Raw genomic sequence first — 70,627 nt, forward strand, 5'->3', positions numbered from 1 at the left:
ATTAAACAGCCTTTTTTTTCTATAAAAAATCCAATTGTGACTATTGTTTTTTTTTTTTTTACATTATAATCCTGACAGATGTGATGCTGTAGAATTGGGTCTCTCCTTAGTAAAATCAGAGATCTGGCTCTGTAATACTCCAGCTGGAGTACTAATACTACTCACACTTAGAAGCCATGTTCTTATTCTTCATGTGCTAGCTTTATCTGCACATTGGCCACATGTTAGCTATGCAAACATTAATCTATGCATCCAGTGAAAGCCACAGGGTTTGAGACTTTCAGAAATGGAAAAATAACCTCCAGTCTGACATTACAAGGAGCGTTCAGTCTGATGTAATTGCTTGACACAGCTGAGATTAGGATCATCCATATTAATGCATACCAGGCTTCAGCTTCTGCTAAGACAATGGAACACAATTTGAATTGGTGATGCTATCACGAGGATTTGGATTTTGGTCATTTTGTTTAATGATCATGTCTTTGCATTGATTAAAGTTTTAACTTGTGCTAGAATTTCATACTCCAGATTTTGGCCCTTAATGAGCATCATCCTAATGAGCAGGGCAAAAATACTCACTATCACAGGGTATCACACAGTCACCAAATTACTCACCCATTTACATGTAAGGGCAGTTTACAGTAGCCAGTTCAGAAAACCAGCACGAAATGTTGCAGGTGACTAACATATAATGTATCACTGAACGTTTCTATACATGTGCGACTGGAAGACATTTTCTATTACACTTAACATGTTCTTTAATGTAATGAGTAGTGTGGCATCATATGTGGAAATGGGATTGCCAAAAGACTATACAGAACAAAGGTAACTAGACATGTCATCAGACATTCATAATTGTGTGAAATGTGTTTCTACAGAACTCTGCGGGTGGGAGGCAAACATCATATTGTGCAAGAGTGAAACTTAGTGGGTGAAAACATACAAAAAAAAAGTCCAAATCAATTTGACACAGCAACTGGCAAAATACTAGTTTGCTTGTTTGAGCAAAAAAGCCTGAATTACATACCAATTAAAGCAAACCTGAAAAATAGAAAAAAGTTTGGCAGGTTCTCCATGTGAATGAGGGTTTTCCCCAGGTACATTGGCTACACTTTATTTGCCAGAGGGTAAGAGGGACAATAGTAGCCTAGTAGGTAAAGCTTTGGGCTATCGATCAAAAGGTAGTGTGGTCAAAGCACTGTTGGGCCCTTGAGCAAGGCCCTTAACCCTCTTGGCTCCAGGGGCGCCATAGAATGGCTGACCCTGTGGTCTGCCCCCAGTATTCCAAAGAAGCTGGGACAAGCGGAAAAGAAATTTCATTGTAATGTACAAGTGTATACACCAAACAGCCATAACATTAAAACCAACTCCTTGTTTCCACACTCACTGTCCATTTTATCAGCTCCACTTACCATATAGAAGCACTTGCACTGTAGTTCAACAATTACTGACTGTAGTCCATCTGTTTCTCTACATATCTTTTTAGCCTGCTTTCACCCTGTTCTTCAATGGTCAGGACCACCACAGTACCACCACAGAGCAGGTATTATTTAGGTGGTGGATCATTCTCAGCACTGCAGTGACAATGACATGGTGCTGGTGTGTTATTGTGTGTTGTGCTGGTATGAGTGGATCAGACACAGCAGCGCTGCTGGAGTTTTTAAATACAGTGTCCACTCACTGTCCATTCTATTAGACACTCCTACCTAGTTGGTCCACCTTGTAGATGTAAAGTCAGAGATGATCGCTCATCTATTGCTGCTGTCTTCTAGACCTTCATTAGTGGTCACAGGATGCTGCCCATGGGGCGCTGTTGGCTGGATATATTTTTGGTTGGTGGACTATTCTCAGTCCAGCAGTGACAGTGAGGTGTTTAAAAACTCCATCAGCGCTGCTGTGTCTGATCCACTCATACCAGCACAACACACACTTACACACCACCACCATGTCAGTGTCACTGCAGTGCTGAGAATCATCCACCACCCAAATAATAACTACTTTGTGGTGGTCCTGTGGAGGGTCCTGACCATTGAAGAACAGCGTAAGAGGGGACTAACAAAGTATGAAGAGAAACAGATGGACTACAGTCAGTAATTGTAGAACTACATAGTGCTTTTATATGGTAAGTGGAGCTGATAAAATGGACAGTAAGTATAGAAACAAGGAGGTGGTTTTAATGTTATGGCTGATCAGTGTATGTATCTATGACAAATAAAGGCACTCATTCTAATTGTTGCTTTTTGATGGACTGGTGCACTGTTAATTATGTATTTCCACCTTGCCCCCAGCGTTTTTGCATGGTGCCAGACCCACAGCAACCCTGACCAGGTTGAAACATTTAGCGTAAGTGAAAATAAAATTACTGTTATACATCCATTAATACCGAAAAGCTGACAAGCGTGCAGCTTGCAAGCTTGAAGTACATACTGCTAATCAATGCACTGCCAGTGTAAACTGGGACTCCTGTTTGCAGCTCTTGCATGTAAATAGAGTTTAATTCTGGTGGGTGTACGTGTCAAGTCTAATTCTGTATGCCAGTCGAACTGCGTCCCATGTGCAGTGACTCACTCGGCTCTGTTGTATGGCAGAGTGACTCTAGCTTCCACACTGCTGAGGATAAAAACTAAAAAGATCCACGATGACACAAGCATGGCACCATGGCAACCTGAATCTAATGAGCTGAGGAGGATCCCTAATGAGGGATGCGGAGTGCACCCTCTGTACTAGATTACCCAGAACCGAGCAGATGCTGTAGAAAACCAGAGTTGAAATTGTAGCATGTCTACATGTCTTTTTTACTCGGGATAAGACGTGGTGGTACCACTCGTTCTTTTTCTGTAAGTGAAACAAAAGACATTTCACCCTTATTGCAGACAAGACATTTGTTCTCCATTCATAAAATGAAGTTCTGTCATCTCACATAGGACATACTGGTTCTACTGTATATCTATGGGTAAATCCATGTATAAGCTTTATATGTTTACATTTTGTAGAAGAATTTTCAAAAAGACAATGCCCTAGCCACTCATGGTCCAGGATGGCATTGATTTCCCAACTCTCTTCACAAAATGTAGGTTGTTCCTATTAACAAGTGGTAATACATTAAATAATAAAGTAAGAACACCCTCTATGTGAATGTATTTGATCAATAATTAAAGCAGGGACTGGGTCTATGAGGAAGCAAGTGTTAGCCTTCTCTCTTCCAGACTGGTAGCTGTTATGACACTCGACTAGAGGGTGGAAATGGGCAACAATAATGTGCACATATCTTGTGTATGTCCTTTGCTTAAAATCCAACAAGGATTTAGGACCTTTTAAGTGTCCCTGAGTTCCCATATTCTGATGCAAACTATTCAGCTTTGAAGATGTGAATGCCCCCATTTCTGGGTATTAGTGAACCCAGCAAGGAGGGATATTGCTATCTCTGACCATTTGGGTTATTTGTTCTGCCCTGCATATGGCTAATGCTTAGCAGAAGCATTATTACAGGTATTACTGTGGTGTTTAGTCCTTCTGCTACTAGGAGAACAGCACAGAAGGAATCAAAACAGAATGTAAAACTCCATAAGTAACATCTAGGGCCAGTTAAAAATAGACTTATTTTTGTTACAACAATGACAAACATCTTCAAAAGCTGTAATTTTGCATGTTTACTTTCTCTCACTGTTTAAAGCATTCTGTTCTGCCTATTGCGTTCCCATTCTTTAGTGCAAATGTAAATTCCTAATGCATTCCTAATTCCTATCAGATGTAGTGTGTCATTGACATTATTACAGAGGTCATTTGTAATGATGTATGATGATGAGATAAGATGAAGATGACCTTGTACTGTAATGCAATCTCAAACAGTAATGAAATGGTTTGAAGAGATTGCAATGTGCACAATTTTCAGAACCCTTAGATTTAGACCCCTAGACTTTTGCACACTTTCTTGCATTGTGGATTTGATCTTAAATAAATTCAATTGTCATTTTTTACCCATCAATCTGAACTTAATCACCCACAATGACAAAGTAAAACATGCTATTTCAAAATTTTAAAAATAATCAAAAGCTAATTTCCTATTCACAAATGTTTTAGACCCTTATTCAATATTTTGTAGAAGATTATTAGGCAGTAATTACAGCTACAAGTCCTCCAGAATAAGTCCGTATAAGCTTTATGCACCTGGATATGGGCAGTTTATCCCATTCTTCATAGCAGATCCTCACAAGCAATAGATCAGACCAAGAGTGTAGTCCCACATTTTGCCCAGTTTTTTTTTTTTTTTTTTTTTGTGGCACCATACCCACCACAATTCCGACCAACATGAAGCAGAAAATGCATAATAATCAGGTACAGAATGAGTCCAACTTCCAACTAAAACTACTTATTTTATGTTTTTTTAAATGTTGTTTATTTGTGGGTTTCCTCCGTGAGCTCCGGTTTCCTCCCACAGTCCAAAAACATGCAGTCAGGTTAATTGGAGACACTGAATTGCCTTATGAGTGAATGTGTGTGTGTGTGTGTGTGTGTGTCTGCCCTGCGATGGACTGGTGTCCCGTCCAGGGTGTTGCAGTGTGCCTTGTGCCCATTGGGATAGGTTCCAGCACCCCCGCCCCGTGACCCTGGTTGGAAAAGCGGATTAAAAATGAATGAATGAATAAATGTTTATTACAGTATTTCTAAGACTAGAGCCAATCTAAAGTGTGCAGCCACTGCTGTGCTCTGTTAAAAACACTGACCATGACATGACATACAGCACTGACCATGACATGACATACAGAACTGACCATAACATGACATACAGATTTCTAAATATTATTCATTATAACATATTTATTATAATATTCATATAAATAATTCCAGTATCCTTAAGTTGAGGAGTTTCTAAATACATACTCTTGTGCCTAGTCCCTTTAATAACCAATGTTAATTATTATGTTTTATATGTAATCTCATTTTAACTGTCCAGTCAGCTCCATCCTGCTTTAGTCTTGTAAAGACTAAGGGATATGAGTCGTAAAAGGTAGAGAACCTCTGATGTAAATATTATTCCTGAAACATCTGCTTACTGTTGCTGGAGAGGCAGAATAAAAGGAAAGGGAAGATGAAAAGGTGAAAGAAACAGATTTATTATCAGCCCTTCCTGTAGGATAAAAGGACGTGACAGAATTCCTGGATTTCAGAGAAAAGGTCAATGACACAGAACCGTAAATACTGGCTCATGTGCTCACACAAACAAAAGGTTGCAAAAAACCCTCATCTACTACCTTAAAAAAACAGCTGTGTGATTGGAATAGGTACTTAACATTAACTATTATGTCAACAAACCACCTTGTCATTTCCAGACACTTAAGCTCTTTTTAATAACACAGAGGGGAAGTGGAGAGCCCCAGTAAATTCACGTCTGAGAATTACACAATAGGTGATTTGCTGGCTCAACCAATTCAGAGCACATTTTAAAATCCTGTGTAAATACCAGAGACATTTTGGTAGTAGTATGGATAGTGACATATATACCACTCAAGTCCCATCCTTTAATAAGTAAAACCAGACTTGTCATATACTTGCACTTCAGTATCATGCCCATCTGCTATGCCATTAGGGCCAGTAGGGTGCATGAAGGCCTTACATTAAAAGCCTGTGTGCCTCATTAAACCGTGATTTGCTACAGTGCTGAACGCAGTTTAAATTCCAGCCATAGTGTCAGCTCTCCGCTGGCTCATTGTGGTTGGTCTTGTGTGGTGTGATGTGCTTATGTAGACAAGATTATGTAGGCACCTGAACACTGTACAAGACCAGTACGCTGAGCTGAACTATGCCCAGTGTTCTTTTCTGTTGAGGTTCATATCAACATTCCTTTAACTCAGCTGGTGACCTTTCATGTGCCTGAGGAAGGGAGATCAACCAGGCTTCACTGTCGTAAATCCAACCTCTACTGTCTACCTGAGGTGCCTGCTAAAGTAGTGGGGTACTTGCTGGGTTCATAGCGTACCTTTTCATATGCAGTATGGTTCTCTGTTAGAGCTGAAAATTTGGGGCTGTTATCTGTGGGCATGTTGCATCACCCCTCCAGTGCAGGGGTGGTGCAAGAGGTAAGAGAAATGCAATAGGGTAATTGCCAGTTATTAGGTTTGGAGAAATATAGGGAAGAATGAGGGAAAAAATATGCTAAACATGATCACGTTCTTCCTGAATGTGGGCATCCACCAAATAATTTACACTGATTCAATTTTTGTCATATTTGTTGGAAATCTATGTATGAAATGTTCACAGCGTAATAAAATCACCTCTGAGGCCCCTTTTGAAAAGGAGTCCTAATATTGTACTGGTCTGGTGTATTTATTCATGTATTTAAGTATTGCATATAAAAAAGGCAGTTCCCTTTTTAAAGAACAATATGCATTGAATAACCTTTATTTATTAATTAAATCTTTTATTTATTTATTAAACTATTTACTCACTCACTTTCTTATCCAATTAGGGTCGTGGGGGGGGGGGGTGATAAAGCCTATTCCAGCTTTTCAATGGGCGCAAGGCAAACAATAACACCCTGGACGGGGCACCAGTCCATCGCAGAACAGACACACATACACACACACACCCATTCACCTATAGGGCAATCCAGTGTCTCCAATTAAACCGGAGCTCCTGGAGGAAACCCACACAGAAACAGGGAGAACATGCAAACTTTGCACAGAAAGAACCCGGACCGCCCCGTCTGGGGATCGAACCCAGGACCTTCTTGCTGTGAGGCGACAGTGCTACCCACCAAGCCACCGTGCTGCCCTTAAAGTATTTATTTTTTATAAAATCTATAGTGTTTCCAGTGTGCCAAGTATGTAGTAACAAGGGCAATTTACATGGGGCAGAGTGGCATGGTGGCTCAGTGGGTAGCACTGTCACCTCACAGCAAAAATGTCCTGGGTTCGATACCCAGGTGTGGCAGTCTGGGTCATTTCAGTGTGGAGTTTGCATGTTCCCAGTGTCTGTGTGGGTTTCCTCCAGGAGCTCCGGTTTCCACCTACACTCCAAAGACATGCAAATGAGGTGAATTTAACTGTGTTTGACATTGAACTTGTGAACTGATGAATCTTGTGTATTGAGTAACTACCGTATCTGTCATGAATGTAACCAAAGTGTAAAACATGACGTTAAAATCCTAATAAACAAACAATTCAACATGGGGCAATTTGGTTTACACAACCAAAAATTTCATAAATGTACAGTGACAATATAGCACTCCAGTTTGCATACACAATGTGTTAATATGTTCCTGTACTGAGCTGAGAGGTACTCAGCAGAATGTTTAATGTGTGGGACCATAAAATATTTGGGAACCCAAGTCTACAGAATAAACTCTGAGGTCTAAAAATTATGAATGTGTTCAGTGCGGGTGTGAACTTTGCAGGCTACTGATCTCTGCATGTGTTTAATGTGGAAGAGGATTTAAGAGATCAGACCCAAACCGCTGGACATATTGCATGTGGATCTGGGAGCTGGATGACTTCCAGCACCTCCCTCTGTTAACCAAGCATGAAATTCTTGCAGCAGCATGAAGAAGGACGGTGTGTTTGTGTATCTTTGCAGGTGTGTGTGTGTGTGTGTGTTTTATGATTTTGTGTGTAAATGAGAAAAACAGAAAGACAGTAGGTAAGGCAATTCCAAAAGCAATAATAATGAAAAATGCATGTCAACACGAGAACAGGAAAACAAAAGGACTAAAATGATGCAATCTGTGGAATGTCAAAAGAGGACAAGAGAGAGGAAGCACAACAGAGGAGGAGAGACTGCTGGGACTTCTTAATGGCTTTTGCATTCTTTGACAATGTGCTGATGATGCTTTTTTCAGATGATCTCAGCGAGAACATGTCTGTGCACTAGGTAACAGTGATGAGTAGAACTCTGTGGAACGCTATGCCCATTACAGCTGTTTATTTTAATAAAGAACTTGTGACAACCAAGTTCTCAGAAAAAGGGAAAAGAAAAGAAACCCAAAACAAGCCGGGGACGGCAATGCACAAGCACTGCATCAAGTAGTGCAACCCGTGCCCAGAGTGGTTCCAAGCGTAAGGCCCGCAAAACAGTTGGCAAACAACTGTCAGGACAACTCTAAGACAGCTTGCTCATCCAAGAAAAGTGCCGCAACACTGGCTGACTTCACAAAGAACCATCTGCACCTCCACGCCCCTTTTGCCAGCCATATTTGACAAGGCAGAAGGACATGATTCTGTAACTGAGCCCCAGACGAGCTCCATGGCATGACATTCTTAGTTTGCCTACTAATAAACAATCACACAAAATGAGAAGACCTCTAACCAGAGTAAATGAAGGCGTCTCTCAGGAACATCAGGAGCGATATAACCAAGTCATCTACAGACATCACATTTATTGTGGTTATTATAAGATATTTGGCTGCTCTTGAATAAATAGGACACACAGTTGGATAACAGATAGTATGGGTGGCCACAGCACCAGAGTTCTTTGGCCCTGGGTTTGATTCTGAATATGATGATATAATCATAAAAGATGCAATCTAACATAAATTATTAATGGTTAGATACCCAACCTGCAATAATGGAATGGCAGAACACATGAGTGTGTCTGATTTGCAAATTATTAAATATTCATAGAGCTATTTATTTATCCATGTTATTTATTAAGAGGGTAAAAGATCGCAGATCTGTTGTGTTATTATATTTCTAAGCATCAAATATAAAAATATACCAAAGTTATTATGGGTATTCAGCAAAAACAGTTTTACTGGTTTGCATTTACCAGTACTAAAAGCACTTTAGTCCAAACTCCAATGATTCACTCACATCTATGACCTCACACCTCCACTTCCCATTCATCTGACATATGAGCGCTAATAGCTACGATCCTTCAGATACCCTCAACGTCCGGTAGGTATCAGTATCAGGCTGATCGATACGTATCCAAAAAGAGATTTTTCGGCTGATTCATTGGTAAAAATGGGAAAACAGATGCTCCCAGGACAAATCTTTCCTCCTGAACAGGCAACGTGAGACTCGGCTTGTCTGGCCAATTTGTGAGCTATATCTATTTCAAGCTACTGACAGCCAGATCTACTGCAGCAGGTTTGTCGATGCTATACTTGTGCTCCATTCACAAAGACAGCATGAGTCATGTCAAGGCAATCCATTCACTTCAGCAAACTATTCATATCCCTGCTCATTCAGACAACAAGCTCCTCTCCTCCCGACCTAATAATGTAAGGAAAGAGGACTTTAGAAATCATATGACATTTGAATAATTACCAAGGGCAAACTGTGGGCTATATTTACCATCAGCATTAGTTTTGAGTGCAGAAGGTGGGTTCTAAAAACAGTAAGTGCTATAATATTACAGCATTAGATATAGCGGAAGAGCGGTATAACATGGTAGCACAGTGAATGAGCTGATAAATCAGAAACCTGCCTGAGGTGCAATTATTTATGTATGTTACCTTTTAAAGCTTTTAAAGTCAGATTACATCGAACAATACTTTTCATGCTAAAATACAGAATACATTTAATAGTAATAACATAAGGCAGGGCGTCACAGTGACACAACTGGTAAAGTGGGTGCTGCAAAGCAACATGGGTACGATTCCTGCCTCTGCTTAGTGTCAGATTGTTTTGGGTCCATGTAAGCTTCCTTTACATTTACATTTTAGGTAATCTAGGCTTTTGCTAGGCCATTAGCCTGCTACTCTACAATGTGTTCTGCATGGAACAAAACCACAGTGTTACACTGTGGGGTCGGAGAGTCCGAGATGTTAAGAGATCAGTATAAAGCAAATACGGCTATCAGAGTGATCTAACTGGTTAATGCTAGCTAAAATACAATGGCTATCTGCTATATTTTATCTAATTTGAGTGCTGTTTTTACAGGGAATCAACTGTGATCACAAGCCCTTGTTAAATAAAAGAATTAACTTTTTACTTAGCTTATGGTTACTTTGACAGTCACAATAATGTGCACCATTACTTTAAATGACAAATAAAGTCTATCTATCTATCTATCTATCTATCTATCTATCTATCTATCTATCTATCTATCTATCTATCTATCTATCTATCTATCTATCTATCTATCTATCTATCTATCTAGTATGTAAGTGTACACTAAATTTAGAATGTAGTATGCAATATGGGTCTTGTTTTTCCTAAATGTGCAATTATGCAACCATGTTTGCTTAATGATAGTAAGCTCTAGGGGCTGACAAACATGACATGGCATAATTAGTTTTTTGGTTTGTTTTTTTATGTCTGCAAGTGACAGATAATGTAGTGAAAATAGATGTTTAAAGAAAAGGGCTACAGACAAAAATAATTTGTTTTATAAGTAATTAAAATAGATAAATTGTCTATTATGGACTGGCATTATGAGCTCCAGATTCACTAGGACCCTAACCAGGATAAATCAGTTACTAAATACGAATGACTGAAGGAATGAATGATAAATTAAATGAAACGTGCAGACTATGAGCATGAGCTAAAAAGGTAATACATGATAAAAGAAGTGGGATAAACTTTCATTGATCCGATGTCCAGCTCCCTGACCGTGTCATGCACAAGTGTAATGTAATACACATTGCCATACAAATTTTTAGGAGTGGTCCTAATGTTTTGGATTACTGATATAAAAAAAAAACTCAAAGTCAAGAAAGATTGTGTTTCACTCATTTACCTGGGATAAAGAACAGTTCCAGGAACCATTTAAAGTGTATGCAAACTGATCTAAAGTGAAACTTTTTTATTAGTGCAAAACACCACAAGCAGACAAAGAGAGGAAATGTGAGACGTGAAGTCGGGTTGATGTGGTAAACACTAAGGCATCAGTGTCAGTAAGTTGTGCTGTGCTATGCTTACCCACAATGATGTGGCATTGCCAGATGCACTGCGTGTGCCAGCAACAATGAGCTATGACGCCCTGTGTCTGGACTTCTGTCAACACTGGCTACACAATTCAGTTAAAGTTTTTTCTTGGTTCATGGTAAATCTTGCTTAATTATTGTAAAATCTAATTGGCTAAGAGTTGGAAAGTAAATTATTTAAATACTGTTTTATTTGCACACTATTTACACAATGCTGGTGACTCACTGTGGTTTCGAAGTGTAAGGTTTCATGAAGCGTATTTAATGATATGGTTTGGGGATAAAATATCTCCCAAAACAAGAATGCTGGCTTAAGATCATTTGAATAGAATATTATTAGGATTGTGGTTTAATTTGAGACCATGTAGAGAACACTGTTGTTTTGCACTGTAAGTCTGATGGCTTGAACTGAAATCAAAACCACTGAGGTCATTTGGGTACGAATGTACAGGACTAAGCATTTACTGTGACTCACAGTCATGGCACATTTACCACAACTACTTGTTTATTTGCATTGATGCAGCTTCTCAGATTCCATGTGGATATTATATACTCACACAGCCTGGCTTTGTTTTACTTTTCTTTTATAAAAGTAAAATGTAGCAGCAATCGTTTTAAAATATTTACTTACTCATTTATTCTGTATATCTAAAAACATTATTATAAACATGAAGCGCCACTGAACATTGAAAGGATTCAGGTCTTCCTGCCACCCCATATTAGCTACCTGCAGATAAATTATGCTTGCATTTGTCACAAAATTGTGTCCTATACAACAGAGATGGGGACTCACACAGCGACTTCAGACTCGGACTTGTTTCAAATGACTCAGACTCGACTCATGACTTGCAAAAAAATTACTCGTAAACAACAAGAGTCCCTAGCGTCAGCATGTGTTAACATTAGTTATGTGTGACAGTTATATTAGAAGTTCACTTCATTTGAACAGTTTTGTTACCTTGGATTGGAATCTCACTTAAAATGGTGGAATACCCTACGTAGTGCACTTCACAGGAACAACTGGGGTGAATGGAACACTCCTACAGAATTGGCACTAATGGTTGAAAGACCGCTTTCTGAACCAATCAGACCTTCTGATTAAAATTTTTAGTAAGAAATGTTATTTGCATTTATTCAGTTTGCGTCACACAGATGATGTGTTAATAAAACGCTTTCTAATGAGTTCGTGTTTTACTTCACAACCAGGAAAAGTTTGGAGGTTTTTAATTATAAGCACACATTTACAAAATAACGGATTGTATTCCTAATGGGACAACACACGGCTATAAATGTAATAACATCTGGAAGAACATAAGCTAAGGTAAGCAGTGGTTATGATTTTTTCCCCCTGTGTTTTGGATTTTGGCCGCTGTGCCGTGATTTATCGCACGCTTTTGTTTTGCAATGAAAACAAAACGTATCAGTCTAAGCTTTTAATTGGTACCTTCTTGTTACGGAAATGACATTTATTTGCACAATGACTATGAAAGTAAAGGCACTAAGTAAAACGACAAAATGCATTTGCTAATCTGTTGTTGTTTTTTATCTGAACTTACATATTATTTGTTTAATTCTACGGTACATTTCCAATATATGTTTTGTGTATATTATATTGACTCGTGACTTGACTCAGACTCTAGCCTAAAGACTCATGACTTGACTCGGACTCGTATTTTGTGACTTGTGAACATCTCTGCTATACAATAAGAACAGGTCTAGTCTGACTTATAAAAGTGCTTTAAATAAACCAGATTCACCACATTAGCATGCTAACTAACTACCTTGACCACAAATGCAATTTACATGTCACTTAGATTAGGGAAAAAGAAGGTAATGACACTGAGATCACTTACCCTACGTGTTTAAAACATGGTGTTGAGCTCATTAAATAAGAAAAAACTTAGGCCCAATGCCCCTTAGCTTAACATTTTCATAAGTGCACAAAATTCCCTTGACATCTCTCCAAGGGCTGCTTTTATTTCATTAGTGAGCAGCAGGGACCCCAGGGACTCTGTAAATCTCTAATAAAAAACAAATGATCAATTAGAAACGGTTATTATTGAAAGTCTTAGACAGTGACATCAGGAAAACTCTGTAAAACACTGGAAGAAGGCAGGAATACCCTGGACAGGGTGCCAATCCATTGCAGGGCTTTAGCCATCCCCTCCCCAGACACAGACAATTACACCCGTGTAGACAACCGGCCGGCCGATTACACCACTGCAATTTGAACCCGGATCTCAGTGGTGGTGGGCCAGCGTAATAGACTGCTGCACCACCTGAGTGCTGCCAGTTTAAAATCATTTTTTATTCTGTAATGATGAGTAATCTAACCAGAAACCAAACTATATAAATAGATTCATTAAAAATGTGGTTTGAAGATTAAGCTTATACAAAATAAATGCTGAAATACAAATTCTAGTCTTTTCTACATAAGGGCTTGCATCACACTAGCCTTCAGTTTTAATAGTTCTTAAAAAAAGAAAAAATCCCCCAATTGCTATGAATCTACACATAATCAGCCAGCTGCTGTAAGAGTTTTCCCTCCATCCATAATCATTCCCCGATGACACACTTATTTTCATGCACAACCTGGAGTTAATTGCTCTGAGTTCAGTCACGCTCAAATAGATGATGTGACCTTAGCACAGTTTTTAGTCACGAAACAACGCCTTTAGGCAAACAGCAACAAAACGAATGTGAGCAAACAGGGCCCTCTTGTTTTGAACAGGAGGACAGTTTCGTTTGCTGGCTGCCTGGCTAGAAGGCGTGCAGGGTTACAGGCGTGCAGACTTGCAGACACCATGGCTGGGGTTCAGTGGTAAATGGAAAACCACAGCCTCCGGTCCACACAAGTGCAGGGTGAGTCACAGGAAGAAGCCATGCACTTGCAGAACTCATTAAGCGAAATGTAAGGCGTATGGATTTCCTAGGTCAATAAAAAGAACCTGGAAGCCCCAGAAGTACCCTGGTAAATCCTGGAGTCGCATCAGTTCTTTTGTACAACAGTTTTGGCTTCATATTCTTCATTATTTACTAGAAATAAAAGAAATTTAAATCGTTTTTGCCAAAAACGTGGTAAAACTGGATTTACACCAGTTTACTCCCACCTTCCAAATACAGGGGATAAATAGTCATTAATCATTTTAAAACTATTTCCACCTTTAATGTAATCTGGACAATTCAATTAAATTACAAACTAAAAATTTTTTGAGGGGAATACAAATAAACAAATAAAAACACAATAATATGGTGCCATAAATGTGCACACCCTTAAACTAAAATTTTGTTAATGCAACTTTTAGTTTTTATGACTGTGTCCAGTCTTTTTAGGGTAGGAGTCTACTAGCATGGCACATCTAGACTTTGCAATCTTTGCTCACTCTTTCTTGCTCTTCAGGTCCAACAGATTTTCAATCTGACTCAGGTCTGGGCCCTGCCTGGGCTATTCCAAAAGTTTGATCTTATTCTGGTAAAGCTGTTCTGTTCTTGGTTTTCAGCAGAGGCCTGAAGGTTTTGTGGCAAAACTGACTGATATTTGGAAGTGTTCATATTTTTCTCCACCTTGACTAAAGTCAGTTTTGGCTGAAGAAAAACAGACCCAAAGCAAAATGCTGCCACAACCATGCTTCACTGTGAGTATGATGTTCTTTTGGTGATGCAAAGTGTTGTTTTGTTCACCAAACATACTATTTGGAATTATGATATAAATAAATTATAATAACCTTGGTCTCACAACGACTATAACATATAACACACGACTATAACATATAACAATTTTGCCACATGCTTTTGGCAGATTTGGTGTAGGTCTTTGCAAAATGTAGCCGAGCTTGTGTAAGACACAACAAGTACTTACCAGAAATTCCTACAGTTTCTTTAATGATGCTGTAGGTTTCTTGGCAGCCTCCCAGACCAGTTTTCTTTTTGACTTTTCATCAGGTTTGAAGGGGCGTGCAAATTAGCTAAGGAAATGGTTGAGGAAGTGATGCCCTATGGTGGATTGGCATCTTGCCCAGGATGCCAAAGCCTTGCGTCTAGCATTGCCAGGTAGGCTCTGGACCCACCATGAACCTAATCATACATGTATGCATGAATACATTAATGTAGAAAAATTAGTAAATGCATAATCACCATATACTGGATGAATTGACCTTATTTTACCTACAGAGTAACTTAAAGTCCAGACTTGCAAGGTTAACGTACACAACCATTTACCTTCGCTGACCAATTAAAATGTTTACCTGTATCTGACTATTCATTTTTCAGCCTGTCCAGGTTTTAACTAAACTATGTACAACAGTGACCTCAAGTGGAAATGTGTATACATATCAGATACTTTTTACAGATCAAGCATAACACTTTTTGAAAATGATGTATGTAAAAATAACGTAATTGTAAATTGCTGTCTGTATGTAACCACATTTTTAATTAATTAAGATAAAATGTATTTATAGGCATATTTGCATCCCAAATGTGGATCAACAATATTCCTGATATATTATTTTACAGGGTAGTGGTTAGAATTCTAAATAAACCAGTTTGCTAAAATCCTGGTGGCTTAAAGTGTTTTAGCTGCAAAACTTTCAACCTAAAAATGTGTCCAGTCTGGATTTCTAATGCACCAAAAATGTCCGAGATTTGGCTTTTGTAGTCTGTGTGCACTATTCTTTGCTTGTTTTTGTACTGATTGTACTCTTCTCTTTAGATAAAGCCGTCTCGCACTTCTTTTTAAAAAATGCCCAAATGCAAATGAAAACTCACAGACGAATTACAGAAAAAATCCTTTTATGTCTCTGTCGGGATTCTTGGGAAGCAGAATGCATCAGTGTTAAACAAAGGTGCAAGTTCAGCAAAACACAAAACTGCAGCTAAACATGTGAGCTAAAGAGAGAGACACACCGGGTAAAACAGAAGATGCTGTTACTGCTGCAGAGGGAGTTTTTGCATTTCATACCACAAAGCATCATAACAGCTACAGATCACTGGACTGCACGTCTGCCTTGTTAAAAAAGTCTTTCCCTGATTCTAAAACAGCACAAACAAGTGAGCGTACTAAGATAGAAGCAGTGGCGGCTCCTGCCAAATCTCTCAGGGGGGGCAATTGTTGCGATTATGGCCAAAGTGACCCGTTCAATGGGTAAATTAAAGCTTAAATAATTAACATCTTAAGTCATCTGTCAGTTTGCCCTCACAAATAACTTTGAACATGGAGACCAGCTTTACCATTTATCATAAAATTAAGTAAAGCCTTCACACTAACAATTTAATTCAGTCTTCATCAGAAAGCATTTTATTTTAGGTGCAGCAGATCCAGAATAAAGATCGGGGCATCGGGGCTGATGTGCAATGAATAAAGAAGTACAATTAAACAATTTGGGAGATACAATAAGTGCAATCACAATTCACAATTTAAAAATTACATTACTTACTTGTAATTTACTTGTAACTCATATGATCCCCCCCCCCCCCCCCCCCCCTCTTTGTAGATACTTGCTTGATGTTTAAATTTGGTCTAGGTGGCCCTAATTCTTTAGTTGCTAATTTATCCTGATTACTACGACGACTGAATGGCATTTCCCTTAATGACACGATGGAGTTGCTCCGAACTGAGGTAATGGTAGTCATGGTAACGAGATCGCGACACCAGGTTATGTGTGACGCAAGCACGTAAGTGCGAGCCCTCCCGGAACCCATTCAGATTGTATTGCAGTGCCTACAGTTCGAAAAAAAAGTGCCTTAACATGAGAGTCTATGAGAGCAATCCAGGGCAATTTTAAGTCAGACTGAAATCGCCCAAAAGGGGTGGTACTGTACGGAACACAACTTGACGTTGATTGGACTACGATATTCAGAGGCAAGACAGACTGTGATAGAAAAATTTCTTCCCTTTCGCCCTTTGGTGGTGCGTCGCCCGATCGCCCTAAGGATAGAAGTTATTGTCAATTTTGTCTAAATAGCTCTACTGATTTATTTAGTATTCTTATTGTTTAGGGCCAAACGCTGAATAGAAGGGCATACAACTATCAGACCATAAAGGCATTTGTTAGTTGTCTTGTTAAAGAGTATCTATTTATGTATTAAAATTCAATAACATTGCTGCACGGTTATTGATGCACCTGTCAAATATTTGAACCCCTACCCCATACACATTGCCATGGTGCCACCAATTACATTAAATAACTTTGCCAATCCAACCCCCCACCCCCGAACCAACCATCCACCCAATACAGGTGTCCGTCTGCCCCATATGCTGCCATCCTGCCCTAAATGTGTCCTCTTTTTTGAAAACCAAAATGTGGTCACCATACGACTGTCATTAGTCGACGGGTAACCGTGTCCTATTAAAATATAAAACCGAGTTTTAACACGTCTTTACAAGTTATTTAATGACATGCTAGTATGTGAATAAACTGGAGTCGAACGATTTGCTCCAAGTGCTCACTAAACATGCTAATCATACTCTTAATCATAAGCCGCGGTCGATAAAGTCATGTAATTCCTGACAACATTAGTGTAGTTATTATACGTTGATAAACATATTTCTACTTTATTAACTGCGACATGAAGCAAAATATCCACATTATTTCATTAATCTTGTACTTTGTAAAACAAAGTTTTACGATTCCTTCAGATTCCTGGGCACACACATCTCCTGGACCACCAACATCATGGCAGTAGTGAAGAAGGCACAGCAGAGACTCTACTTCCTGAGAATTCTCAGGAAAAACAACCTTCAGGAGAAGCTGCTGGTGTCCTACTACCGCTCCGCCATTGAGAGTGTGCTGACATACAGTCCCTGACAGAAGTCTTGTCGCGTAAGGACATAGTAACTTAAAATGGTATATAACTTTATTTGTAATCAATCAATTGTTACAATAAATGGTTCACTTTAATGTCAAGGGCTTTCACATTAATAACTGGGTGCAAAATGAAACTGTCAAAAAGTGTCCTGATGTCCACAGCTTGGTAAAGCCCATAACATCTGTTTTTGCAAGGACAAAAGTCTTGTCGTGTCTTTAAATGATTCAACAAATCACAGATTAGAGCTTCTCCTGGGACAAATAATGTAATTAACACATTCCCAGGTGTGTATAAAAAGAACCCCAGCACACCAGACTTTCATGTGAAGTGCAACCTGACCTCTGACAACATGCCAAAGATTCAACCACAAACCAAAGTGCTGATCATCAAGACCTTGAAGACCAAGTCTGCTGCTGAGGTGGCAGACATCTTTAATGTATCCAAACGTCAAGTGGAGAGAATAAGAAAAAGATTTCAAGAAACTGGGGACGTTCATGACATGCCCAGGTCAGGCCGACCCCTTAAGACAACTGTTCGAGAGGACCGTTTGTTGCTTCGACAGTCTAGGGTCAGCCCTTTTTCAACTGCAGCGGAGCTACATGAGAACTGGTCACCAGAAAACGCTGTATCTACAAGAACAGTTTGTCGAATTCTTTCACGCAGTGGTCTTCATGGCCGAATTAGTGCTCAGAAACCAGCATTAAACAGAAGACAACAAAAAAATCGTGTCGCATTTGCCAAGGCCCACAGCTTGCAGAAAGGATGGACAGTGGAAAAGTGGCAGAAGGTTGATTTTTCTGATGAATCATCCATTGAACTGCATCCCAATCGCCGCAAATAGACCTGTTGGAACCCGCATGGACCCAAGATTCACCCAGAAAACAGTCAAGTTTGGTGGAGGAAAAATCATGGTTTGGTTACATCCAGTATGGGGGTGTCCGAGAGCTCTGCAGAGTGGATGGCAACATCAACAGCCTGAAGTATCAAGACATTCTTGCTGCCCATTACACTCCAAACCACAAGAGAGGGCAAATTCTGCAGCAGGATGGCGCTCCTTCTCATACTTCAGCATCCACATCAAAGTTCCTGAAAGCAAAGAAGATCAAGGTGCTCCAGGATTGGCCAGCCCAGTCACCAGACATGAACATTATTGAGCATGTCTGGGGTAAGATGAAGGAGGAGGCTTGGAAGACGAAACCAAAAAATCTTGATGAACTCTGGGAGTCCTGCAAGACTGCTTTCTTTGCCATTCCAGATGACTTCATCAATAAGTTATTTGAGTCATTGCCAAGACGTATGGATGCAGTCCTCCAAGCCCATGGAAGTCATACACGATAATAATTATTTTTTCCAAGGCACCATGACTTTATGTTCTAATGTTATTGTAGCATGTTTGTGTATTCAAAATAAAGTATATGTATAATTTCAACATTATTTTTGTATACGACAAGACTTATGTTCAAGCAAAATCTGACCTTTCTGTCCTAATTAAATGATAAAACTCAATGAATGATACAAAACTTTCTTTTGGTATAATAAGCATAATCTAGAGGGCTTTGCCTTTCATATAAGCCAGTTCTGATTTCAATTGATCAACTACAAGTCAAGTTATTATTTGTTGTTCCTACAACTTGGATAAGCGACAAGACTTCTGTCAGGGACTGTACTGCATATCAACATGGTACAGCAGCTGCTCAGCGGCAGATAAGAGATCTCTTCTGGGCAACACTGCCCAGAAGATCATCGGCTGCCCACTGCCCAGCCTGGAGGACCTTTTCAGCTTTCGCTGCCTCAGCAGAGCAACTAACATACTGAAAGATCCATCTCACCCTGGACATCATCTGTTCGACCTGCTGCCCTCTGGAAAACACTTCCGGGAGTCTCCCGCATATACATAGCGGCACCCTGATGCCAGATAAAATCTCCCGGAATCTAGAACGAGCAGCCAAGAGCGCGCACACACACACACACACACACACACACACACACACATACAATTTAGCGCACTGTGTAGGGAACATACATCAATTGTCTAATATACTGTCTAGTGCACTATGTAGGGGACATAAATTCGTTATCTGATATACAATTTAGTGCACTGTGTAGGGAACATAAAGAATTATGTAATACACTATCTAGTGCACTATGTAAGGAACACAAATCATCTAGTTATACTTTCTAGTGCACTATGTAGTGAACATGAATGCGTTATCTAATACACTATCGAGTGCACTATGTAGGGAACATAAACCAATTGTCTAATTCACTATCTAGTGCACTACGAAGGGAACATAAATTCATATCTAAAATACTATCTAGTGCACTATGTAGAGAACATAAATTGTTATCTGATACACAATTTAGTGCACTATGTAGTACACATTAATGTGTTTGTGACACGAACAGTTAGCTTAGTAGCTCAGTTAGCAGCTCCTAAAAGTTCTGTTATCACCCCTATCCTTTGGTGTGTGCGAGAGTTTTTTTTTTAATTTTTTTAGCTTTTAATTTTTTATTTTTTTTTGGGGGGGGGGGATATACCTTCCTGAAATGAGTTTTTGCAACTTGGGATGTCTGTTAAGCGTATGTCACTTACAGTCACTGTGTTTGACATAGTTGGCCTGTATGATAAAGTATAATAAAGTTTAATGCAAATTGGCCTTCTTTTTAACACAACAATACAGCTTTAATGAATATAAAACAGACGGCAACTGAGTGTAAACATACCCGAGGACCAGTACCGAACTACATTTCCCATGATGCATTGCCAACACGTCTGCCCGAGATCTGGGTGCGATTTCTACAGGAAATACTTTATTCATACTGCATTTGTTGAGGGCTGCCATTTTACCGAGCTTACGGTAAGACATTTCCAATAACCACCCATGCAAACTCTCCATTCAGCGCTTTACACACAGGCTGCTGTAAACACGTCTGTTTACACGCAGCAGTTTTATATCTCAATATATATAATTAAGTACATACAGCGAATAGCTTAATGTTTTATGTAGCTACTTCCACTGTGGTAGGTGCTAAAGCTAATGTTAACGCTAATTATATGACTCCCTGGGGTAATCCTCAATTGTGTGCTACTGCACCAGATATTATGCAGAATAATAACGATATCACTGTCAATATACTAATCTCTTATACTATTAAGTAAGATAAAATGCTGTTTTAAACGCACTTTTTTATGTTTATATATCAGCGTGTATTAGCCAGCAATATGAAATGTATAAAAAAAGCCAAACAAAAACAAAACAATAACATTTTTACTTGTGGAACTACTAAGCTAGCATGGCTCAAATCATCCAGCTAGAATTTAATAAACATTCAATTTTTTTTAAACTAAAAATAATATTACAAATTGTTCATTCTTTAGAACATTATCAAGAAAGATATATTTTACAATCATAAAATCGGATATCAGTGTTTTCAAGGGGCAGGTAAAAGAAAAATGTAATTTGGTATAAAAATAAATGCTAAAATATCCTGCCATACGTTCCAGGATACATACTAGTACCTATTTTATATTCATTTATTTTTAACAGCTGCTTCATCCTGGTCAAAGTCACAAAAGGTTGACTTACACCTTAAATAAAGAATAAATCTAATTAAGGGCAATTAATCTCCTAAACGCTGAAAACTCTTACCAGCATCATAAAGGTAGTATGTAGTTTGAGACACAGCCTGTAATTATCTACACCGATCAGCCATAACATTAAAACCACCGCCTTGTTTCTACACTCACTGTCCATTTTATCAGCTCCACTTACCATATAGGAGCACTTTGTAGTTCTACAATTACTGACTGTAGTCCATCTGTTTCTCTGCATGCTTTGTTAGCTCCCTTTCATGCTGTTCTTCATTGGTCAGGACCACCACAGAGCAGGTATTATTTAGGTGGTGGATCATTCTCAGCACTGCAGTAACACTGACATGGTGGTGGTGTGTTAGTGTGTGTTGTGCTTGTATGAGTGGATCAGACACAGCAGCGCTGCTGGAGTTTTTAAATACCGTAAATTTTAAATTTCCTTATGTTGCCAGAGTCCTTTACATATTCTTAAACTCCAAGCAGACTATCATATGCCTTTTATCCAACAGTGGCTTTTTTATTGAGAGTTGTGAAGATGATCGTCCATTCCACAGGACCAAAGCCCTTCTTATCCAATGACCAGTTTAGCTGTACAATCAACTTTAAGGTTTAAAGTTCTGCCAGGCATCTTCCATTTCAAGGTTATTGAGGACTGTGAATGAGTATAGGTACAATTGCATTAATTTATTCTTCGTCTTTCTTTGTTTTTCAGAAAGTGAGTTAAAATGACTGATCAACTGGTTCAGGTCATATCCAGGTCACACCATGAGCGTTTACTTGAAGCAATGTGGAAGTTAAGAGTCACAGGGAACCTGTGTGATATTACAGTACAAGTGGATTTTCAAGGGGAGCTGGAAGAATTTGAGGCTCACCAAATAGTACTCGCTGCATCTAGTGGTTATTTTAAGTCCCTACTGTTAACAGGAAAAGAGATGAAAAAAGTATTCATAAATAACATTTCTCCTAATCTATTTTCCAAATTCTTACAATATGTGTACTGTGGGAAAATGGAAGTTGAAAAGAGCTGTCTTAGCAAAATAATAAACATGGCAAAGCAGTTGGACTGCCAAGACTTAAAGGAGGCTTGTGGTACCAAGTCGTTAGATCATGATTATGGAAGTACCAGTGCTAGCAAATCAAAAATATGGATGAAAGTAAAAAGGGAGCGGTCAAAAAAGGCTGTTAAGAAAGCAGTAGATCCAAGAAAACCCATTAGAATAACTCTAAGAACTGTAGCTGCTGACTGGGAGAGAAAAAAAGTACTACAGACAAGGAGGAGCAGCAGGTTGAAAGGCCGACATGATGTGCACACTGGTAAGAAAAAAGAAGACTGCACAGCAAATTCTCAACCTGAGAACTTAGGGCAGGATAAAACAGAGGCAGCACTAGAGGAGGTATCACAGGAGTTAGAGGTTGGTGAAACTGAATCTGATGCTGCTGACCAGATTTTACCCAAGGAGAATGTTTTTACTGCCAGTGGGTCTGTGTCACCATTCGCTTTTATTCCTGATGTCGCAGAAGATGATGTGCAGGAATTTGACTTCCTACCAGCTGAAGCAGTGGAAAAACCTGACGAGGCTCAGGAGGAATGCAAGACAGGGAGCATGATGAAGTATGAATGTGAGCAGTGTACTCGTTCATTTCGTTACGAGAAGAGCTACCTGAAGCACATTAGGGTTAGCCACGGGATCAAGTCTGACACGACCTATCGCTGTGAAATCTGCCAGCAGACCTTTGCCAACCGCTCAAACCTAACTATACACGAGCGGCACGTGCACAACGACGAGAGGCTTTTTATCTGCGGGGTATGCAGTAAAACCTTCAAACGCAAGAAAGATGTGACGCGGCACATGCGGCAAGTCCACGAGGGTGGAACGCCACGCCACACCTGCTCCATCTGTGGCAAATCTCTGAGCTCTAAAACAGCCCTGAACCTGCATTCGAGGACACACACAGGAGACAAACCGTACAGCTGCACTGAGTGTGGAACCCGCTTCTCCCAGAGCTCAGCGCTCAAGACCCACCAGAGGTATTCCATATGGTGTTCTTTGAAAGGACCTTAAATTTGACTTACTGGTTTTGCAATGCTTTAGCATTATGGTTTCTGTTCTTTACAGGATCCACACCGGAGAGAAGCCTTTTGCATGTGACATGTGTGATGCCAGGTTCACCCAGAACCACATGCTGGCTTACCATAAGCGATCCCACACCGGTTGTGCATTTATTACTGTACACTGGTTATTGTTTAACATACATAGACAGTTTGTATTCATGATGTTTGTTTTTATAGGAGAGAGGCCATATATGTGTGAGAACTGTGGGAAAAGCTTTGCATCCAAAGAATACCTAAAACACCACGCCCGGATCCACTCTGGTTTAAAGCCCTTCAAGTGTGAAAACTGTGGAAGAGCATTTGCACAGCGGAACTCACTCCACCAGCATATGAAAATACACACAGGTATTCCTTACACCTTGGCTGCAACTTATTTGCTCTTAAATAGATACATATGGTTTTTTATTGGCACGTTGGAATAAGGATTTGCTCTGTAACCCCTACCTTCCAAGATGTACCCTCAAACTGTGCTACAGTTGTAGATCTGATTGGGCATGCTCACTGGGTGGAGAGAATTTTTATTAGTGTCTACCAGTCATGAGCTGCTGTCCAATACTTGGCGTCTTTGAACACACATTCACACCAACACCACTAATAAAATGATCTTCAATTTGAGCTACAATAGCTTTTCAGTTAGTCTGTACCAGACTCCATAGCCTGTGTGTCCTCACACCGGTTGATGGCTTGTCCCTCTTTGGACCACAGTTGGTGGGAACTTGCCAGGGCTGCCTATGAGCACCCTTTGCTTTTTTTGGAGATACTACAAATGTATTATGAGGAACTACCGGCAGTGGTAGCTTAGTGGTTAAGGTACTGGGCTACTAGTAAAAAGTTTGCTGGTTCAAGCCCCACAGCTGCTAAATTGCCACTGTTGGGCTCTTGAGCATGGCCCTTAAGTCTTGGATTGTTTATGGACACAATTTTTTAAGTCGCTTAAAGCATCAGCTAAATGATGTAAAATGTAACTACCATCAGCTTCCATCATTGTTATGAAATAGGTATTTTCAAGCACATTTTGGGGGTCCTAATGTTTTGGCTCATTAGTGTAAACCTTGTCTAAGCAGATAAAAAAGCACTCCAGATTTAATTACAGCCAGTGTGACCCAGTTATTATTTAACCATTATGTGAACCATGTATGTATATTCTGTCCTCAGTTTGCAGAATTAAAAGTCTGCATTATTGCTGTGCTCTTTGCAGGTGAAAGGCCGTACCCCTGTACGGACTGTAAGAAACAGTTCACACAGCTCAATGCTCTTCAGAGGCATCAGAGAATCCATACAGGAGAAAAGCCATATATGTGCAGCTTGTGTGGCCGAACCTTTACTGACAAATCAACTGTCCGCCGACACGCCCTGGTGAGTAAAGGTTTTGAGTAGAGATGCATGAGTACCGATACTAGTATCGGGTATTTTCCCGATACCGCGCTCATTAACTCATACTCGTACTCGCAAACGAGGCTCCGATACTAAACATCCGATACCTTGTACCTAGTGCACGTTGCTGCGTTAACGCAGGGATTTTCAACCTGTGGGGCGCGAATGCCTGACCGGGGGGCGTGACATTACGAGATTTTTTTACTTCTAAAACTAAAGCAATTCATTTTCACCCACGGGAGACAGATTGAATTATTCTCACTGACCACGCTCACACGCACGTTTAATGTTATTTAGTTCCGTTTGACAAAAAAAAAAAAAAACTTAAAATAGAGCTAACAGTGAAGATAACCGGTTACAAAAGCAGCGACCGCTGTTACAGGACGTGTGTGTGTTCAATACTCTGTTCACAGTGTCAATACAAGTGATTCAGGAGTCGACTCATCTTTTCTCAGTCATCTCTCCGTGTTCACTGTTATAATGAATGATGCGGTTGTAAATAAACACCAACTACTACAGAACATTCTGTGTGACTCGCTTACATTATAAAGCTCAGGCTTAATTATACTGCTTATTACCACAGAGCGGGAGCCGACTCAGAGTCGTTTACGATTTACCGAGGTGAACCACGAATGTATGTGCTGATAGAATCGGCTCAGATGGGATCGGACTGTATTATCCTTTTAAAGTAAATATTTCAATCAGCAGAATCGCATCGCATGTATGATGTGCACAACGTTAATTACGTGCGTTTATTAATGAACGTTTACGTTAGCTTGTCAGAAGCTTTCTCAATGATGGCTGTGCGGTGTTTTTTTTTTTTTTTTTTTTTTTTTTTTACAATTAGTGATGGCAACCCAAGCAACTGTTCCACTGCACTATTTTACACTAAAAACTACACTATTCCATAATGCTCCAGATTGCATCATCCTAAATAGGTATCGGTATCGGCGAGTACAAAAATACATGTACTCGTACTCGGTTGGGAAAAAATTGTATTGATGCATCCCTAGTTTTGAGGACCATTCAGGATATGCAGACTAGATTCATTTGCAATAAAACATTTTATAAATGTTCCCTTTTTTTTGACAAGCTTTATGTGGTTGTGTTCATTTCCCTATCTAATTCTAGCAGGGGGTGCTAACTTTCTTATTTAATTTACTTTAACGTATAAACAACTGCTATTAGCTGCTGTTATGTGGATTGACAGAGCAGGGTTAATGGTGGCCATACCACAGAAATGCGACAGCATTGACTGGATTCAACTCTGCAGTCTTTCAATAAAAGTGTTTGGTTTTACTGCAAGAAATTGTGTCATATTTAGCAGAATAGAACTATTTAAGGGATTGCCTGGTTAGGCCTCTATTTAGAAGAAATCATTTTAATTAAAAAATGATCTGGAATGATTATAAGCACCCCAAAGAACCCAGTATAAACTGAATGTGTAAAAATGTTTAAAAAAACAAAAACAAACCTTCATCTAAAAACATGCTCAACCATATGTTGGATAGTCTTGTATGGTCCTTTGACTGATCAATTGTTCATTCTTTTATTAATTTTAATTGTATTTTGAAAGGGCTTTAATCAACCTCAAATGTCCCCCACAGACCCATGACAAAAACACACCTTGGAAGAACTACCTGGTCGTGCTGCCAAATAATGTGGAAAAGAAAACGAAAACCTCCTCTCTGAAGAAGAGTAAGTCTGCACTAAAGTCAGAAAAACACCAGGCACAAGAAAAGCAGAGTCTGGCCGAGACTGAGAAGACAGCAGAGCCAGTAACCATCTCTGGAGAATGGCCCAGCACTGGAACCATCACTGTAGTCAGGCATGCAACACTGGGCAACCTGACAGTTATCCAAACAGAGGTGACTCCTGGGACACAGCTGCAGCCCATCGTCACCGCAGACGGAGCAGGTGTCATTTCTCTGGACGGTTCAACCGTTGGCATTCCTGTTGCTGTGCCATTTCCAATTTCCATCTCGGTTGCACGTTCCATTTCTGACTCGGCATCACTGACTGGTGCAGTCACTCTCTGTGAACCAGCCACAGTTTCTGATGCAGTTTTGGCTCCTACAGCCTCATCCATAACCACAGTCACAGACTCCATTCTCAGTGCTCCAGTTGAAGTCACTTTATCGGAGCCTGAGGCAGCACAGCTGGTGGAACAGTCTGTTCAGCCACAGGATTCAGATTCCCAACAGGCAACAACTGATCAAGAAGATCCGCAGACCACAAAATCTGAATCCATGGAGATCTCAACAAGAGAATAATTTTGAATGTTTTATACGGTCGTTTTTTTTGTGCATGCGGGAGTGAACAAAAATGACTGCCTAGAAGACTAGTGATTACCATCATTATTTTTGTCCCATCTATCACCTAGAGAAAAAGTCTCCTACCAATTTTGCATGCCTTTTGAATGTGGTTTCATGTAATTGTGGTGGCTTGGAAAAAAATACACAAGTACTAAAATAAAACAGCATCCAATGGAATTCGATCTTGCACTGACTTATAAACTGTCCCAAATGGGTTTACACTCATTTCCTCAAGGATTGTGCATCATAGTACCTCACCCTGAAGATATCTCCCAAGTGCACAATTAGGAGAGGGAGCACAAGGCTTATAGCACAATTTGGGGATGTATAGTTTAAAAAGTCCATTGTTTTTACAAAAGTTGTAAGTGCTGTAAATCTTAGGCTAACATTTTAGCAAGTGACCTTAATTAACTTTCACTTGACAGATTTAAATGTTTTTTATTTAATGAATCTGCACTCGACTGCATATTTCTCCATTTTGGAGAAATATACAGTCATGCAGGTCATAGTCATTCAGCAGATGATTGACTCTGTGTACTGGTGTCACTGGTTACAGTTGTATTAGCTTACAAGAAGTTAGGACTGGACTTGCCCTGCCCAGTGGGCTATCGATTTTGGATTTGATCATTTCTGAATGTACTACTCATTTCTGCTTTATATGTATAAAATGATGCTATTTCTTTAGAAAATTGTGATTAGCTTGGAAAGTACTGATTTATTTGTTATATTTAATTTATGGTACAAGAAAAATTAAGAATCAAATGTTTTATACATTCATTTTTAATAACTGCTTCTTCCTGATGAGAGTGGATCTATCCAATCCAAAAACAATAGGAACAGGGTGAAATGCACCATGGATAGGGTACCAATCTATCAGGGGCAGTGATAGCTCAGTGGTAAAGGTGCTGGTGTAGTAAACAGAAGGTCGCCGGTTCAAGCCTCGCCACCACCAAGTTGCCACTGTTGGGTCCCTGAGCAAGGCCCTTAACCCTCAATTGCTTATCGTGTAAGTTGCTTTGGATAAAAGCGTCTGTTAAATGATGTAAATGTAACTATCACAGAGAATCATACTTGTAGAGCAGCATGCACAGCAAACCATTGTTTTCAGATGGCACCAGACCCTGACCAAGTGGCAGTTAGTAAAAATTAATAAATGAATGAATATTATATACAAATGATTGATCTTTGAAAAATGATGTGAAACTCTGAGCCTTTAACTCTCAATTGCAAAGATTATGTTAGAACATAAGTCAATAAAAGCATCTGCAAAATTTAATGAATGTAGTGTCTATGGTGTGTGCTTTTCCCCTCCTGTTTGTTTTGGTTGTAGCCAAAGTACCTCAACCCTCAAAGTTACATAGCAATGTACAACGTAAACAAAACATAACTAAGAATATAGTAAATGCAAAGGCCATCAGTGAGCCAGCCTGCCAAACAAAGGGCAAGGTTGCTTTTATACTATTGTACTTTTATTTCTGTACATTAATACAGACATTCAACAAGTAAGGAGATAACTCTCAATAACTGTCAGAAAGAACCTAGATACGTTTATAGATCACCTGTTTTGCTGGCTTGTTTTAAAATTGTACACAGAGTAAGATACTGAACATCAAACAACACTAATACAATGACATGCACTGCTAAATACCTTTGGGATGTACAGTAGAATGCACTCACTCAAGTGCTGCATGAATTCACATCACGACACGACACATTAACAGGCTGTACAGAGATTTTGCAAAAGTGATTCCTTCACCTTTGTAACTATACTGTAATATAGAAAAATCCTACTGCACACAGAAATAACACAGTTAAACACAATAAACTAAAAAGTCAAGTTTGATAAGAGAATGCCAACAGAGCTGAACAGTTTAAACTTTTTTAATTACTCTGCTCCCATAAAGAAATTTCTCATTTACCTTCTCAGACATTACATTAACAAAATGAACGTGGGTTCATTACATTACATTTTGGAATTAATTTAAAGCAAAAACAAAAAAATGACAATGAAGTCACATGCATAAATAGATTACCATGTAGTTTCTGGTGGCAACAAAGAGAATATTTAGAGAAAAGTACTTACATTCCAGATAAGAAAAATCATTCTAGATTTTATTATTTTAGCCTGATTAATTTTCTAACTAGCTTGACTAGCCAAATGAAAGAGTAATTTGAAATTACAAAGACGTAACGGGTTTCACATTGGGATTGTGGGTAATGTGATACTTAGGCTTGTCACAATCATTACATTATGATCTAGTCATCAATTATCTGAGCTTATTGTGATTTTTATTGTAGAATTGTATGTTCACAACTGTAAGTCACTTTTTGTAATGCGGAAATGTAAATGGGAATGAGAAGAGAACATGATGCAAAAGTGATTAGGGGTGAGGATCAAACCCAGGTTCCTAAGTTTTAGGTTGCCGTGGAGTACTAACACTCTGACCTGTGCTAATTATTTTATTAAACCAATTTAGAGCTGAGACTTATTAACCATTTTTTCCACAGGATGCTAAATCCCAAATGCCCATTACACAGGTGAGTATGTGAGGATCAAACCCAGGTTCCTAAGTTTTAGGTTGCCGTGGAGTACTAACACTCCGACCTGTGCTAATTATTTATTAAACCAATTTAGAGCTGTGATTTATACTTCTGTACTGTATGTGCATTAATACACTGGTGTTATGATTAAGAAACACACAGTCAACAGACTGTCAGTTGCAACTGTCTCCATGACAATCAGCCTTTAATGTTTCATAACCATGACAAGCTTTGTAATACGTTATCTATATCTAACCTTTGGCAGGTTTGTTAAAAATACAACCACACACATGGGCCTATACCATCATCTGTTAGGTTATAGGAAGTTATTCTTATTAAGTCACTGAAAAGCTCATTTTTACTTCTAACACCTTTAAAGTATAGCTTCATTACGTGTGACTTTTTTTTCCCAGGTTGCTACAACTACAACTAAAGTGTAATTAATATTCCAAATCCCAAATGCCCATTACACAGGTGAGCATGCGTCTATCTTCTATAATCATAAGCACTAGCAATCCAATGAGCCACACAACATGATTTCACATGATTTTAAAACAGATCTGAAATGTAGTTATTTGAATCAGGTCTAATGTCTGAAAACTAAATGAGTTCTATTAAACCAACTGAGAACTCAATATAAGCAAGGTTTAAATGCTGCAACAATAAATCTTATATACTGTACTAGGAAATCTGGACCTAGCTATTAAACAGAAATGGTATGAAATGGTGTTGGGGAGTGGGTGCCATTCCTCAGATGGTTTCCCCCCAGTTCAACACCTCACTTTAAGTCACCCTCATCACCCTGAATGGTCTTCTTAATGCGCAGAAGCATGGTGGTCAGCCACTGGTCCAGACGAGAGATCGAGTCAAACTCCTTTACCTAGTGCAGGGAGGAAAACATACACAACAGAATTAAATTCCACCATTACGTGTAGACATGCTGTCCTGTATAATGTCAAATTTGGTAGTAGCTATGTAATGACTGATTTAACAGCATAAGTGAAGCATGAAAGAAGTCTTACAGCTTCTGTAAAAGCCTCTGCGTTCTGCTCTTCACGAGCCTCCAGAAGTTTCTGAAAGAAAAATATACAGTGTATCACAAAAGTGAGTACACCCCTCACATTTCTGCAAATATTTTATTATATCTTTTCATGGGACAACACTATAGACATGAAACTTGGATATAACTTAGAGTAGTCAGTGTACAACTTGTATAGCAGTGTAGATTTACTGTCTTCTGAAAATAACTCAACACACAGCCATTAATGTCTAAATGGCTGGCAACATAAGTGAGTACACCCCACAGTGAACATGTCCAAATTGTGCCCAAAGTGTCAATATTTTGTGTGACCACCATTATTATCCAGCACTGCCTTAACCCTCCTGGGCATGGAATTCACCAGAGCTGCACAGGTTGCTACTGGAATCCTCTTCCACTCCTCCATGATGACATCACGGAGCTGGTGGATGTTAGACACCTTGAACTCCTTCACCTTCCACTTGAGGATGCGCCACAGGTGCTCAATTGGGTTTAGTCCATCACCTTTACCTTCAGCTTCCTCAGCAAGGCAGTTGTCATCTTGGAGGTTGTGTTTGGGGTCGTTATCCTGTTGGAAAACTGCCATGAGGCCCAGTTTTTGAAGGGAGGGGATCATGCTCTGTTTCAGAATGTCACAGTACATGTTGGAATTCATGTTTCCCTCAATGAACTGCAGCTCCCCAGTGCCAGCAACACTCATGCAGCCCAAGACCATGATGCTACCACCACCATGCTTGACTGTAGGCAAGATACAGTTGTCTTGGTACTTCTCACCAGGGCGCCGCCACACATGCTGGACACCATCTGAGCCAAACAAGTTTATCTTGGTCTCGTCCGACCACAGGGCATTCCAGTAATCCATGTTCTTGGACTGCTTGTCTTCAGCAAACTATTTGCGGGCTTTCTTGTGAGTCAGCTTCCTTCTGGGATGACGACCATGCAGACCGAGTTGATGCAGTGTGCGGCGTATGGTCTGAGCACTGACAGGCTGACCTCCCATGTCTTCAACCTCTGCAGCAATGCTGGCAGCACTCATGTGTCTATTTTTTAAAGCCAACCTCTGGATATGACGCCGAACACGTGGACTCAACTTCTTTGGTCGACCCTGGCAAAGCCTGTTCCGAGTGGAACCTGTCCTGGAAAACCGCTGTATGACCTTGGCCACCATGCTGTAGCTCAGTTTCAGGGTGTTAGCAATCTTCTTATAGCCCAGGCCATCTTTGTGGAGAGCAACAATACTATTTCTCACATCCTCAGAGAGTTCTTTGCCATGAGGTGCCATGTTGAATATCCAGTGGCCAGTATGAGAGAATTGTACCCAAAACACCAAATTTAACAGCCCTGCTCCCCATTTACACCTGGGACCTTGACACATGACACCAGGGAGGGACAACGACACATTTGGGCACAATTTGGACATGTTCACTGTGGGGTGTACTCACTTATGTTGCCAGCTATTTAGACATTAATGGCTGTGTGTTGAGTTATTTTCAGAAGACAGTAAATCTACACTGCTATACAAGCTGTACACTGACTACTCTAAGTTATATCCAAGTTTCATGTCTATAGTGTTGTCCCATTAAAAGATATAATGAAATATTTGCAGAAATGTGAGGGGTGTACTCACTTTTGTGATACACTGTATATACAGTGTATCACAGAAGTGAGTACACCCCTCACATTTCTGCAGATATTTAAGTATATCTTTTCATGGGACAACACTGACAAAATGACACTTTGACACAATGAAAAGTAGTCTGTGTGCAGCTTATATAACAGTGTAAATTTATTCTTCCCTCAAAATAACTCAATATACAGCCATTAATGTCTAAACCACCGGCAACAAAAGTGAGTACACCCCTAAGAGACTACACCCCTAAATGTCCAAATTGAGCACTGCTTGTCATTTTCCCTCCAAAATGTCATGTGATTTGTTAGTGTTACTAGGTCTCAGGTGTGCATAGGGAGCAGGTGTGTTCAATTTAGTAGTACAGCTCTCACACTCTCTCATACTGGTAACTGAAAGTTCCAACATGGCACCTCATTGCAAATAACTCTCTGAGGATCTTAAAAGACGAATTGTTGCGCTACATGAAGATGGCCAAGACTACAAGAAGATTGCCAACACCCTGAAACTGAGCTGCAGCACAGTGGCCAAGATCATCCAGCGTTTTAAAAGAGCAGGATCCACTCAGAACAGACCTCGCGTTGGTTGTCCAAAGAAGCTGAGTGCACATGCTCAGCGTCACATCCAACTGCTGTCTTTGAAAGATAGGCGCAGGAGTGCTGTCAGCATTGCTGCAGAGATTGAAAAGGTGGGGGGTCAGCCTGTCAGTGCTCAGACCATACGCCGCACACTACATCAAATTGGTCTGCATGGCTGTCACCCCAGAAGGAAGCCTCTTCTGAAGTCTCTACACAAGAAAGCCCGCAAACAGTTTGCTGAAGACATGTCAACAAAGGACATGGATTACTGGAACCATGTCCTATGGTCTGATGAGACCAAGATTAATTTGTTTGGTTCAGATGGTCTCAAGCATGTGTGGCGGCAATCAGGTGAGGAGTACAAAGATAAGTGTGTCATGCCTACAGTCAAGCATGGTGGTGGGAATGCCATGGTCTGGGGCTGCATGAGTGCAGCAGGTGTTGGGGAGTTACATTTCATTGAGGGACACATGAACTTCAATATGTACTGTGAAATACTGAAGCAGAGCATGATCCCCTCCCTCCGGAAACTGGGTCGCAGGGCAGTGTTCCAGCATGATAATGACCCCAAACACACCTCTAAGACGACCACTGCTTTATTGAAGAGGCTGAGGGTAAAGGTGATGGACTGGCCAAGCATATCTCCAGACCTAAACCCAATAGAACATCTTTGGGGCATCCTCAAGCGGAAGGTGGAGGAGCGCAAAGTCTCGAATATCCGCCAGCTCCGTGATGTCGTCATGGAGGAGTGGAAAAGCATTCCAGTGGCAACCTGTGAAGCTCTGGTATACTCCATGCCCAGGAGAGTTAAGGCAGTTCTGGGAAATAATGGTGGCCACACAAAATATTGACACTTCAGGAACTTTCAATAAGGGGTGTACTCACTTTTGTTACCAGTGGTTTAGACATTAATGGCTGTATATTGAGTTATTTTGAGGGAAGAATAAATTTACACTGTTATATAAGCTGCACACAGACTACTTTTCATTGTGTCAAAGTGTCATTTTGTCAGTGTTGTCCCATGAAAAGATATACTTAAATATCTGCAGAAATGTGAGGGGTGTACTCACTTTTGTGATACACTGTATATATATATACACACACACAAGGCAGTATGAATATTTGCAATCATGTTGGTTATTACAGATTTTTTTTAACTTGCTGTTAAGATATGGTTTACATTTAGATATACCTAGTCTATACATAAGTATACATACATAAGTCAACAGTCTGTCTGTTCTGCAGTTTAGTCTACAGAAAGATGTAGACTATTCAAAGAAAGCAATTACATTAAAACAATATTAACATACAACACTTCGTGATTTACATTCTGCTAACTTATACATTCTTTAACAAGGCTGTCCTGAAACCCTATACCATTCTGGTTCTGCTCTCCTACACACTAAAACACTGTTAGAAAAAAACTCACAAAAAGTAAACATTTCAGCACCTTCTGTATTAGCAAAGCAGGCATTAAATTAGTAAAGGTTACAACTATACCTCTGATATAAAATAGCATCAGTCCTATAATGCGTTCATTAACAGTTTAACAAATCAAGTGTCTATTAATGAAATATAATTTGTAAAATGTGTCAAAGAGGTTAAAAGCTCCAATGTAACATGGGTGTAAATAATATACCGGTAATGTCTCTGGGTTTGGTGAGCGTGTGTGGCGTAATGTTAAGAACAACGCTGCTGATAATAGCAGTGCCTGAGTTCTGGCTCACAAATACAAAAGGTGAATGGCAGTACAGGGACCTAGCCATCAGTGCACCCTTAGTGCCATTCCCAAGCTCAGATAAATAGGAAGATTGCATCAGGAAGAGCATCCGGTGTAAAATCTGTGCCAAATCAAATATGCGAAGGATCCACTGTGTCGGAGCCTAACAGGAGCAGCTGAAAGAAATTATTTATTTGATGTTTTTGGTTTTGAGGGTATTTTTCCCATACTCCACTCATATTCTACTCCTACTCCACCCATACTCTCCCCATACTCTTTAGACACTGGATTTACAGACCTTTACAAGTTTGCACTCTCTTGAATCTGAAAATGCTGGAAACATCTCCTCGTACTTCTCAACAGCAAGCTGTAAGTTACAATAAAGTGTACGTTAACATAATTTATAGAGTAAATGGAGAATAAAACTTGAATATATGTCTGTTTTCTGACCATGATATTAAGACTAACCTTTGCATTTAGTTCATCTACAATGAAGTGGCATAGGGAGGCTTTGAAGAAGTATTCTTTGGCACTGTATTTCAGTAAGGGGTTGTCCATTGTGTTTGTTCCAACCTAAAAGCATTACGATAAGCACATGTCATTTGTGGTAAAACATTTGGTGTCCTCAAACTTCTGATCTTAAGTTGTTTACCTGTTCATAGATCTCGATAGCTTTCTGATACTGTTCTATCTGTGCGCTGTACGAAGCAACTTTCAGAAGACATTTATTTGCAGAGCTATTAATAAAAGATAAAAGTTTTAAATCAAAAAGACTGAATGGAAACAGCATAAAAACAAATTATACTCTTGTTTATTCTGCCTTGACTAACCTGTTAGACTCCTCGCCTTTGTAATAGTCCGCTGCTTGTTCATAATGGGCGATAGCCTAAAAGTAAGAATACATTTGTCCATTTAAGCTTGATCACTTTAATCACAATATAAAACTTTAGGTGGTCGATATAAATACCAGCAATATTTTATGACTCTTTGTACCACATTAAATCAGCAAATGCAAAAGCGCTATTAGGTTTTATTAATATTCAAACTATATTATAACTTTAACTGTTCATAAATTTAAAAAATGTTACTTTTAAAAAACTAATTCAAGTACTTCCAGATTTGTTTATAAATATTTCTTACTGGAATTAAACAGTGGGGAAAAAAATCGAAATACAAAATTCACAATATGGTTTTTGCTGAATGTGTATTTATGTGTATTATCAGATTACCATCATAAACCGATCATGGTAATCCGAGAAGCTTTAAGTTTGAAGGGTGTTCCTAAGTTTTTTACTTGTAGCAAGCTTGTGATACTAAATGGCCACCAATAACAACAACAAAATCCTGAACTGAACCTAAAAAAAAAACAATAAATGCCATACCTTCTCAATGTCGACTAGTTCTGACTCATATACTTCAGCGATTGTGATGTGGTGTTTAGCAGCAATAGTAAATCGGCCCTGAGGGAAAGAAAACAGATCATCATTAACAAAAGCTCTAAGCTAATCCTATAAGCTTGCAAATCACTTATTTATCTGCACGACCACGTCTGCTTTACCTTACCATATCTGTGTAAATATCGATGGCTGCATTTAAGCAGTTGATAGCCTCTATCGCAGGCATTAAAAGAAAAAGGGAAGGAGGATTAAGTCAGACACAAGAAGTTAGGAGCTTACAGCAGGGAGTCAATGTGTAACACACAGGGACACATGAACTCGATAGGGCAAAACAAATACAAGTATTTTCAAGCTGTGCAACTTCACAATATGACACAATTTTGCCTAAATAAGATGATAATTTGATAAACTATATAAACAGTGTGCTGACTGTAGAGACCTACTTTATATTACTAGGGGCTGGCATTTAGCAGAGCTGTCAGTATTTAAACATGTGTGTGGTTAATTTGTGGGTGTTAACTGTCAGCCATGCTGATGTCAGATACTGTAACAAATAGTATAAATAAAAAGCCTTTTCAAATCTTTAGTATTCTGGGTGCTGAAAGGTAACATTTAGTCCTTAAAAATAAGAGTAATCCGTGTAGATCCTGTCAGTTACATTCTGTCTAACTGCAAAGAGAAATCATTTTGGGAGAAGTCCACAGACAGCATCTGATTAACAGTAATCTAATGTACTTGTAATTTTTTTAGATTAGAAGTGGCTTACTGTTTCACAGCAATTAAGCAACTTTTAAACTACACAACAAGTTCCACTTCATTCTATGCAAATGTACGATGAAATTAATATGAAAAACATCTCATTAGTTCTCACCCTGTGGATCAGCCTTTTTGTAAGCATTTCCGGCGTCAACAAAGCTGGTGGCTGAATCATGTTTGTTTTGGAGCTGCATGTGCAGTCTGGCAGCCTGGCAAAAAGCATTCCCAGCAGCTGCACAGACAAAGACAGTACATGCTATTCAATATTAGAAAACCTAAAACAATCAGACATTTATCATCAACATTTCTGTATAAAAGGCACTTGCTGAATCGCTGTAGCACGGCTGCAGTTAAAACATACTTTATATATGTGTGTGTGTGTGCTGTATACTTTACATATATATAATATATTTAACCATATACTTGGTTAATGCTACTTACCAGACCAATTTTTAGCCATCTTGAACATGTTGGCCGCTCTGGCATACATCTCACAGGCTTCCTCTAATTTGTGATTCCCTCTAGGAATAAGAATAAATTACACCAAAAATATTAAAAAACAAGAACTTGGGTTTAAGTCAATTCAAATACAGAGAAAAAACATGCATGCATCCCCTAAAGCTGTATTTTAACATATGTATTTTAATATATGGCTGCATCAACTAAATCACTTATTGAAATAGTTGGCAATGAATTTCAGTATTAATTAGACAATCTATTGTTTAATTATTTTTAACATGGCATATAAAACCGATTATGTATTGTCTAGGTCATGTAGATTAACTCCTTGTACTAAATAGGATATTTTGTATGAGAACTTGGTATTCATATGAATAATTAACCTTAATGGCCAACTTTTTTTACTTAATAACAGAACGTATGCCATGAAGCCAAACGTGGTTGCATAACTGCGTTATTACTGTACTGCATAAATTTAAATAATAATGTGATCGATTACTGGGGGAAGAGTCCAGAGACTTATCGATTATCAAAATAATCGTCAGTTGCCGGCCTAATACATATGTCGACTGGAAGGTTTGATTTCAGTATCATTTAGGAAAAAAAATGTATCGGGACATTTATTATGATTTTAACGTCATGCTCTACACTCCTGGTTACATTCATGACAGAAAAAGTAGTTATTCATTACACAATAATAACGAATAACTTTTGTTGCTGCTAAATTATTCTTATTCTATGTATATTATATATATATATATAATATACAATTTCTATTTTATACTAAGGTCTGTCAGTGTACCATACTTTATATCTCCATTGCACAGTGCCTGTTGCTGTTCATGTCACTGCCACATTTCTTTATTTTATTCTATGCGTATATATATAGTATTCCTTTTGTTTTATTTCTATTTTATTATTTTATGTATGTTTGTTGACACCTGCACCAAGAGAAATTCCTTGTACATCTGGTACTTGGCGAACAATAAAGATTCTGATTCTGACAAGATTCATCAGTTCACAAGCTCAAACACAGTCATGGACAATTTTGTATCTTCAATTCACCTCACTTGCATGTTTTTGGACTGTGGGAGGAAACCGGAGCACCCAGAGGAAACCCACGCAGACACGGAGAGAACATGCAAACTCCACTCGGACTGCCCCACCCGGGAATGGAACCCAGGACCTTCTTGCTGTTAGGCGACAGTGCTACCCACTGAGCCACCGTGCCACCCTATCGGGACATTACTAAATTATGAAGAATATCAGAAGATGTGCCAACACATTTAAATGAACCAGTGCAGCCAAGCAACCGACTAGAACAGAACCAGGCAGATTCATTTACACATAATGACTGAACTTAATAGCCCTAAACAGTGAATGCTGCTGTGTCCGAGATACCCTGATATAAACAGATAAAGCATGTTCGCCCTAATATCACAAAGTGTCTTATTTTGATGACAGTAACGCGTTTATGTAATATTTTATGTTTTATTTAAGTAGCAACACAGTGAAGCTAAAGCCTCTCATACAAACTGCGTCTGCTAACGACACAGTTGCGCAGCTTTAGCAGTTTTAAATTACAGAAACATTTAATATCGTATTTAACTGAATTCTACTTTACAAAGTACAAATTTCCACATTATCACTGCGTTATTTTATAGCCATTTAGATTGTTTTGTATCTTCCATAAATAATACAGAATATAATCGATCGACGTGTCGCCTCAGGGTAAATATTGGACTAGCTGCTAGCAATATTCTTACCCAAACATTCCTCCTAAAAACGAGCCGGAGGATTTAACTTTCTTCTCTGCGTCAGCCATGAGCTGAACTGCTTCTTTCTCCTTGCCTGAATTATCCATTTTGCACCAAAATATACCGAAACAACAAATTAAAATCTAGTTTTTCTGCAGCAGTCGAAACCGCTATGTAGCATTACTGTAAAAGGGGATTACTGTCAACTATTGTATGTTGCGTAGGCGTAGAACTAGCGGTATCATGGGATTTGTAGTTCTTTAAGCAAGCACGGCCGATTCATATAGTAGTATTCCACGAAACAAATGAAACTACAAAACCCATACTGACTAAATACGTATACTGTCTGTGCAGATCTGAAGTACATTGTAGTCTGTTATTTTATTTTAAATTATGAACGTTAAATAACTAAAAAAAAGTTTGATAATTCCTGCTACATTTAATGCACAGGATTTTAATGCACAGTATTTTTCAATCATCCTGCGACGAGCTGAATAATTATTCAAAACATTAGTTTTTTTTTATCTACTAGTTTTAATGTTTGAATAAAATGATGCAAAATGTCACTTGTTAATGCAGGATTTTTGAAGGATGAAACTGTTCCTAAATGTGTGAGCAGGACTCCTCTGCAGCCCCCCTATAGCCTGCACCACACAGCACTGCAGCAAGACCCTAATAAATAAATAAAATGTACTTGCAGTACTGCACAGCAGATGGCAACGTATGGCTTATTACATCCAGCCTGAACTGCACATAAACAAGTTTGTGCAAGCTAAAACATTCATGTACCATCTAAAATGTAGAGGAAACCGAGTTTTCATGCACCACAACTAATAAAAAATAGTACTTGTAAATGTTTAATCATAAATGTTAGTTTTTTGGAATTTAAAGCTTTATTTATTTATTAGGATTTTAACTTCATGTTTTACACACTTTGGTTACATTTATGACAGGACAAGTAATTACTGGTTACACAAGATTTATCAGTTCGAGTTTTTAATGTCAAACACCATCATGGACAATTTCATATCTCCAATTCACCTCTCCTCACCTTTGGACCGTGGGAGGAAACCCACACGGAGAGAATATGTAAACTCCACACAGAAAGGACCTGGAACGTTCCATCTGGGAATCAAACCCAGGACCTTCTTGCTGTGAGGCGACAGTGCTACCCACCGAGCCACTGTGCCGTCCTAATTTAAAGCTTTCTGTTATTGTAGAGTAAGCAGTAAATTTTACAACAAGGTATTGTGGCATACCACCTGAGGGTGCTTTATCTACCACAAGCAGCACTCGTACCAGTTTGAAAACCACTGCCATAAACAATGCAAGATCAAACTGATAGTCAAGAAACAATGCAACTTACAAGTAACAAACTCTGACCAGTGTAGCTGTCAGAACTGGCAGTTTAAGCACATTGGTTGGTTTTCTGATGTAACCTTGACTTTTCAAAACAGTCCATATCAGAATCAGAATCACTTTATTTTGCAAGGTATGTTACACATACAAGGAATTTGTTTTGGTGATACACATACTAATAAACATAATAATACACATAATAGTACACATAATTATACACTTAATATACAGTGGTGTGAAAAAGTGTTTGCCCCCTTCCTGATTTTCTGTTTTTTTGCATGTTTGTCACACTTAAGTGTTTCGGAGCATCAAACCAATTTAAATAGTAGTCAAAGACAACACAAGTAAACACAAAATGCAATTTGTAAATGAAGGTGTTTATTATTAAGGGAGAAAAAAAATCCAAACCTACATGGCCCTGTGTGAAAAAGTGATTGCCCCCTAAACCTAATAACTGGTTGGGCCACCCTTAGCAGCAACGACTGCAACCAAGCGTTTGCGATAACTTGCAATGAGTCTTCTACAGCGTTCTGGAGGAATTTTGGCCCACTCATCTTTGCAGAATTGTTGTAATTCAGTTACATTAGAGGGTTTTTGAGCATGAACGGCCTTTTTAAGGTCATACCACAGCATCTCAATAGGATTCAGGTCACTTTGACTAGGCCACTCCAAAGTCTTCATTTTGTTTTTCTTCAGCCATTCAGAGGTGGACTTGCTGGTGTGTTTTGGATCATTGTCCTGCTGCAGAACCCAAGTTCGTTTCAGCTTGAGGTCACGAACAGATGGTCGGACATTCTCCTCCAGGATCTTTTGGTAGACAGCAGAATTCATAGTTCCATTTATCACAGCAAGTCTTCCAGGTCCTGACGCAGCAAAACAGCCCCAGACCATCACACTACCACCACCATATTTTACTGTTGGTATAATGTTCTTTTTCTGAAATGCAGTGTTACTTTTACGCCAGATGTAATGGGACACACACCTTCCAAAGAGTTCAACTTTTGTCTCATCGGTCCACAGAATGTTTTCCCAAAAGTCTTGGGGATCATCAAGATGTGTTTTGGAAAAATTGAGACGAGCTTTAATGTTCTTTTTGCTCAGCAGTGGTTTTCTTCTTGGAACTCTGCCATGCAGGCCATTTTTGCCCAGTCTCTTTCTGATGGTGGAGGCATGAACTCTGACCTTAACTGAGGCAAGTGAGGCCTGCAGTTCTTTGGACGTTGTTGTGGGGTCTTTTGTGACCTCTTGGATGAGTCGTCGCTGCGCTCTTGCGGTAATTTTGGGTGGCCGGCCACTCCTGGGAAGGTTCACCACTGTTCCATGTCTTCGCCATTTGTGGATAATGGCTCTCACTGTGGTTCACTGGATTCCCAAAGCTTTGGAAATGGCTTTATAACCCTTTCCAGACTGATAGATCTCAATTACTTTCTTTCTCAATTGTTCCTGAATTTCTTTGGATCTCGGCATGATGTGTAGCTTTTAAGGATCTTTTGGTGGACTTCACTTTGTCAGGCAGGTCCTATTTAAGTGATGTCTTGATTGAGAACAGGTGTGGCAATAATCAGGCCTGGGTGTGGCTAGAGACAATGTACTCAGGTGTGATAAACCACAGTTACAGTATGTTTTAACAAGGGGGGCAATCACTTTTTCACACAGGGCCATGAAGGTTTGGATTTTTTTTCTCCCTTAATAATAAACACCTTCATTTAAAAATTGCATTTTGTGTTTACTTGTGTTGTCTTTGACTAATATTTAAATTGGTTTGATGTTCCGAAACACTTAAGTGTGACAAACATGCAAAAAAAACAGGAAATGAGGAAGGGGGCAAACACTTTTTCACACCACTGTACATGTATGACATGTAGCATGTTAACAGTCCGTGCGCTGTCTGGTCTGTTAAATAAGTATTAACCAAGGGAGCAACTGTGGTTAAGAATTGTTACAGCTCTTGGAAAAAAGCTGTTAGCAGGTCTAGTTGTTTTCGGTTTTATTGTCCTGATAGAATATGCCCTGTCTACATATTCTTAATAAGGTTGAGACCAGAACTTTAACTAGGCTTGACTGTGGATGGGGACACCTGTGTTTCTGCAGCTTCTAATTCTGACCTAGACTGTGGCATCTGCTAAGCTTAGATAACACACACTAACATGGTATTACCATGACTGTCACACTGGGGGTGGGGAGGCAGTGTACTGAGCACCAGATGGTCTACAGTCAAATTGACCAGTTTGGTAGTTGCAGCCTGTGAATAATCAATATACATACTGTACCACACAGCTATACCCAAAAAAGTGCATGGTGAGCGGATGTCAAAAAAGTGGTGCCATGTTACCATAGAAACAGATGCTTACTAGAGAAGTGTGTAATTAATCTGTAAATACTGTGCACTAAATATTGATACCACCGAGGTTGCCTTGGATATTGTTTTATTTTCTTGCCCTAATCTATGCCTTGACACAATTTGATCATAGTGACTCACAGTACCCTGAACCTTATGGCTTGGTATTCGCCTGATAATGTAGTGCACACTGTGGGCCCTTATAGACCCAGGTTTGTATCTTGAATCAATTCAAACTGCAATTCAAATTTCAACTGTGTTTGAGACACATCTGGTTGTTAAGATACTGGACTAGTAAGATGCTGGTACAATCCACACTACTTTCAAGAGACTACTGAGCAAGGACCTTAACCCTCACTTGCCTGCTCGTTATTCGGTCATGATTGTAAGTCGCTTTGGATAAACGTCTGCAAGATGTCTTAAATATAAATGCAAATGGGATACTCCTGACCATAATTTACAGTGTATACCAGATTAAAGGGGTTCAATGCTTTAGTGAATAAGATGCAATTCTCAAAAACTCTTAAAGAAAAAAAAAAAAGTTTTTACTTTGTTATTATGAATGATTTTTCTTATTTTGTATTTTACTTAATATTTCACTACAAAATACCATGCTTAAGCAATAGAACACGAAAGGGAGTGTGTTATCGCGAATAACATCACGGCTGTGATTTGGTCGTCAGCGGAGTAATACAGTTGTGGTGTGAAAAGGCCGTGCTGTTATCACAAATATCAGCACAGTTAGAACGCTTCTCAACCAATCAGATTGTAAGGTCGGAACTAACTGTTGTATAATATCAGATATATCATAGGTAGAGTTGGAGGAAATACTGAATACACAGTTTAAAATGTCAATTGTTTTTGTAAATACACAAATAATATAATATTCATATATATGTATAATAATGTGTACAATATACTGTATTATAAAAGCTACACATCTGGCAACCCTGTGTGGAGTTCTGTAGGTATTACATTAGATACTAACAGTTGTTTTCCCTTACAATAAGAAGTAAACAGATTACTGCCTTTTTTAATGATATGTTGAACTAAATACAAATAATTTATATCAAACAATTGTGACCAGGATTTTTTATGCATGGTTTCCTGGAAGACACTAAAAACTGTAATGAGGAAGGGAGGGTACAGGGACAATGGGCTAGTTACTATGGATCAAACATGCATGAAAAAAATTATTTCCTGAATGTACTGCTGACATAACACCAGAAGGAAGAAGTTTGTTTTGTGTTCCTCAAGCTCTCAGCAACACAATTGTGGGTGTATCAAGTACGTCCCTAAACACATAAACTGCAGCTTGGGTAGGTGTTCCATTTCCATCAGCATACAAAGACCTACTGAAGTGCTGTACACAAGGGTAAGTTAAAGACAACAAGCTCAGTTTCTAGACTGTACAATCAAATACAGGTGTTAATGTGCTGGTGTTTGGATGCATTGCTGCTTCAGGGCCGGGGCGACTTGCTATAATTGATGGAACCATTAAATTTTGCTCTTTGCCAAAAAATCCGAATGCTAAATGTAATTAGTTTTTAATTTAAATACAATTTTAATTAAACTTATGTGAAATCTTTAAGAGAATTACTATCTTGGATCATGATTAGTTTAAACAATTATGATTATGTGAAGACCCCCCCCCCCCCCCCCCCCCCCCACTAATTTAGAAGTACTTGCCATTGAAGAAGAAATGAGCTTTTCTTTTCCCAAATAACAAAACTAACCACAGTGAGGTCACTTTGATAAAACAGCTTTATTTTACCCGATAATGCCTTGTTGTACTTTTGGTTGTCTGAAGATAATGAACCACTGTCATAAATGATTCCAGTTCTGTAAAGCTAAAGTAAATTTACTTTGCATTATGGGAGAGCTATAAAGATGCCTACCCACCAGAACATTTACAACAGAAAAACAACCATGCAAACATTCAGCTTGTTGATTTAGAGGCAGACATCAATTCCATCAATTCCTTATTTCCAAATAACAACTTCAGTGAAGCTAGATTTACTGTAAATGTGTCATTTTTACTGTCTCACCATTAACATTTGTTTTATTACAGTTCAGAGCCTCACGAACAGCTGTGCTTTCTTCCACACGTGATTGAAGTTGAAATTTTACAAATTGTAAAACTTATTTGATTTTCAGCAGTTATGAACTTTTAATGTGACAATCTGCAAGTCCACAGTAAACTTCATGATGCTTCAATACTAGATCTAGTAAACATCATTAAATATTTCAATTATACAAAGAAACAAGAGAATTAAATAGATAATAACAGTGGCAGCCATAAATGTTGTTGTGGTATTAAACTTAAGAAAGATCACAAGACAATGTTACTAAAACAGTTGAAGCATTGACACAGATTGGCTAAATACAGCAATATGGAAGTTATATGATAAGTTATATTCTCAAGTCTTTTCTTAATAATTTAATCAAACAATGCCCTTTGTAATAGGCCATTAAATCTTCTTTTGGCAAAAACACTGCTTAGATGAAGTCCACCTAGAGAGTGTATGTGTTTGGTTTTTACTCGACTCTGAAAAAATGGCTCAGGATGAACCAAGGCCCGAATCTGATTCACAGTTGCCTGCTTGGCCTTTACCTGAGCAAGGCTTAGCAGAGCAGGGAATACAGGTACAACTCTTCAGCGTCTCCTCTGGAATCACCTCAGTCAGAGACACCTGCTCTTCTACTCTAAAGATGTTGTGCTGCTCAACCTGGTCATCGCAGATTCTACACAAAAGAGAAAACAGTGTGAATATGGTTGTCAGCTGTGCAGAGCAAAATGAAAACATCTTTATTTACTAGGAAGTGTGCTAACAGAAGAAACCATGTTGTTTTCCAAGCAAGCTAATTGGAGAAATCATGGTTGTATAAAAAAGGTTGCAGTGCCTTAATCAGATGTAAACATAACAAAAATTTTTGTATAAATGCAAAATAATGCTTAATTAAAGAAAACAAAACAATGTAAATTACTCAGACATTAATATTTGAAATAATGTGACATTCATTCTGTGAAATTCCAGATTTATTTGAGGATGAACTTTATTTGGCATCTTTTTTTGTTTAGACCAGGCTGGTCAGAGCATTTCTAAGGAGCTAGTCAGTTCACTAGAAAATACACTGTTGAGTAATTCCAATAGTCTGAGGATTTTCAGAACCTGAAATCAATAAATGTCCAACATTATGTAAAAACTCAGTTCTCTAAATGTGCTTTAAAAATTCAACACAGGAGTACAGGATTTCTAAATATCATTTGTGGCAACCATTTTTTTATATCTAGATTTAGCTAATGAGCTTTAAGAGATCTGAATACACTGTAAGTAACAATCATAAATAAGGAATTACAAGTTTATATGTGAAGTATGGAACGCACAAAGCGCAAAAGGATCACACAATAGGCACATATGAATACATCTTCACGAATGCCATTATGTTTGAGCTGCAGGTGAATGAGGTATAACAATAGTAAAAAATAAAGGGAACAAGCAAAATGCAGCTTTCAAATCACAAGATAGGAGTAAGGCTTTGCATAACAGTTTCTGTGTCATGCTAGACTGAAAGCTGAAGCTGCCATTCATTCCCAAATAAATTAGGCAGTCAATATTTAGAGATTAGGTAATGCGTGCACTGGTGAGTAGGTCAAAACCAACTCTTTGTGGTTAAGGGTTAAGAGAAAACTTGTGCATAATGTTGGCCTGAAAAAAACCCCCACATAAACCACAAGCATAGGGTGATGTTATTTAAATGGGTTTGAGTACAAAACTGGTTCCTCTTTGCAGCTAGAACAGCCTCCACTCTTCAGAGGAGGCTTGTTATAACATTTTGAAGTGTGTCCATGCAAAATGATGCAAATAGGCAGTTGAACATGTAACAAAGTCTCAGTTTTGTACTGAACATTATTTTTATTATAGTAAAAATAATAATTTTATTATAGTAAATAAAGTTCAGTAAATTTTAGTACAGTAAAGCCTGAGGATTGACTTTTGTACATTTCAACTGCCTTAGCCATCACTGCCACACAATGCAACATTGCCATAACAGTGCTAGCCACTGAGCAAGTTTGTTCACACAGCAACCAATAATGCAAAAAAAAAAATTAGGAAGTTGGCAGACATTACTGGCATCAAAGGTACCCGAGGCACTGATTTGTGGCTCTGAGTTTTCACAGATTCTGAAAGAAAGAGGAAAGTTAAAACCGCAGACATTTTTAGGTTCGAGAGAAAATGCTGATGCTGAGAGAAAACTGACAACGGTAGGCCAAGTATGTTTCTGTTAATCTGATTACACTGAACAATAAAAATCTTCTACAACATCAAAATCTGGAATTAAGAAATAAATTAATTTAATACTACTACACATAACTAACTACACTGTGATTGACTCTGGAGCTGTTAAATAATAATAAAAACCTTAGTAAAATGATTATGATAGTAAGAAATATTTGATCGAAAATGATTGACTTGTGTGCCAACCACTTCTTTTTACCAGCAGGTTCCCACAGGGATCAGTGTCACATAGGAGAGTCACACACTGCACTCCATTATCCCTCGTCTCTGTGCAGGCACCATCAATCAAATGGCTGCAATTGCGGCAGCAATGATCAATCCCTTTCGGCATCTAGGTGCCCAGCCAGCCGATTACAGAGCTGAGATTCATACTCAAGAGCTTAAGATCTCAGCACTGTTGAGCTAGCTTGTTTTACCACTGCGCCACCCAAGCACTTAAATATGGCCAGTTTGACTACACTCATTAGACTAAGCCACAAGTGTAACAATAGACTTGCACAAGTCTTGCACAAATTTTACAAAGGAAAACTGTAGCATCATTCCATTTGTTGCTATCAGGAAGAAGCCCACATTGTCATTTAATGCTGAGAGAAAATTTGTCCAGATGATCAGATGTAAATTAAGAAACATGGAAAGTAAAACATGTCATAAACTAGAAGATGCTGGAATACAAGTGTCACAATACACAGACAATTGAACCTGACATCACCTTAAGATTAGAAGCTGCCATGGAAAAGCAATTTGGGACTTGTTTTGGTATGGCAGCCGCCAAGCCCAAATGCGTGTTTTATTCATTTTGTCAAGAAAAAACCTGTTGAATAAAATCAATAAATGAAAATAAAGAGTACAATATAAATGTGTGAACCAAATGCCTGGGATGCTAATGTTAGCCTGAATAAAAGCTCTGAAATCCAGTTTAAACAGTTCTAGTCATATGCATGTATTTTCTTTGTTGTATTACGTTAGTTGTTACAGATGTTAATTTTTAAATGTAAGCAAATTACTAATAATCTCTAAATACTTGTCTACATTTGATACAAACCCCTAAATTCTGGAAAAGTTGGGACATTTTGTAAAATGCAAATAAAACCAAAAATGTGTTAATACTCTTAAACTTTGAATTGACAAAAAAAAAACTGATCTCTGAACCTGCAACTGCCGCTACCGTGGGAATTAGAAAGTGTTTGGTTATTATTTTAAGTAGTGTTCACTTTTAGTCTTAGTAACGCCAAGTGTGCGCAGGCCCTAGGTTCGAATCGGGCTTAGGGCAAAACTAAAATAACACAAACAGGGCCGGCGCTATGGGGGAGCTGATTTTCTCACTGCCCCTCCAAGCAAAGCAGCCCAGAACCAAGGCTGTTATAAAAGGAGGATCCACCAAAGGCTCAAACTTGACAAGAAAATATGGGTCATGGCTCACCACTTTGTGCTAAATTATTCATCAGTTTTTAAAAATGTCTTCTTGCAGGATTGCAAATAATTTAGGATTTCCACCAACTACTATACATTATACAAATAAGATTAGAGGAATTTGGAAAAATGGCAGTGACTGGAAACCACTTCTGAATGTGTGTGACCTTTGAGCTCTTAGATGTGACTTGTTAACAAAGTGTCAATATAACAAGAAATACAACCTAAAATGTTCTTTCGCAAAGAGAAAGTCATATATCAGTTCTATGCAGAAATGCCGCCAGTCACAGATGGACCTATAAACAGTGAATATGTGTTTTGTGGTCAGGTGAGTCCACGCATTAGCATGTTTCTTAAAAGAACGAACATTGAGTCTCTGTGCCAAAGATATAAAAGGACCATCAACTCAAAGGATGTAAAAGCCAACATCTGTAACAGTTTGGGGGAGGGGGAGGAAAGTAAAATTAACATGGAGACGTATAAATGGATTTTAGAGAGGCATATGATGCCAGGTATTCCACAGAAGTCCATGATTATTTCTGCAAAACAATACCGGGTCTCATTCTGTACACTTTCTGTGCCAGTCCCAATCCCAAGAATGATGTCCCCATCATAGCATGTTCTCTGTTGCGTAATTGCAAAACAACAAGTACAGCATTGACCTTTACCGTGAATGACACAACTGCTGTTAGGAACATGGACGAACACTCAGAGACACAGCAGCAAAAATAATGTACTTGCTTCAGCAGTATTTCAACCACACATAACAGGCTTTATCAACAATGTTCTGCAACAGTCACCAGTGGTAAATCCATCAAAAGCAGGACCATTAACTTGTTGGATATCATTCCATGTACATTGATACAAAACTGGTTCCTCTTTGCAGCTAGAACAGCCTCCACTCTTCAGAGGAGGCTTGTTATAACATTTTGAAGTGTGTCCATTCAGTTAAAAAACATTTGTGAGGTCAGACACTGAAGTCAGCAAGAAGGCCAGGCTCGCAATTGATGTTTCAATTCATCTTTAACACGTAAACCTTATCATGAACACTTGTACTGCAATAACACTAAAATACAACTAAAGAGAAGACACTGGATGTAGTTTTCCCCTACAATGAGTTTAACATACTTAAAAGTTAACTTTTGTGACTGAACATGGAATAATGGGCTTTGCATAAAATGGAGTGAAAGATTACCTGTCATAAATGAGGCCATCAATGCCCTTTTGCCTGAGCTTGCTTCTGTTGTCATGGTCATTGTTGTCCTCTCCCCAGGAGAAGACTACCAGGCCTTTAGCCTGTGCCTCCGTAATGCAGTCCAAATTACGCAGCAGATCCTCAGTGTGTGCACTGATACCCTGTGAATGAGAATAAAGTCAAGTTCCTTTTTTATTCTGCATGTATATGCTTAGAAATCTTAAAATTAAAGAACTGATGCATTCATTTACTAGTTTTAGACAGGTAAAAATATAACCCCTCCTTATTTTATCCAGGCTTGGGACTGGCACAGAAATCACACTGACAATTGCTCCTTTCAATATCTAGGCTGTTCAGCCATTCATCCTTTCCTCAGACATAGCCAAATGTGTATGTATATATATGCTCGACCGGCTAATTGCACCATTGAGATTCAAACTCCAGAGCTAAGCCCTAGCGGGCTAGCGAAATTTATCTTTGTGACACCAGCACTAGTCTAGAACTAGTCAAGAGTAAAACTGCAGAAACTTAATAATGACAATTAAATTGACTAAGTTTAGAAGCCTAAGTAAATTTACTTGATTTCTAAGTACATTTACTTGAATAACTGTACAATTTATGTGAAATAGGCTCACCAGAACATCTTCACTCTGAGCAAAGCTCATAGCAATCGGAGTTGTCTGACACCGGATATCCATCAGCTGAGGGTAGACATCTGACACACCCTGAGTCAAGAACAGGATGGGATATTTGTTTTGCTTCCGTCGCACCCTTAAATATAATGCACAGAAAAGTAGTTGTGAAACATTTTAAAAAGACCACATTCAAAACCCTAATGATAGCACCAAAGCAGAGATATTTATCTGTAACAAACAAGACCAGCAAGTTTTTGAAAACATGAGGAAATTGTTATGTAACACAGAGGCTCCTAAAAATGCAAAATATGGTGAGTAATACAATGTTCTTACATTGCACACACATCAGGGTCAAAACAAGAGAAGACAATCCTTCTCTTTCCAGCATTCTGTAGAACACAAGTGAGGATGATATCCAGGAACTGGTTCATGTTGAAATAGGTGGACAAGTTTGCATCCCAAGACCCATCCTAGAAGTTACAAAATTAAAATAAATGCAGTGCAAAAAAAAAAAAAAAAAAATGCAGTGTTTCTTACAGGTACTTTAATTTCATTGTAGACAATATGAAACCAAGATAATTCATGTTTTGTCATTTGTTTATAGACCTCCATTACTGCTTTTTAGGCATGCAACACATTCCGTAAAAGCTGGGACGAGGCAATTTAGGGCTAGTAATAAAACTAAACAATGATGTGATTAAACAGGTGATTATAATCATGATTTGGTACAAAATGTTGGTATTGACGAAGGGCTGAGTCTTTGAGAAGCAAAGATGGGCAGAGGACCTTCAATTTGTCAACAAATGCATGAAAAACGCATTTATTTATCCTCAATAAAAGATTAGAAGGGATTTGCACATCCTCCCTCTACAGCTATACTCATGTGATCTACAATCCCTCAGATGGCACTGCATCAAGAACCATCATTCATCATTAGCTGATATAATCACATGGGAAAGGGATTACTTTGGCAAACTTCATCAAGGACTACAATATGGATTCACAAGGTCACTGAAAACTTTAAAGAAGCCTTGTCCTAACCATGTCCATTCAGGCATGTCCATACAAGACAATGCAAAAGCTGCACATATTACAAAAGCAGAGCTGAAAAAGAAGAAAGTACGGGTACAGGACCGGCATGCCCTGCCAGAGAGTGTAGAATTTATGAACAAAAGCGCATGCCAAATGGCAACTCCATACTAATGCACACCTGAAACACTTCTTTTAACAAGTCTTTTAAACTGTTGTAAAAAAACAATGTATTAGTGTATTGTGTGATGTAGTGTAATGTGTACAAAGTGGTAAATGCTTTATCATACCATTCCAACTTTTATCTGATTTGGATTATTGATTATATACTAAACAACATGGCAATAAGTAACATTATAATGCTGACCTTCATCTGCGAGATCCACTTCAGTTCTATATTAAATCCCACATGAACCGGAACAGCCTGGAATATCTAGAGTAAAACATTACATTCAGTCAGAGTTTAAATCTACCAAAAGCATTTCCTCAGCAGTACCTCTGCTTACAAAAAATATCATTTACACTACCTGAGAAAGTGATGGAAATGGCTGATGTTCATCTACATACTCCTCCTCATCTTGCAAGTCTAAATAGTAAAGAACAACATGCTAAGTAAAAGCCTATTTTGCTTCCATAACAGCCTCAAAATTCCATGTAATGGCCCATAAGTTTCGTAAACATTATACATTCATACACATTTGATATCAGTAAATCCCAGTTTGAAACTATTAGTGCATTTTTTATACCTGCAGGTTTTAATCACAAAGGCTTACCTTTGTGATCATGGACTTTCATAGCTGTAGAGTGGGCAAGCTGAAGAAAGTTTAACAAAGTTAATGACATCTGAGTAATTATTAAAACATGTCAAAAGTGTATCCTCAACAACAAATATGATTTTAACAGAATAATATGGATAATAGGCTGTAGAGAAAATACATACTTTCAGAAGCTGAAGTTGATCAAAGGTCAAATCCTTTACAGGAACTTCAAATAGCACCATTGCATTCTTGTCATTTTTCTGAAAGCATAAGGGAACTTTAAGTGACTATTACGGTTGAAAGTAATTTTATTAGTGATATAATATATAATATAAAATGGTGATTAGATAAGGGATACTAATGTTCAATCAGGGCAAGTCAGTCACCTTCTTCGTGGAAATACAGCATGTAAGGTCATGGTAGACTATTGGAATCAGGTCCTTGGACAGGTGAACATCAAACTCCACATATGCAGCTCCCTGTTATCAGAAACATTGGCTGGTTGTAAATGGCTCATCAAAGTTCAAGGCAAGGTAAATAAAATGAATATAAACCTTAGTCAAGAAACTTGGTAATTTCCCCTTACATGACTAGCGGCACTTAAAAATGAGGCAATTGTGTTTTCCCTGATCTTGTGATGCCTGCAACACAAAATATTTTTTTTTCAAGCACTTGTTTTGTTTAACTTCTTTGTATAAGAGCTGAAAAGTTGTTGGAATAGTGGCAACTACTCATCGTCTGCATGGACAGCTCCAAACAAGAGAATCAAGTGAAAAAAAAAACACTTTTAAATACAAATTAAGCAACTTTAATTAAAAGTCTTCATGTTCTTTTGGCTGCTCCTGTTAAGGGTCACCACCACGAATCATTCATCTCCAGCTTGTCCTGTCCTAAACATCCTCATCTGTCACACCAAGCATGTCTTCCCTCACTGCACCCATAAACCTTCTTTTTATCCTCCCTCTCCTCCTCATGCCTGGTGGCTCCAACCTCGGCACCCTCCTCCTCTTTTCTGCACATGCCCAAACCAGTCAGCCATCAATTGCATTAAAATTAAGACTTCTGTGGTGTTACGGCAAGGCCACCAGTTCTTCCACAATTATTGTCATGGTTAATGTGGTTCTTATTTCATGAGGTGATATGAACCCCCTTGCTCATAAAATACTTCAAATTATTTTTTTTTATATAATTTTAAATATTTCATATTACACCTTTACAGTGTGTTCATGTATACAAAGAAAGAAACAATGCATTTAACAGACTATTGCAGATGAACATGGAATTATAATATAATATGAAAAAGCAATTTAATTAATCCCTATTGGACGACAATCCAATGCAAGGCCTTGGCCACCACAAACTCCCCAAGCCTCTGACATACCCAGTCACATCAGTATGTAGAAGCCCTATCAGCCGGTAACACCACTGGGCATTTAAGCCCAGGACCCCAGCAGAAGTAGGATAGCATAATTCTGAGCTGTGCTACTGGAGCACCCCATTTAACTTAATACTTAAATTGATTTATTCTTTACTATACATTACATTGCTTTTTTATGGTACTCAAAATTATAGATTAAAAGTTTTCCAATTCATATAGGGTAAAGTGCAAAACACCAAAAAAAAAAATACAAAACATGGCAAAGACCAGGGCTTGGTAATAATTACTGTGAACATAGATTTTTATACTGAACACTTACTTGGCAGCATGTGTGCTTCCTGCTCCTCTGTGGCCCACATCCAGAGCAGTCCTCTTTCGCCAGTATTTAGTAAAGCACTGGCTCATGTCACACTGAAAGTCCTTGATGGGCCGAATAACCAGGTAGTCCACTAAAATACCACACCACCACATCCAGCATTACAATCTTTTAATGATGACTAAACGTAAACCCTAAGATTCTGTTTATCTGATTTGGTGACACAGTTTTGTATTGCTCATGCCTCTGTATTTATGTACCAAGCCCTTAACATGTTGACATAAGGAAATGCACTCGAAGGACAAAGCCACAGTACAATTCACATATGGACATGTTACCACAATCAAGAAAACAATGCTTTAAAAACAAATGAGTGACCTTGAAAAGGAGTTCAGTGTTCCTTAGAGATCATTTATCAAGGGCATAGCTTTTTGTTGTCCATGGTATAAACAACTTGGTTTACAAAGACATTGCTGGGATGTGGCTAAATTGCTTATGCCTCAAACCACATGCACCATGTCACTGGCCCTAACATTTTTCCTTTAAAAGTTTATCTCTGCTAAGCTGTGTAACACTAACAGTGCATGTAACTAGGTAATGCATTGTTCTCTTTTGTGAAAATGTCCATGTGAAAGCCACCAAAATGCAAAACTGTAAAATGAATCTGGCTGGGTGACATAATGGGTGGTTGAAATACTGGATAAAATTCTGCATAGTCCTATTGTGCGAAGGAGTAAGAAAGGGTACAGGAGTAAGGGGGTACCTCTGACTTTGCCGATTGTCTGCCTGGAATTTCTACTCATGATGGGAAGGGTAACCACTCCACTGTCTTTACCACTTTCCAAAAAAGAGGACGATAAGAGGCAGGCGGTGCCAACATGGCCTGGATGCACGTCACTTTGAACAACCTTTTCACTCAGGTCCTCCTACAGGGCAAACATGAGCAAGCATGAGTCACGTAAGAGCTACACCCACTGCCTGATTTAAATCAGAATCTTATGTGCCTCACTGAGCAGCATGTTTGTAAATTCTAAAAGTAAAAGGCGAAACATTAAATCTCCCATAACATTATCTATTAAGCAATGGTATAACATGGAATTCTAATATAACTGATTTTATGAAATTGTCATTACTTCCTTATTGTGTGATTGCAATCTTTCCCGTTTTAGATTTATGATCTTGATGTGAAGGTAAATGAACAAACCTCAAAGAATTCAAATATGAGCTCCAGATTATCAGGGTCCATAGTGTGAATACTGTACTCAGTCCACCGTGCTGGTTCAAGGGCATAGCCACACTCTGGCTGGGAGTGACGAGACTTATAGCCACTATCGCTAATCATACTGATCTCCAGTGTGGTGGTCATTTTGTGCCAGGATGAAGGACTCTCATCTTCCTCTTCAATGCCTTCCAGCATCAGCCTGAGTCTAGAACAAAAAAGTAAATAAAAGCATTATAAATTAGAATTCTACTCAAAGACAACATTTAGAAAATGTATTCTCCAACTGCCCTCTTTGAGACTGTACCTAAAGCGGGATTTCTTGAATTTCATCTTGGTTATGGACACTGGTGGCTTAACAGAGTAATGGAGTCTAAGCCGGATTTCTGTCTGACATGTCAACCAGCCAGAATCCAAGTTTTCAACACCATCTGCAAAAAAAAAAAAATACACTTAACATTATTTTTGATATTTTTAAAGTTAAATGTGGATACCCCTCACTGTTACTGAGTTCAGGTGTTTCAACCAGGTGTATAAAATCAATTATATTATATAATTATATAATTAAATATTAATGGCCATGTTTTTGAAATACAATGTCCAACAAGCTCATTGGGTTAACACACACTAAGAGCACATATATTTATACACACACACACACGATAGAGAGAGTATAGTACAGTACAGGATGACTTACTGTGGAAGCCAAAATGACCATCGTCAATTTCACAGTCTGTAAGACAAAACTAGTGTTACCATCATCATTCATCTATCTAAACTGCACATCTACAAAAGAGGAGTAACCAGGGCAGAGCAATACTAAATTAGGAATATTTTTAATTTAAAGCACTGTGTGATAACATAAAATGGAACTATATTTTTTTAACCCAATAAAGACAATACATTTGAAATGCTACACACTGGCTATGCAAACTTGTAGATGTAAACCTTAAAATAAGCATTACTAACTTATTATAAACGAATTTATTATGTGCTGTAATTATACTGTGTATACATAGCATTACATATACAACCATATATATCATTGTGCAAAGAATTATTCTAAATATGCATTAAAAAACAATGTAATGCTTTTTCACTCATTGCATAATAAGAAGATTAGAAGATTATTAAATTACAAAAAATATAAAGAATAGCACAAGCAACAACATTCTAATATGTCTAATAAAAAATACACAATACAAAAGTAAACAGTAAGCTCTGGCAGTAAATTAGTACCTCCACAAACATTACTACATAGTGTTTAATTGTGGAGATGGCTATGATGGGATCAGCTGACCCAAAGTCACTAAAACAGTGTAAATGGCATGATTGGAAAAGATCTAGTGAAGTGTGGGTAAGTTGGGTTAAGAAAAATAAAGAACCTGTAGGGTAATTAAACAGTAATAACAACCAAGCTGTGCGCAATTCTGAATTCATATACCTGAGGGACTCGATCTCAATGATCGAGGCAGCTGATGGGTCTCCCATTTGTTGACTATGACTTGACCTGGACCATCTGCGCTCTGAAATTTCAGTGTTTAGAATGGTGTTAGGATTGTTGGGGAAACAAATTACAAGTCAAACCCACTTTGGTGTCAACCAAAGTCAAGTCACACCCAGAAACAAGTAACTTGAGCTGGGACATTCACCACTTTTCCAGCCAGCCAGTCACAGTTGGTTGACATCTGAAAAGTGGATTTGTTAGTCAAGGGAAATACATTTAGCATCACAAGTCTTAAAACTTTTAAATGAGTTAAAGTTTGAAAACTAATATACTTACCATTGACTTTTGACTATTATATCTTCAATTAGACTGCAAGAGTGAGATGACTCTACAAAATAATACTAATATTCAACAAAAGTAATTTCTTAGCAGCTTTTTTAAAGCCTGGATTAGTCAATACTCCAGTCTTGACAACTGTAGTGAGTGGAAATAAAATCTATGTATCTTCAGCATTACACTTATATTTTTATATTTGCATCAAAATCACATCCTTTAAAGCCATGCTTCATTTTTATCCATGTTTGTCAATAAAAATGAAATGCACATCAATGATTTATGAATTTTTATTGCGTCTGAAAATCCATCAACAAGCCCACAATAAGGGTTTCTTGAAAATATTTGAGCACTGTTGTATTCTCTAGGCATTTGTTGAAACATGTTGTCTAGCTGTCCTTAATAAACATTAACTATCATCAAGGCACATCTGACTGCACTTAGCTACACAAATATGCATTACTTATTAAGGCTACAGTAATTTAAACAATGATCAGCTCTCCAAAAGCCAGTGTCCTAAGGAATATCCTGACATCATGCCTTCCACTGAAGATTTTAAGTAACTGCTAAATTGTAATTTATGATAGGTCTCAGAGATTATAAAACAGTAATCATTTATCAAAATATTTACTATATGACTAACCAGGCAGTACATATCTACAAGCAATGCTTATCAGTTCCATTTACAGTGAAATGGGACAAGACAAGATTAGTAGTTTCTTCAAGAAATAATAAATGTCTTTGAACTTCAGATAGAACTATTAATATACACTATTATAGCTACAGTTCCAGTCACATTTTAGTTTGAAGGAGTGCTAGTAAAATACAATCGATCAGCAGCAACATGTTTCAACGTGTAGTTAACAACAGTAATCAGAGGGGCATTTTGGGCGGTGGGCTATGACAAGCTTGACAAGCCAGTGGCAGGTCAAAAAATGTGGCTGGGAACTGCAATGCTCCTCAGCCAGCATCTCTAAGAGGTTGTGCAATTGGCATGGAATTGCAAGAGAAAAAATAAGGAAAATGCACCAAATTAGATGAATTAGGAATGACATCTCAAAGAATGATGAGCTTGTGTGGTGTAATGGTAAGAGCCTCATTGATGTTTACAACAGTGCCCTAGTTCCAGGGGGGTTTGAATCCTGGGCTGGGCTCACAAATACAGAGGGTGCATGCTTCAGGAAGGGCATCCAGCGTAAAAACTAGAGATGTACCGATCAGGGTTTTTGGCACCGATTTCGATCTCCGATCTCCTTTCAGGGCGATCGGCCGATAGCCGATTCCGATCTGGTGTTTATTTATTAAATAAACACCAGATACTTCAGAACAGTTTGTGTGACTCTTTTACATTAAAAAGCTTAATTTAAAAGCTTAATTAAACTGCTATTACCACAGATCTGTAACCGAGTCAGACTCGTTCCGTCTAAAAGTTTTCTGATGATCCTAAAAGTTCAGCAGATGATCCTGAACTAACGAATTTGGTAATGAATAAACTTTTGCCTCTGATTGGCTCTGTAACGTTTTCTGTTCTCATCTACATCACAAGTAAGAACCGCTTACTATTTACCAAAGTGAACCAGGAGTTTATATAACGTGCTGATAGAATCGACTCAGATGTGACCGGGTTGAATTATCTTTTTAAAGTAAATATTTCAATCAGCAAAATTGCATCATATGTATGATGCACAACGTTAATGATGTTATTTTAGGTCATGAAGAGCTTTCACGATGGTTTCTGTGTGATTGTTGACGAATTTTGATGTGATGGTTGGTGCTTCGTAGCTCAAAGTCTGGATCAATCCACTGAGCTGTTAACTTAACGTGATCTTTTATATATCACACGATCGGATCGGCTACATTTAGGAAATATCGTCCGATTGCCGATAGCATATTTTGATTAAAAATTCATAGCCGATCGATCGTCCCATCTCTAGTAAAAACTAAGCCAAATGAAACATATTATAGCTTTTAAAACTATAAAACATTATAAAAATATATATTTTTTACCTTTGACTCCAGAAAGTATCCCTTAAAATATCGATAGTTGATCTGTACTCCCCTTGGCACTGTGATTGTCTTTGTCCATACAGAGCTTGAATAAAAACACATGCTAACATTAACTGTAGTTTTTATAATTTAGGTAAATTGTATGACATTTAAGTGCACACTTACTTATCTTTTTCTGTTGGTTCTAGGGGCACTGCTTTCTGGTGACACCAGCTGCCAAGTGTCTCACAGCTACCAACTGCTGCTATTACTTCACCTGATATAAAAAAACAGAAACCTTAATTAACACACTGAAAATGGAAAAATTGGAAAATACAGCACTTGCTTCATCTTAGCTTACACTGTAATATGTATGTACTAAGTCGACTTGCACCTGTGTTTCTTGTATAGTTTGATTACATATGTTGCATTCCAAGTAATTTACTGATTTACAAGAATGTACAAGATCTAGACTTATTATTTCTTTGAAATTGAATGAAAGCATTGTAGTTACCAAAGGATGTTGTTCCTCTAACAGTAAGTGTCACTTGACTACAGTCCATGGTTGCACCAAGATACACCAAGATACGACTGAAGGAAGGGAGCACCTGAAAATCACATTAACAGACCAAGGAATTGAATGTAAAACAGGTAAACGTAACAAGTCACATTTCAATTGTCACTTATTCCAAATGACAATTAACCAGGTTTTGAAATAAACAGGTACAGCATATGACTAAAATAATGTGGACATATATATATATATATATATACTTTATTTATTTATTTAATATTTTTATGCATTTTCTCCCCTTTTTTCTCCCTTTTTAGCGCGTCATGCTTCCTCTCCACCAATGCCGATCCCTGCTCTGATTGAGGAGAACGAAGCTAACCCACGCCCTTTCCGACACGTGGGCAGCATGCCGTATGCATCTTATCACCTACACTTTTGACGAGTGCAGTGCAGCTCAGCACTGTGTATGGAGAGACACACCCCGAGAGCACTTCTTCTACTCATCTCTGTGCAGGCACCATCAATCAGCCAGCAGAGGTCGTAATTGCACCAGTCATGAGAGAGAGACCTAACAACACCTAAACCCAGTAATATATAAAAACTTGGTTTTATGTCAATAAATCATATTAAACAAGACTTTTCTTTAAATAAATGTAATACTGGATTTGAGGTGTAAAAGTGTAATTTTAATGTGATGACAATTCCTGTTGTAAACTGTGTATGTATTATGTGTTATTACTGGAGAGAACATTCTAAGGAACATTAAATATAAAACTAACTTTACCTCAGTAAAAATGCCACAAACACTGCAGAACTCAACACACTTGCTGTCCCAAATTGCTACATGCTCCTGTAAATCAGCAATAATGTTAATAATTACAAATGTAACATTAAATGGCTGACAATAATTAAAAGTAAATAAATCACGGTTTGGTTTAATTGCAAGGACAAACGAGAACATCAAAACATTGTGTTGCCAGTGTTAGTCAATCAGCTTTTGAACCGGTCCCAGCCGGTTTACGTCTGCTAATAGCAACACGGCTAACAAATATTACTTACGCTAGCAACACAAATTGAAAAAAAAAGGATTTACTAACAAAACACCTCGAATTATTATTATTATTATTATTTTATTAATTAACACGTCTTACCTGGGTTAAAAAAATAAAAATATAGCCAAACTAGTGCACCCGGCTTTAACGGAATGCTAGCTACGCGATGGACGTGCCCATGTTTTTGAGCGCTTTTGAGATGCAGCGTGCCCGTCTACAGATAAACCACGCCCCAGTGCGCGAGCTGCCCATCTACTACAGTGTAATGTACCACATACACACGTTTGCACACCGCATAAATACTGTAATAAAATGTTTAACAATTCATAATTTAGGTGAACATGGTGGTAAGAAAGAACTGAAAGAGGGTGTCAGGTTTGTAAACAGAAGCTAGTGCCTCCCACTCACGTCACAACAGACTATGCGCTGTAGGTCAGTTTGGTGCAAGGGTAATGCCTATCATGTGCTACCCAGTGGCCCCTGGCGGTACTACATGAATCCTTTACTGTTCGTTTTATTCCAATCAGGTTCGAGGTTGGACCGATGCTGCTCAGAGACTGCTTCTAAAGGAGAAGAGAGTCGAACCCAAGCCCTTTGGTCCACTGTTGCTGTGCGGCACCCACACCACCCTGCCCACCTTTAATATTGTATTTTCTTATTGAAATAAAGCAGATACGTCAATGTTTCCAGTGACTATGCATGCCAAATACCAAACGTTACAGCTGGCCCAATGCATGCAGGCAGGTAGCATTATTTGTCCATGAACACTTAAATGGTTTCCTTTGAGCCAGAGTTCAATGGTAGTGTACCTTACACCACTTCAGCTGACACTTGGCATTATTCATGGTACGTTAGACTTCACGGTTCAAATGAAAAGGTTGTAATGGTGAATAAAATACTGCTTATGCACCGATTAGGCATAACATTATGACCACTGACAGGTGAAGTGAATAACTCTGATTATCTCTTCATCACGGCACCTGTTAGTGGGTGGGATATATTAGGCAGCAAGTGAACAATTAATCCTCAAAGTTGATGTGTTAGAAGCAGGAAAAATGGGTGAGCGTAAGGATTTGAGCGAGTTTGACAAGGGCCAAATTGTGATGGCTAGACGACTGGGTCAGAGCATCTCCAAAACTGCAGCTCTTGTGGGGTGTTCTCGGCTTGCAGTGGTCAGTATCCATCAAAAGTGGTCCAAGGAAGTAACAGTGGTAAACCGGCGACAGGGTCATGGGTGGCCAAGGCTTATCAATGCACTTGGGGAGCGAAGGCTGGCCCGTGTGGTCCGATCCAACAGACGAGCTACTGTAGCTCAAATTACTGAATAAGTTAATGCTGGTTCTGATAAAAAGGTGTCAGAATTCACAGTGCATTGCTGTTTGTTGCGTATGGGGCAGCAAAAGGGAGACTAACACAATATTAGGAAGGTGGTCATAATGTTTTGCCTGATCGGTGTATATAGCACAGCCCTAGGGTTCCAGGGACCTGGGTTCTGAGTGTCTTGCCTGAAGACCTGTCCAGGATGGGTTCCCACTTTGCACCCAGTGTTTCTGAGTAGGCTTCAGACTCAGCACTCTCCTGATTAGGTTGGAGAGGCTGCTAAATATATAAATACATGATAAATAAATAATAGCACTTCAAGTTTGCAGGAAAAGCTATTACAAAGCAAAAAATTACTGACTGACTTCAGAAAGGTCCATGACAAGCCTGACTTTATGACCCATTCCATTACATCCCAATGTTTTTCGATGAAGATTGCACAGTAATCTATCTATCTATCTATCTATCTATCTATCTATCTATCTATCTATCTATCTATCTATCTATCTATCTATCTATCTATCTATCTATCTATCCATCCATCCATCCATCCATCCATCCATCCATCCATCCATCCATCCATCCATCCATCCATATCGGCCTGTCAGTCTGTCTGGCTGTCTATCTATCTATCTGTCCATGAATATACATTTTATGATGATTGCATTAATTTCATGAACAGCATAAAAACACTTAAAAACCTATGTATAAATATTCCTGAGTGATTATTCATAATCCAGAGAATATGATTTTGCAACAAACTGTTGGTAACAATAACAGTGTTGCTGATGTTGGTGGAGAAGCTTTAAGCCATGTTTGTCTGGTAGGGGGTGAATTGAAGGGCGGCAGAGTGTTAAGAAGCGTGACTGCCCGCAGAAAGAATCTGTCTGAATGTAACAGCATAGATGCACTGATACCTCTTGTCATATGGTGAGGAGTATCAAGTCATTGGTGCTGGTCAGCCATGTAGCCTAGCTTAAGGCTTTTTGGATGCAACATTTGCAGTGCGCATCATCATCATCATAGGAGAGACTATGATAAAGTTCTTAGTTATTTCCACAAAGTTTGCAGTGTTACACACTGTAGATAATGTATTAGGCAGTTTTTAGGCATGGAATCATGGCATGCACTGTATTTAGAAAAGGCCTCTTCCTGTTTCAGCATTACTTTTTCCCTGTGCACAAAACAAGGTCAATAAAGACATAAAGAAAAGTTTAGTTTACAAGAAACTCTAGTAACTGCACAGAGCCCTGAACACAGCCCTGCTCAACAGCTTTGTTTACATCAGTGCCTGGCCAAACAAATGCTTTTTTTAACTGAATTAGCAACAGATATACTGAAATTCCCACAGATATACAAAGTCTTGTGAGAAGCCTTCTCAGAAAAATGGCTGTTACTATAGCTGAAAGATCACATAGAGGTCACTCCATTTGTGGTACTTTAATACCATTTGTTTTTAAAATAGAATGTCCAACAAGCTTATGGTCAGGTGTCCAAATACTTTATATAGATTTAGTGTATATCAGTACTGTACCAGTTCTTACAGAGAAGTGGGCAGCTGTGCTATTTAAGTACTGTATGTCAGTAATAAAAATGTATTGTTCTCCTTTTAAAGTATTGAATCTCTGCTATGATGAAGTGGCATACTGTATAAGGTTTTGCCTCATACTGTTAATCTATTACTTCCTATGTTACAATACAGAATGTTACTGAATGTATTTAAAATGTTGTATTTAATATTTGGAGATTATTACTTAATTTTTTATCCAATCTTGTATATTAATACTCACTCATTCACTTTCTTAACCGCTTATCCAATCAGGGTTGCGCTGGAGCCTATCACAGCTCTTCAATGGGCGCAAGGCACACAGTAACACCCTGGACGGGGCACCAGTCCATTGCAGGGCAGACACATACACACACACATACACACACCCATTCACCTATAGGGTAATTCAGTCTCTCCAGTTCACCTCACTTGCAAGTTTTTTGGACTGTGGGAGGAAACCGGAGCTCCCGGAGGAAACCCACACAGACACGGGGAGAACATGCAAACTCCTCAAAGAAGGGACCTGGACCGCCCCGTCTGGGGATCAAACCCAGGACCCTTTTGCTGTGAGGCCTACCCACCGAGCCACCGTGCCGCCGTATATTCATACTGCATACTATAAAAGTAACATGTAATACAGCCTTAAATATAAAATACAAAATGTTATAATTTAAAATGATTTATAAACTGTAATAATGTATACCATGTTGGTAGCCTTGATCATATCACAAAATAAAAACTAGTAAAATCATGACAAGCCTTTAAGTGGAAACTGTCATGTACAAATTTGCAATAATAAACCAAAGCCCAAAACTTTGGGCTTTAAAACTTAACTCTTGAAATCTAGTTTCAAGAGTTATTTGCAATTTTAAACGGCTGTATTTGAGAATGCAAGTCTAATTTACACATCAAGAGAGGCATTGTCATGAATACAACATATTGTGTGTCATTCTAATTTCAGAGAGGTTAAGTGCAAAACCCCACACACTTAAGACCACAAATTTCTAACCCCTACTATTTCCCAGTTTAGTTGTTGCCTCTTTCCACTCACTGCAAGAGAACTATGATGTATAAGGTTTAATAGCTAATGCCCCCCTTAACTGAGACTTTTAAAGCCAACTGCCATCTCTTAGGAGACTGATATTTCTTTCTCATCAAGAAAGCAAAGCACTGTATTAGTCATGTTTACATTTAGTTTTAAAAGCATACAAATACAAACATTATGTACTATAGCTTTAACAATTTGAATATACAGTATTACATCACTTAGCAAAGTATGTTAAAAGAAAACAAAGACATATTACTTTCTGCATGGTATTCATCATTAAAACATTTTATAAAAAAAAAAATTGAGGCAATGTAGTGGCACAAGGGCTCTGATCCTGATTCATGTTTGTGTGAAGTTTGCCAAAGCATGACAGTAGATTGGCTAGATTTGTACCATTGTGTGAATAAGTGATTGAATTAATCAATGTCTTATGTCCTGTACTTAACTGCAATCCTGTCCAGGGTTTAGTTTTCCCCTACACACAGAGTTTTGGATCTGTGTGGCTCTGATTGGCATTAGGATTAAAATTAAATGGTGAAATAAACATGATAACCCCATAGGCAGAGTAGTGACTGGGAATAACAAATGTCCTGTCTAATCTGTCAATCCTTGTTCAGACAGCAGCAGCCTAAGGCAGTTGGACAATGTGGATTGTGCTATATGGGATTCTGCACAAAGCGTTTTTTTTTTTTTTTTTTTTTTTTCTCGGCCAAAACAGACCGACTGGCTTTGTCTGAGGGGGAATGGTCAAATACGTCTGTCACTGCTGCAGCATCTGTGGGCTCTGCACAATAGATCGTGATGCCTGCACAAGAGAATGTTGATTTACAGATAGTAGTGTGTGACTCTCTGTATGCTACACTGCTCTCTGTCAGACCCATCTCCAATTTCCAAAGAAATTGTTGGGGATTGTGGATGTTGCAGGGAGCTCATGTTGTAGCCTAGTGGGTAAGGTACTGCCAGGTAGTCACTGCTGGGCCCTTGAGCAAAGCCCTTAACCCTCAATTTCTTAGACAATGTACTGTCACAGTACTGTAAGTTGCTTTGGATAGAAGCGTCTGCTAAATACTAAAAATGTAAATGTACTGGGTATTTGGATATGACTAGGTTGGAAAGAAAAGGGGGAAATAGGCACTAAAAAGCCATCAGGTGTAGTTAATTACAGTCACAAACAAGAAATTAGAATGTCATGCCACAAAGTTGTTATAATGATATTATAGAACTTATGTACCACTGAGCATGTGAATCTGAGTGTGTGAATTTGCTGTACTTATCAGATGCTCATTTAATAAATATATTTGCAGCTATTGCTCTGCTTTAAATGCAGCCATACAAAATATTTAAAAATCTGACATTCATGTACATTTTTTATAGATTAAACTTTTTACTCAATTTGTTTGGCTAATATTATGATTTTTAGTGAAAAACACATTTAATTAAGAAGAAATGCAAAATAGAAGCGTTTTCACTATTGGCCTTAAAATTCTGGCTGTATGTTTAGAAAACCTTAGTGTGTGTGTGTGTGTGTGTGTGTGTGTGTGTGTACTTTTGACTTTAACCATTGGCCTTGCCATTTACTGCATTTGGGTTTAAAGCTTTTAATGCACTTACGTAAGGTTGCATTAGTCATTATGTTATTGTTCTTGTTACTACAAAAAAGTAAAACGTCTAAATAATAAAACAAAATGGCTGTAATAATATAATTAAAGCAATTCCGTTGTATTCCTGAGGAAACTGCATCTAAAACACACCACACAAGCCCACAAAAAAATTACACACCACACACCACCCCCACCTTTAGTATTTCAACATGAAAACATGCTTACCAGCATGAAAATACCCTGGTTGCAGTGGGAAAAACAACAATTGCTTTGTAACCACTAGAGCCAACATTCTACCACCATGTACCTTTAAAGATCAATTTCTTTAACTTAGCCTTTCTTTTACTTGCAGCAGACAGGGCAACAGTTGACCAATCTTAATGCAATAGAGGGCAGGTCAACCATCTGAGTGATTAAAGCAAATGTATTAAAATGCAATTAGCATCAATGTTTACAACACACAGTGACCTCTTAGTAACACCACCAGTATAGACATTATCCACTTTAACCTGACTATAAAGATACAATTGAAGCTTACAGCTGCAAAGGTTGAGAAAAGAGGCCAATATAGGTTAATGAATTAGGATTGACATTGGGATTTGTTAATTGTCAACAAAATGACAGCACACATCAACCTGAATTTGCTCCCACTAAATGATCGTACACTTGGTAGGGGATGAACAGACACCTGTAGGCTCCTATTTATCTGGCAGTGTTTGAGGTGGATTAGATCAGGAAAGAAAAGGGCACTTAGATTGTAGCCTGTCTATTGGATATCTACCTGTTTACTCTAGAAGATGTACTTGACTTAATAGTATCAGACATAGTAATTAGATATATAAAATGAGACCCATGTCCAATCATCATGGTACATTTAAGGTTGCTTGTACCAAGCTAAAGATGTAGTAAATGTATTTCTCCTATAAAATATAGTAATTATTTTCCTTTTATTAGGCAGCACAGTGGCTCGGTGGAAAGCACTGTTGCCTTACAGCAAGAAGGTCCTGGGTTTGATGACCTTTCTGCCTGCAGTTTGCATGTTTTCAGGAGTGGAGGTCAGCAGCAGTAGAGAAAGATAAATGCAATTGGGTAACTGGATATGACGAGATTGGAAGAAAAATTCTATAATTATAAGAAGGCTTAGGTATGAAAAGGCTACATGTCATAGGTTTGAGTTACCTCTGTGTAATCATGTTAATAAACAATGTCATATGTCAGCAGCAATCCAGCATTCACAATTTTGATGTAAATCAAGACAAATTCACTATACCATTAATACAGTTTAATATTTATTATATTGTCCTACTGCTACTATTTCCTCTCTGTCACAAAAGTGTAGCAGATGTCTCCTCTCCTGCTTCTGTGTAAGAACTATCATTGGGACTAAACGACCAGTCAACCAACACCTCTTGCTATATAGGGATTTAATGCAAGCACTGTACAGAGGTTTAAAGCTGTTAGTCGTAACGACTGGGAGCTGAGAGCTAAAGAGAGTATCTGCTTAGCGAGTGAAAGTCTAACAGACGTCGTATTTCTTATTTCTCTCATGAGCTTTTATAATGAAAGCCCCATTAGACACCTTGAGCTAATCTGCCAGCTTGTAAAAGCCTGCTGTTCGGATTATTTATTCTGATTTATAGGAGCATAAATGCAAATGTGAAATGTTTGTAAACCTTTGGCTGTAGTTCTGCATTATTTAGTTAGAAAATGCAATGTATGTACACAAGCATTTAATTAGCAGGCAGGTTTATTAAAAGCCACCTGTAAAAAACTCCAAATTATTTAATGGTTTACCTTTTCACTGAACTGATTCTTTATGTTCACTTGCTTAATCACCTGGTCCCACCCATTCCCTTGATTTTGTCCCTGTGTAACCCCATGCAAGAGCTCTTTGTTCTGTTCTGTTCTGTTCTATTCTGTTCTGTTCATGGCAGCATGATACAGTATCTGTGTGGATGCGTGATTGCATGTAAACCATCCACATTATGAGATTTGTGACTATGAAGGGTGAAACTGTCTTTGTAATCAAGCTTTGTGGACATTGAACCATTTCAAGTAGAGGCTGCAAATTCTTCTGTGTCCTGTGTTTTTATCAAACACCCCACAGTGTTTACTCCACCTCACATTAAATATCCCCCTGAGCTGTTACACCACCTGTTAAGAAAGGACACAATCCAAAGAACTGAGGGTTAATGGAATTGCTTAAGGCTTAAGGCCTTAAAGTGGCAGATTGTTAGTGGTGGCAGGACTTAAACCCATGACATTCTGAACAAAAGTCTAGTTGCTTTAGGTCACAACTGCCCTGATTTAATTACCTCCACAAATTGATACAGTTGTATTTAATGCTTGTCACATATTCTTTTCAAAATGTTTGCCTCTGGTGAGAGGCTGAGGTCTATTCTGACCAAAACCTTTCACCACAAACATAGTTTTTTGCGGACTATAATCAGCCTTATGAACATGACCCAGGACCCTTGATGAAATAAACTCACATGGACCACAATTGTTTTGCACACTTTTTGATTCATAACACTTCACTTTTGTATATTGCCGTATCATTGCCACCAACTTTACACTAAGTTAACTTGTTTGTTTGTTTGTTTATTAAAATTTTGGTTCCATTCATGACTCATTACACAAGGTTCATCAGTTCACACAAGGTTATATCGAACACAGTTATGGACAATTTAGTGTCTCCAATTCACCTCACTTGCATGTTTTTGGACTGTGGGAGGAAACCGGAGCACCCGGGGTAAACCCACGCAGACACGGGGAGAACATGCAAACTCCACACAGAAAGGACCTGGACTGCCCCACCTGGGGATCGAACCCAGGACTTGCATGCTGTGAGGTGACAGACCCGCTCCCAATTTGATTACCTCTACAAATGTATACAGTTTGATGCAATGCTAGTAACATATTCTTTTCAAAATGTTTGGCTCTGGTTAGAGGCTGAGGTCTATTCTGACCAAAACCTCTCACCACAAAAGTGTTCTCCCGACTGCAATCAGCCTTATGAACAGGACCCTTAATGAAATAAACTCACATGGACCACAATTGTTTTGCACACTTTTTGATTAATAACACTTCACTTTTGTATATATTTTTCATTGCCACCAACTTTACACTAAGTTAACTTGTTTGTTTGTTTGTTTATTAGGATTTTAACGTCATGTTTTAAACTTTGGTTACATTCATGACAGAAACGGTAGTTACTCATTACACAAGATTCTTCAGTTCACACAAGGTTATATTGAACACAGTCATGGACAATTTAGTATCTACAATTCACCTCACTTGCATGTCTTTGGACTGTGGGAGGAAACCGGAGCTCCCAGAGGAAACTCATGCAGACACGGGGAGAACATGCAAACTCCACACAGAAAGGACCTGGACTGCCCCACCTGGGGATTGAGCCCAGGACCTTCTTGCTGTGAGGCGACACATTTACATTTATAGCATTTAGCAGATGCTTTTATCCAAAGCGACTTACAGTACTGTGACAGTATATTGTCTAAGCAATTGAGGGTTAAGGGCCTTGCAGTGGCAACTTGGCAGTAGTGGGACTTGAACCAGTGACCTTTCGATTACTAGTCCAGTACCTTAACCACTAGGCTACAACTGCCCTAATTACCTCCACAAATGTATACAGTTTGATTCAATGCTAGTATAATTATTTTATTATTATATTATTTTGAAAACGTTTGGCTCTGGTTAGAGGCTGAGGTCCATTCTGACCAAAACCTCTCACCACAAAAGTGTTCTCCCGACTGCAATCAGCCTTATGAACAGGACCCTTAATGAAATAAACTCACATGGACCACAATTGTTTTGCACATTTTGATTTATAAGATTTCACTTTTGTATACATGTTTGTATTTTTTTTACATATCATATTTTTCTTCTTTTTTTTTTTTTGTATTTTTCATTGCCACCAACTAAGTTAAATTCATTGTATATGAAAATGTACTAAAACTTTTTTCTTAAAACAGTGTTTATACAGCCACACCACCCTCGTCTGATTCATATGACTACTTCTACTAATTACTAATAGCTTCTTTCTCAGAAATGTTTTTGAGATGCATATTTTGGTGAGTAGTGGGCAGTAGGCTGTTTCCATTCTGAACACAGCGTGGGGGTTTGGAAAGGTTTTGGGGGAATAAAGGAGGCTTTAATCTAATCTGAGCCACACAAGCATCTCGTGCATGGACTAATTAATTAAGGGCTATTATTTGTCTCCTCTGTTTTGTTGTACACATGTATTAGTAAGCCATAGTTTGGAATGAAAGCGAGCTGCACATCATCTGATTGTGAGGCATGAAACAGGAAGTGTATTGGACAAAGCAGGCCCACCCCTGTAAAAAGCAGAGCTGGCCTTTCCTGAATCCTGTATGCATAAGTTAGCAGAGTGCTTTCATTGCACACCTGGGAAAGTGTTTGTGGGCACTAGAATAGGCAGTGCCCACATCTATGTTGTATTCAATGAAAATAAAGAAGATGCCTATAAAGTACAGCGGAGTTGCAGTTTTCATAAAATAGAATCGTCAATAATTGATCATTCCTATAACAGTTTGGAACGATCCATTAGATTTCTTCTACCTTTTAATCATAAACAAAGAATGGGTATACCTTTTTCACTTTCACAAATCACTTCACCCTGATCAGGGTAATTTCATGTCGATATGTCAAAATACTGGGCCCAAGGCAGGAACACACCCTGGATAAAATGCTAGTCCATTGCAGGACATCACATACGCACACAATTACTTACTTATTCACATCCAGTTTAGAGCAGCCAGATCACCTTTGCATGTTTTTGGAAGATGAGAGAAAACCCAGAATATGCAGGTAAACAGACAGGCTTAGACTGAATCACACAGTTTTAACAATCAAAAAAAGTAGA

General features: G+C 38.5%; 3 protein-coding genes across 6 annotated transcripts; 1 reads left to right on the forward strand and 2 right to left on the reverse strand.

The window, feature by feature from the left end:
• The first annotated feature begins 22,357 nt into the window (after nt 1–22,357).
• On the forward strand, nt 22,358–28,338 carry gzf1 (GDNF-inducible zinc finger protein 1). Its single transcript, XM_063001370.1, has 5 exons — nt 22,358–23,289; nt 23,378–23,472; nt 23,551–23,718; nt 24,572–24,729; nt 26,355–28,338. The coding sequence occupies exons 1-5, from the start codon at nt 22,409–22,411 to the stop codon at nt 27,018–27,020; spliced, it is 1,968 nt and encodes a 655-aa protein (XP_062857440.1). The 5' UTR covers nt 22,358–22,408; the 3' UTR covers nt 27,021–28,338.
• Nucleotides 28,339–28,927: 589 nt separating this feature from the next.
• Nucleotides 28,928–39,115, reverse strand: napbb (N-ethylmaleimide-sensitive factor attachment protein, beta b). 3 transcript variants are annotated; one of them, XM_063002247.1, is made up of 11 exons: nt 38,946–39,115; nt 37,162–37,241; nt 36,836–36,952; nt 36,131–36,177; nt 35,950–36,027; nt 35,398–35,453; nt 35,220–35,304; nt 35,036–35,140; nt 34,866–34,934; nt 30,626–30,676; nt 28,928–30,483 (listed from the first exon to the last, which is right to left on the reverse strand). In XM_063002247.1, the coding sequence occupies exons 1-11, from the start codon at nt 39,041–39,043 to the stop codon at nt 30,382–30,384; spliced, it is 888 nt and encodes a 295-aa protein (XP_062858317.1). In that variant the 5' UTR covers nt 39,044–39,115; the 3' UTR covers nt 28,928–30,381. The 3 variants fall into 3 exon arrangements, with proteins under 3 accessions (XP_062858317.1, XP_062858318.1, XP_062858319.1); XM_063002248.1 differs by lacking the exon at nt 30,626–30,676; XM_063002249.1 differs by lacking the exon at nt 36,131–36,177 and having other exon boundaries at nt 38,946–39,020.
• A 5,270-nt stretch (nt 39,116–44,385) lies between these two features.
• gpcpd1 (glycerophosphocholine phosphodiesterase 1) lies at nt 44,386–60,570 on the reverse strand. 2 transcript variants are annotated; one of them, XM_063001371.1, is made up of 21 exons: nt 60,306–60,570; nt 59,939–60,004; nt 59,155–59,248; nt 58,827–58,917; nt 58,662–58,746; nt 56,319–56,400; nt 55,572–55,607; nt 55,182–55,305; nt 54,860–55,082; nt 54,419–54,581; nt 53,659–53,788; nt 52,548–52,602; nt 52,348–52,440; nt 52,144–52,221; nt 51,977–52,016; nt 51,731–51,789; nt 51,571–51,636; nt 50,508–50,644; nt 50,175–50,310; nt 49,540–49,700; nt 44,386–45,378 (listed from the first exon to the last, which is right to left on the reverse strand). In XM_063001371.1, the coding sequence occupies exons 3-21, from the start codon at nt 59,201–59,203 to the stop codon at nt 45,195–45,197; spliced, it is 1,992 nt and encodes a 663-aa protein (XP_062857441.1). In that variant the 5' UTR covers nt 59,204–59,248; nt 59,939–60,004; nt 60,306–60,570; the 3' UTR covers nt 44,386–45,194. The 2 variants fall into 2 exon arrangements, with proteins under 2 accessions (XP_062857441.1, XP_062857442.1); XM_063001372.1 differs by lacking the exons at nt 59,939–60,004; nt 60,306–60,570 and adding an exon at nt 59,586–59,664.
• Nucleotides 60,571–70,627: the final 10,057 nt, after the last annotated feature.

The sequence above is a fragment of the Trichomycterus rosablanca genome, chromosome 9 (assembly GCF_030014385.1).
Source record: "Trichomycterus rosablanca isolate fTriRos1 chromosome 9, fTriRos1.hap1, whole genome shotgun sequence".
In the NCBI taxonomy this organism is placed as follows: Eukaryota; Metazoa; Chordata; class Actinopteri; order Siluriformes; family Trichomycteridae; genus Trichomycterus; species Trichomycterus rosablanca.

Excerpts from the sequence above, each read along its gene's own strand:
- gzf1 (XM_063001370.1), top strand. The coding sequence starts at position 22,409 with ATGAAAGTAAAAAGGGAGCGGTCAAAAAAGGCTGTTAAGAAAGCAGTA. Across the intron at positions 23,719-24,571 it reads GCATATGAAAATACACACAG|GTGAAAGGCCGTACCCCTGT; the intron begins GTATTCCTTACA and ends TGCTCTTTGCAG. Across the intron at positions 24,730-26,354 it reads CTGTCCGCCGACACGCCCTG|ACCCATGACAAAAACACACC; the intron begins GTGAGTAAAGGT and ends TGTCCCCCACAG.
- napbb (XM_063002247.1), bottom strand. The coding sequence starts at position 39,043 with ATGGATAATTCAGGCAAGGAGAAAGAAGCAGTTCAGCTCATGGCTGAC. Across the intron at positions 36,028-36,130 it reads TCGATATTTACACAGATATG|GGCCGATTTACTATTGCTGC; the intron begins GTAAGGTAAAGC and ends TCTTTCCCTCAG. Across the intron at positions 30,677-34,865 it reads GAGAGTGCAAACTTGTAAAG|AAACTTCTGGAGGCTCGTGA; the intron begins GTCTGTAAATCC and ends TTTTTCTTTCAG.
- gpcpd1 (XM_063001371.1), bottom strand. The coding sequence starts at position 59,203 with ATGGACTGTAGTCAAGTGACACTTACTGTTAGAGGAACAACATCCTTT. Across the intron at positions 56,401-58,661 it reads GATACTTTCTGGAGTCAAAG|AGCGCAGATGGTCCAGGTCA; the intron begins GTAAAAAATATA and ends CTGAAATTTCAG. Across the intron at positions 55,306-55,571 it reads TGGTCATTTTGGCTTCCACA|ATGGTGTTGAAAACTTGGAT; the intron begins GTAAGTCATCCT and ends TTTTTTTTGCAG.